Source organism: Lolium perenne, chromosome 1 (genome assembly GCF_019359855.2).
Source record: "Lolium perenne isolate Kyuss_39 chromosome 1, Kyuss_2.0, whole genome shotgun sequence".
Taxonomy (NCBI): Eukaryota; Viridiplantae; Streptophyta; class Magnoliopsida; order Poales; family Poaceae; genus Lolium; species Lolium perenne.
The window spans coordinates 248,495,412-248,566,440 of NC_067244.2; the positions used below are offsets into that span (position 1 = coordinate 248,495,412).

The window sequence follows — 71,029 nt, forward strand, 5'->3', positions numbered from 1 at the left end:
TTGGGGAAGAAGTAGGGGAAGAGGCGCGAGAACGCGGCCCGCGCATTGGCAATAATGTTGCGCGCTAGATCCCCATGAAGCTCGAGGATGGAGAGGGTGTCGAGAAGACGATCCTCCTCAGCTTCGTGAAGGGTAAAATCTTCACCCATTTTTCCTGCTGGAACAAGATTCGGGTTCGTCAAAATATGCAGAAGAGACTTTTAGAAGAAGCTTAGAAAATAACATCAAGGAACTCACTAACAAAACACCATTTTTGAGACTCTAGGCGACCTATGATGGTCTCTTCACGCGCAATCTGTTGAGTCATCTTCTCACTTAAAGCATTTTCGGCATGATGGATCCTTTTGCGAAGATCTCCAACAGAAGCAGCGTCTTGCTCAGCTTTCTTGCTGATACGTCTCCGACGTATCGATAATTTCTTATGTTCCATGCCACATTATTGATGTTATCTACATGTTTTATGCACACTTTATGTCATATTCGTGCATTTTCTGGAACTAACCTATTAACAAGATGCCGAAGTGCCAGTTCCTGTTTTCTGCTATTTTTGGTTTCAGAAATCCTAGTAACGAAATATTCTCGGAATCGGACGAAACCCACAGAAACCTTCCAGAGCCGCCGCCATCGCGACGCCAAGATCTGGGGGACAGGAGTCTCTGTTCCGGCACGCCGCCGGAACGGGGAAGTGCCCCCGGAAGGCTTCTCCATCGACACCGCTGCCATCTCCACCGCCATCTTCATCACCGCTGCTGCTCCCATGAGGAGGGAGTAGTTCTCCATCGAGGCTCGGGGCTGTACCGGTAGCTATGTGGTTCATCTCTCTCCTATGTGCTTCAATACAATAATCTCATGAGCTGCTTTACATGATTGAGATTCATATGATGATGCTTGTAATCTAGATGTCATTATGCTAGTCAAGTGAGTTTTACTTATGTGATCTCCGGAGACTCCTTGTCCCACGTGTGTAAAGGTGACAGTGTGTGCACCGTGTGGGTCTCTTAGGCTATATTTCACAGAATACTTATTCACTGATGAATGGCATAGTGAGGTGCTTATTTATATCTCTTTATGATTGCAATGTATTTGTATCACAATTTATCTATGTGCTACTCTAGCAATGTTATTAAAATAGTTTTATTCCTCCTGCACGATGTAATGGTGACAGTGTGTGCATCCGTGTTAGTACTTGGTTTATGCTATGATCATGATCTCTTGTAGATTGCGAAGTTAATTATTGCTGTGATAGTATTGATGTGATCTATTCCTCCTACATATGCATGAAGGTGACAGTGTGCATGCTATGTTAGTACTTGGTTTAGTCTTTTGATCTATCTTACACTATAAGGTTACTAAAATATGAACATTAATTGTGGAGCTTGTTAACTCCGGCATTGAGGGTTCGTGTAATCCTACGCAATGTGTTCGTCATCCAACAAGAGTGTAGAGTATGCATTTATCTATTCTGTTATGTGATCAATGTTGAGAGTGTCCACTAGTGAAAGTCTAATCCCTAGGCCTTGTTCCTAAATACTGCTATCGCTGCTTGTTTATCGTTTTTCTTGCGTTACTACTGCTGCAATACTACCACCATCAACTACACGCCAGCAAGCTATTTTCTGGCACCGTTGCTACTGCTCCTATATATTCATACCACCTGTATTTCACTATCTCTTCGCCGAACTAGTGCACCTATTAGGTGTGTTGGGGACACAAGAGACTTCTTGCTTTGTGGTTGCAGGGTTGCATGAGAGGGATATCTTTGACCTCTTCCTCCCTGAGTTCGATAAACCTTGGGTGATCCACTTAAGGGAAAACTTGCTGCTGTTCTACAAACCTCTGCTCTTGGAGGCCCAACACTGTCTACAGGAAAAGGAGGGGGAAGTAGACATCACTTGCGAGCCTTTTCTCTTTGCTCAAGCTTAAAAGCAAGATCATCAGCGTGTTTGTTGGCTTTGTCGAGAGCCTCTGGCGGAAAGAAATGATGCAGGAATTTGAAGTCAAAATACAACACAGTCTAGCCGAGGAAAAGTAAAAATATCTCATCCGCAGAAAGCAAGGTTTACCTTTCAAATCTTCGACAGTATCACGATACCCAATAAATTGTGTACCGAGATTGATGAAATGTTTCATCAGGGGCTACAAAAAGAAAGTCGAGAGATAGGTTCAGAAGGGAAAAACTCGACAAATGATAAAAAATGAAACTGACATCCTTAAAGATAGTCGCAAGCATACTTACATCATCCAAGGGAGGAGTCGTTGAACTCCCGGTCAAAAAGTCGTGGCTCTCGCCAAGCCCAATCCTTGGTCTTTTCGGTGAAGGGGCCCGGGGGCTGGCGAGAGGAGTCGACATTTCCAAATCTTGATGACGAGGAGGCGAGGTTTCCTCAGCAGCACGGCATGCTTCAGAAAGAACTAAGGTATTCGACGTGCTCGTTGGAGCCGTCACATTAGCAACGGGTTCTTCTTTCTCTTCTTCGCCACTGTCAACAAAGAAACATGAGAATATTCGCAAGAAATGTGCAAAATAAGAAGCAGCGTAACTTACGAGCTAATGATATCGTCGTGATAAGGGTGGAAGCCACCCTCTTCTTCAGGAGAAGTTTCCTTGGCAGGTGACCCACTGGGTTTGGAGGTGCCGAAATATTTGACTTCATCCCGTTTCCTCTTGTTACTTGGAGAAACAGCGGAGGGAGGAGAGCGCACTGATTTAGAAGCTTCTGAGTCAGTTTCTTTTCCGGAGGAAGTCGCGGATTTGTGAGATCCCGCGACTTCACTCTCAGGAGAGAGGGTTCCTGCGAATCGTCGGTAACGACGGTTCGCTCATCTACCTCGCCACCTTCAGGTAGGGGAGGAAGAGAAGTGAAAGTTTGGTGGTTCTGTCGAACAAAACACAAATAAATACCAAGGTGTAAGGTAATAAGATAGCAAGTTGAAAAATAGTAGTACAACTCGAGAGAGAAACTACTTACTTCGGGAAGCGCATGGTTGCTGTTGTATGGCACCACGCGGCAGGAGGATGGAACACTATGTTTTTTGCTCAACGAGGTAAAGCGTCGGACTAGCTTTTCCAGATCTTTCACAGAGAGATCCTTGGACACGCGATCAACATCTTCATCGCCAGCATACATCCATAGGGGGTTTTTGCGAGCCTGCGGAGGCTACACCCTGATCCTAAGGAAGTGAGCAGTAATTTGAACACCCGACAGTTCCTTACTGCGGGTGTTCTGAAGCTCATGGATGCGCTTCATCAGAGCATCGGTAGCCGATCTTTCTTCGGCAGTGACTTCAGCGTCCCAAGAACGGCGCCTGAGGATTTTTGCGGTACCATCAAAGGGAGAAATGTTGTATTCTTGAGAGTTGTTCTGCTCCTCTCGGATGTACAGCCATCTCCTGCGCATCCTTGGACGGATTCAGGGAATTTGACGTCGAAGTAGTCGACGTCGGGACGGATGCAGATAACAACACCGCCCACATTGTAGGCGATGTTGCGGGAGCTGTTGCGGCGAAGATAGATGATGCGTTTCCACAGGCCCCAATGAGGATGGGTCACGAGAAAGCATTCACACAAGGTGATAAAGATGGAGATGTGGAGGATGGAGTTGGGAGTCAGCTGATGTAGCTGAATCCCATAGATGAGTAGCAATCCACGATGGGGGTGGAAAGGCCGCGGATGAGGTGGTCGATGAATGTTACCCGGTATCCAATGCGAGGCATAGGGAAGCTTTCGTCCCCAGGAAAGATCAGCGCCTCTTCTTTCTTCATCAGCCCAAGCTTCTTGAGGGCGCTCATGTCTTGGCTTGAGATCTTGGACCTCTCCCATCCAGAGATCTCAGCCTCCTCTGTCGACATGGTGGTTCCTGGAGCGGTGTGCCTGAGGAGCTTGGTGCGCGGTGGCATTCAAACAGGTGTTGGAGGAGAATGGAGAGATGAGAGGAAGCGCAATGAGCTTGGGGGGACAGCAACGGAGATTTTGCAGAGAGAGCGAAGGTAAGGTTTGAGGAAGGAGGAGATTATTTATACCAAGAAATTGATCTGTTGCGCCCTACACGTGTTATCGAGGGTATACTCGTATTTTACTATGAAGTTACTGGACAGGTGCTACATCGCGCGTGCCAGGGGTTGCGGAGGACATGTGTCCCCCACTTGCGAAAACGTGTCAACGACGCAGAGTTTTGGACCCACATGTCAGTGAAGTGACAGGACTCGCGCCTTTCCAATGTGAAGGTTGTGGCCATCGTCAGCATTGACATCGCCACAAGGAAATGGCGACTGGTTTTTGTCAAGATATCGACAGGAAAGATGTCGACAATAAAAGATATCGGTGAGCTTTTGATCAAATACACGTATTTGTTCAAATGCTCGGGGGCTACTTTTTATAGGAAGTTTGATATGGAGTTGATTCAAAAAAGACAAAAATATGAGCCTACAACCAAGTATAAATACTTGACTGTAGCCTCGGGGGCTACTCCCATCGGGAGGGCTGGTCACGCACCCGATAAAAGTGGAAAAATGGAAAGTTGACAATATAGTGACAAGATGGTGACAAGGTGAGCCTACAGCCAAGTACAAGCACTTGGATGTAGCCTCGGGGGCTACTCCCATCGGGAACGCTGGTCGCGTACCCGATGAAACTTAAGGAGTTAAGCTGAGTATATTTTGAGTTACGATATAACTCTTCATATACTCCCATCGGGAGGTCAAGATAATAAGTCATCATATGAATCGAATAAATATGTCATTCCAACAGCCGAAAAAGGCACTCGACAATATATTCTCAGAGCGCGTCCATCGTGAATAAATCTCTGAATGCCGTAATACTTTACGAAGGTAAGACCCCGGGATCCGTTCTGCGTGGCGTGGTATCACACATGAATGCGCTCTGCTACTTTTTCCGTATCAACAAATGCGAAGAAACATCCTAACGGACGCGTTAGGTACCCGATAAAATATGACTGGAGTTCGACATATGGTAAGACCTTAAGCGGCACATGTCGGATTACGCCAGTATACCGGGGTCGAGTCGAGGGACTTGACCTTGAAGTAGGTTTTTGCGGGATTGCCACGAGAGCAGTTAACTGGTACCTGATCCGTCAGATGAACCAGTCCCATTTACCATTATCCCTTTGCAATATATGATTATAAGAATTATTTAGTGACTCAAAGAAATCATGTGTTAATTGTAATGATGGAGATTTTACTTGATTCTCCGATTCAAGCAAAAATCTCGGGGGCTACTAACATAGGCATCCCCAATAGGCCTGCCGAAGTAGGCACCCGGGGTTTACTGAAGGCCCATGACCCAAAGAAAATGAAGCTCGGAAGCCCAAACAGGATGTCAATATGGAAAATAGAGTTGTATTAGGAATAAAGACTTGTAACTATACGGGACAAACTCAAAGAGTCTCCCGTTATTTGTAACTTGTGTATCACGAAACCTTCGGCTCCACCTCCTATATAAGGGGGAGTCGAGGGAGAAGGAAAGGATCGATCCATTGTCAACACAATCCTAGCTTTTAGCAGTCGAGTACTTTTCCGGCTGAAACCTTCGAGATCTACTTGCCCTCTACTTTCCACGAAACCCTAGTCTACAACTCGTAGGCATTGACAAGCGATACCTTATCACCGATTCCGATGCAACGGTAGAAGCAGGAAGGGCTAAGGCATCTCTAGCCATACTTTGCAAGTATCAGATACTCAACTAAATTTACTTTCCACCAATCTAGGATATCGAAGCTATCTTTTTGAGCTATTGGAGGCTTTAACCAGCAAGCATCAAAGTTCAGAGAACCTCACACTTGTTGAGTTGATCCTTAGGCTAAGATGGCGGTCCCAGTCTCACAATGAGTCATTACTCTCCATGTCCATATCATCACCTCATTGTTGTGTTTGCGTAGTTTCTGAGTTATTCAACTTAGCATACCTACTGCTAGAAAAAACAACTATACACAGATGTCTTACCCATGTTGCATCAACAGATTGGTGCACCATGGCTACTTAGCGGTGGCGCACGTGCGGACTATGCGCTACGCTTATCTACAATACATGTCGCACACGTGCAAAAACGGTGCGCCACACCTATTCTCTCGCCTGACTGGCACGTCCACGCATTATGATGCACCACGGGTATCATTGGTACATGTGGCGCACCGAATAAAAGTACGCCACGACTATATGAAAACTGAAAAAATTGCGAATTGGATGGTGCAAAATAGTGGTTTGCTATAGTAGTTGTGAACTTTCATCGACCCCAAGTCCAAGGTTGGTATAGTATTTTGTGAGTGGAAGTGTTGAAATGTATTGCCCGGCTTCTTCATTAGTTTGGAGTTTGGGCTGAGCTAGCATGTGCAAAAATACAATATGATGACCGTTGACACTATTTTTAGACAAAAATAGGGGATTCCTATTAATAAACCACACTAATCATATCGATATATTAGTGGGTTGATGTTTGTGGGATGGGAAACTTCAAAAGGGGATAATCTAGCTAAGCATCATATCCGTGAAATAAACTTACTTGTTTTTTTTAAGATGGAACAATCAAACACCTCTTGTTTTAATATCATTTTTCTCATATTTGTATTGTAAGTCAAACCTTATGTGGTGTCAAACACTTTCGATGTCACACAAAAATTCGTCTTACGAACATGTAAGTTTCAAGGAAAAAAGTCTATTTTAAACCCTAAACTCATAGAGGTTCAGCGAAATCAAACCTAGACTTTAACTCCATTTTGTTTGTATGATCAACTATTGAATCCCGATCAAAATTAAACCCTAGAGCTCGGCGCTCAGCAGCTTTCGTCCGAGACGGGACCCTCCACGAGACCTCCATGTATTTAGCATCACAAGAGAGTGGGAGTAGGTAGGAGCGTGGACACGAAACGGAAGGAAGAGATGCGGTGAGGTCGTAGAAACATCGTAGTCCATGTCTTCTTCCGACATCACCGGGACCAGAACAACCGGAGCTCCTCCTTGTCGAGGTGGTTGTTAAGCGGCGGCTCCTTCCAGTGACTCAACACCTAGGTCACCCCATTCATGTGCATTGAGAATCCAATTAATATCATTTTTTTGCTATGTCTTCGAATTGGAGGAAAAGATGAAGGTTGACAAATTCTACAATAGGAGAGCAGGTGAAGCTGATCTTCAAACAGAAATTGGAGTATATTCAGTCATTCAGTGTGCCAATAGGTGACAAAAAATTTGTGCTCTTTCGCACTTCCATTTGGAAGATCTGTTCACAGTTCATATCTTTAAAAAAAACGCGAATAGATGCAGAGATAGGCTTCACAAGTGCTTATCTACGCGCATGACCGACCGGGCCCAACTCCAATGGTCACTAGCCGGGCCCAGCAGGTAGCAGGTCATGCACGGAGACGAACTTCGAAACACGCGGACCTCCTATACACCGACTGGGTCGGTGCGGATGAAGTGCCGCACATCCCCCGACTAGGTGGATGTATAGTGGGGTGCGGCCCATCAGGTAAGCTCGTTTTTTCTCTTATTTTTTCTTATTTTCTATGTATATATATTTTTTTAAAGCTGAAATATTTTAAAATCCCTTTTTTCAACCCAGAATTTTAACTTTCTGTTTATTAAAAAATCTGAATTTTCAAAAAAATCAAAATATGAATACTTTTTAGATTGAATATTTTTCAAAATTTGACCATTTTTCTAAATTAACATAATTTAAATTTGAACATTTTCTGAATCTGAACATTTTTCAAATTTGAACAGTTTTTAACCTTGAACTTTTTTGAAATTTGTACACTTCTCAAATTTGAATGTTCTCTGAATTTGAAATCTTTTCAAATTTGAACTTCTTCGATTTTTAACAAAAAAATAAAAATAAACAGAAAAGGAAAGAAAACAAAACAAAACAGAAAATAAACAAAACAAACAAAACATAAAACATAAAACAGAAATAGAAAACAAAGCAAAAAAAACAAAACGAAAATGGGCCAGGCCCTATACCCGACCTGGCTGTGCGGTGCCCGGTAGTCATTGACGTGGTCGGTGTATAGGATTGGCCCGAAACACGCACCTGAGTAACTACACTGTTGCAAAACACATCGCAAATGGCCATGCGCTTGCGCCCGGCGCCGGCCCCATTCTAGTTTGTTGTTCCGCGCAGATAGATCGTCATCTGCCAGTGTATAGATCAGTGAATGACTCGACGTTCTGCGTGGAAAACATTATCACTAGGTAGCTGCCGGGAAATATCGATATGACCGTGGTTCTGTTCTGGATGATTGTTAGAGCCAGTGAGGTTGTTTTGAGATGTACGGTGTCTTGATGCCAAGCAGCAGGATGCAAGAGCTCAGGAGACTTTTCACATGCCAAAAAACAACAGAGAAAAATTTCATATTTTTGACAGTGGAACCTTTTATTCATCTTGTCGGCCCATCAAGCTGATACAACCTGGCTACGAGAGGTTAAACCGCAGGTTTCTGCATACAAAGACACACACGAGACATCTCATACATGCACAGTTTCACGGATGCAGCAGAAAGGCTCCTGATTTACACACTCGGATAGCATCTTTCAGTCTTCAGGATTCCGTAGCTCTGGATCACCGGATAACTACATACCGCAACCAAAGGTTTCTCGACGTTTTCTAATATTTGCACACTACTGAATGTTCCTGGCTCGCATCAATGCTTCTATTTTCTCGACATCTTCAGGTGCATCCACACCATGGGCATCATGATCCACTTTGATAACCTGCATGCCAACAAGGACAAAGCAGATTGTAACAGTGAATATATATATATATATATATATATATATATATATATATATATATATATATATATATATATATATATATATATATATATATGTATATATATATATATATATATATATATATATATTACACCATACAAAGTATCATTAGACAACTACTTACTAAATATCAATTAAAAATACAGTTTTACACATGCCATTGTACTGACAACCGGCAGTCACGACATTCTTTATAAGTGGTATAGAGAGTATTTTAAAGCAGGACTTGCAACAGTATAAGATTCAGTAACCTAAAGTTTTCCTGCAGCTATAAATGTGCAGAGGAGCATCAATGGATAGGATCTTATTTTTCTGTATAAAACCTATAACCTATAAGCAAAAACTACCTTCATCCTGTAGCCATTTTCAAGAACTTTAAGTTGCTCCAGGTCCTCTTCTAGTTGCAATGGAGTTGGTGCAAGCTCTGGATATATCTTCAGAAACTTCGAATCAAAGCACTACATATGAAAGGCCAAAGCATTAATTCTGAGAAAGCTTCACAACAAATGTACAATCTACAACAGCAATTGTCCGAAGGAAGGGTTGATAACTTACCGAAATCCCAAGATGAAGAAGATATGGAAACTTAGGATTGACTTTCCCTGATCTGAAATATTCAAAATTTAAGAATATGTCAGAACCAGGTAACCTAAAGAGTTCAGATAAATGTTAGTATCTCACTTGTTAAATGGCATCAGCCCTCTTGAGAAGTATATTGCATAACCCTGGTTATCTACAACACACTTCACTCGATTTGTGTCAAATGCATCTTCTGGTTTTAGTGCCGTGGCAGCTGTGCTGAAGACTGCATCAGGAGCTCGCTGAAAATAAAATTGAAGCACATGATAAATACAAAGAAAAGAGATCGATTAAGAAGAGATGCCAAGTGAAAGGAATAAATAGAAATGCAAGGCCAAAGGCAACGCGGAAACTCCAATACAATCAACACGACAAAGGTACAAAATTCAGATCATCACAATCCACTCACAAGATTTTATGGCAACCACTTCAGATAAACTATTTGAAATAGCAAAATTAGAGTTTCATAACCACCTGCAGTGCCATAACCACACCATCTATTATCTCTGGTTCAATAAGTGGTTCGTCTCCTTGAATGTTGACAACAATGTCATAATGTTTACCAAGCTTTTGAAGTGCCTCACAGCAGCGTTCAGATCCTACATTTTATAGCACATCCAACATGTAAATAAGGAGGTCACCAAACAATCATGAAAAGATACGTCAATACAAAATTCTGAAGCCTTACCATTTTGGCATGATACTGATGTCATTATAACATCAGCTCCAAATCCTCTACAGCACTCAGCAATTTTTTCGTCATCCGTTGCCACAACTATACATTAAACAGAAAGAAATGCCGACAAAGTTAAACTTACAAGCAAGTATCTGCAGATTGAGATGAGAAGCATCTCTAGGAGTAGCACATAAAACAGAGAAACAACACGAGTGTTCAAGACAATAAGGGAAATAAATTGACTTGAAGCTAAGAATGCATACAACAGGAACGATTTACCTAAAATATATTACAAATAAAATAGATAACTAGAATGCTGCTTACCAACATGGTCCAAAGAAGTTGCTAGCATTACTCTTTCCCAGGTTCTCTGTAAAGAGCCAAGATGGTAATGGTGAGTTTGAGGATGATTTAGTGTAGAGTACCAGTGTAAACTAATGTATGGACTACCCTGATTTCTTAGTTGACGAAGTTTCAAAAATTACCACACTATCCACCATTTCGTTATGAATATAAAAAAGCTAACTTGGAGTCCCTTTCTCCCCATTCACTCATGTTGATCTGCCAGAAACATAGCTCATGTTTGAGCATAGTCTAAGAGTAATAGGTGCCATGTCATCCTGAAAACTACTACCTTGACACAATATTTGCCAAGTTAAGAAATTATCTGAAGGTTTGAACAACCATTCAAGAATGTTCAGTAGAATGGGCAACCATCAGCTAATTCTTGTGATTGTAAATTTTCTTAGTCATTCAGACAATTTCTTATCATATGACGGCCCAACATGAGTAAACAAGATTTGCAGTAGAATTCCCGAAACACCCATTAAAATCTCAGTAACAACTTGAACCTACTTTACTCTACCAATTTTCTGAACAGGAAGATGCGCCGACAAGATGTCAGAACCAAAACCACACGCGAAGCAACAGCAATAGATACGCACGCACGGAGGATAATGCGGCGGTGTGTAGGCACGACGGACCTGTATCATGGGCTTGCCGAGGATGAGGGCGAGCGGCTTGCCCTCGAAGCGGGAGGAGGCGTACCGCGCGGGAATGACGCCCACCGCCAGGGTGCGGAACCCGCGCGGCCGGCGGTGCAGGTACGCGGCAGCGGCGGCGGCCGCCGCCGCGCCGATGGCCAGACTGTGGAAGATCCACGCGCGGCTCCCCGAGTCCGAGGACTCCGACGGCGGCGGGCAGATCGGCATCGCGAATTCTTACGGCGGTGGCGTGGGTGCCGCTCGCTGAAATATTCCAGACTCCCGATTTGTACTGTTCGAGTGGGAATGATTGATCTGACGAACCCACGTGAGCTAGTTGGCCCATTTACCTGGCCTGATTTGCTCGCTTGCAGAGAAACAATGATTTCGTTGGCCCATAGCGCGGTCCTTCTCTGGAAGACCTTTTTTTTCACTCTGCAGAAGTGGAAGAAAAAGGGGTTAATTAAATATATGCCACTGTAATTATTGCGTATTTGAGAAATGCCACTACAATTTTCATCTTTTAAAATATGCCACTACAGGGGCGTTTTTGGAAGGCTGAGAGTGGCATTTTTCGAATAATCTTGAGAATTAAGGTGACATATTTTGAAAGATGAAAATTGTAGTGACATTTCTCAAATAAGCATTAATTGTACTGGCATATATCTAATGAACCCAAGAAAAAATGGTCACGCTAATTTGGGGAAGGGGAAGAAAACCAAATCGCAAGCATATAAAAAGCATGTCAGAATTTGATAGTAAGGTTTGTACTAAAACACACACGGTAATCAAGTACTCTCAAAACCAAAAGGCGTGTCTAGCAAGGACTGAGATCCAGTGCCCTGTCCATTACAAGTCACAGCGTGCCCCGAGCCCTCTAATCCACTGTTCAAATCAATCCAATGGACAGCAGCAGCAAGGCACGGGTTAAAGCAGTCAATCCCCACGCAGCAGCCAGAAACGAGCGCAGAAAAAATCGAGGGACACGCGGGAAAAGAAGGAGATTGCGCGGGCGTTCCCGGGCAGAGCTGTGCCGCCGCTGTGCGACGCCGCCGGCGCAAGAGGAGGGGAGCACGCTCCTGCCGCCGGCTCCCTCCGCCCGTCCCGGCGGGATCCTCCTCCCCGCCCGCTTCGACGGGATCTTCCTCCGCGGCGGCCTCCTCCGCTCTGGGCCGGCGACTCCCTCCGCCCTGCGACGTCCGCCCGGCGCCGACGACTCCCCTCTGCGACAAATCTTGCAGGTAATCATGGGTAATCATGGTTGGTCAATTCATAATGTTTGTGTCCAGCATATGGACTGTTTTCAGTAGGTTTTTTTTGTCCTGCATATAGACTGTTTCAGGTTCATCAATGATATGCCTAAATAGTTTATGCCAGATCTTGTGTTGTAATACTGCAGGTAGCCTGCGTGAGGATTTGTATGATATTTGTATTGTTGTATTTGACAGGTTATTTTGCTGATTGGGGTGATGTGCGATGCAATTTGAGAAAAAATTGTTATTTTGTGCATTTGCAAGTCTTCTGTAATGGGAGAAATTGAGAAGTGGATACCTCGGGTTGGTATGAGGTTCAGAAATCCAGATGAAGCTTGGATGTTTTGGCTTGCATATGGAGGTCGTGCAGGCTTTGATGTGAGGAAGAGAAACAAGCATGTAAGCAAGTTAGATGGTCGAATATCATCATGCAGATTCGTTTGTTCGAATGAAGGTATTCGAAAAAAAGGCTTAACATTGGATCATGTGCCAAAGCGTAGTAGAGCTGAAACAAGAACAAATTGCAAAGTTCTGATGATTATAACATTGGATCGAGTGGGAAATAATTATGAAGTCACGGATCTTCAATTGGAACATAATCATTACCTACAACTGCCACAAACCTGCCACTTGATGGCATCGCAAAGGAAGATTTCCGAAGTACAAGCTTTTGAAATAGAAGCCGCTGAGGATTCTGGGATCATGCCCAAAGCTGCACATGAGTTAGCTTGTCGTCGAGTTGGTGGACCATTTAACCTTGGCTACACTTGTCGTGACCAAAAGAATCTTTTGCGAAGCAAACGACAGAGAGAGTTGGCTTTTGGACAGGCAGGTAGTATGCTAAAGTATTTCCATGACAAGATCGTCGACAACCCCTCTTTCCAATATGAATTGCAGCATGATTGTGAGGATCATATAGCCAACATATTCTGGGCTGATGCTAAAATGGTTCTTGACTATGCACACTTTGGTGATGTTGTCACATTTGATACCACTTTTGGCACGAACAAAGAATATCGGCCCTTTGGTGTTTTTCTTGGGCTCAACCAGTTTAGAGAAACCACCATTTTTGGTGCTGCGCTCCTATTTGATGAAACATGTGACTCGTTTGTATGGCTTTTTGAGACTTTTCTAGCTACACATAATGGGGGAAACCTAGAACTATTTATACGGATCAAGATGCCGCAATGGGGAAAGCTATAGGGAAAGTCTTCACGGAATCATATCATGGATTGTGCACCTTCCATATAATGCAAAATGCCGTCAAACATTTATCTCCATTGAGGGGTGAAGAGAAAGATGAAGGGGAAGATGAAGATGAAGAGGAAGAGTCACATATTCTCACAGATTTTGGTGAATGCATGTATGGCTATGAGGACAAAGCAGAATTTCAAGAAGCATTTGACAATATGAGACATAAAGTGCATAAACAAACTTGGTTAGATAGTATCTACAAGTTGAAAGAAAAGTGGGCTGAGTGTTATATGAGAGATGTGTTCAGTTTGGGAGTAAGAAGTACACAACTTAGTGAGAGCTTCAACAATTCATTGAAAAACCATTTGAAATCAGATTTTCATATTCTTCGGTTCTTGATGCATTTTGAGAGGACAGTGGAAGTAAAAAGAACACAAGAATTGCAATCTGAATTTGAAGCAAGGAAGAACATACCAAGAATCAAGATGCACACACCTATGTTGGTGCAAGCAAGCAAAGAGTACACCCCAATTATTTTTGAAGCTTTCCAAGGTGAATATGAAAGATCTATGGCTGCGTGCACTAGAGTTTTGGATGAGGATAACAAATATGCGGTTTCCATTGCGAATTTGCATGGTGATTTAAAGTTTGAGGATGAGCGCATAGTGATTGGTGATCCTTTGACAAAAACAGCTTCATGTAATTGTGGGATGTTCAATAGGACAGGAATACTATGTGGACATGGTCTCAAAGTTCTTGATTTGATGAATATAAAGACATTGCCCACACATTATATATTAAAGAGATGGACAAGAGAAGCGCGCAATGGAAGCATACAAGATAGGCATGGAAGGAATGTAGTAGAAAATCCAAAGTTGGAAGCTCAACTTCGGTACAAGGATTTGTCTCACAAATTTCATAGTTTGGCACATAAAGTAGCCAACTCTCAAGAGTGTTGTATGATGCTAGAAAATGCACTTGATTGTGTTCGTCCACAAATAGAAGATAAACTCAATGCAACTACCAATGCTACGAATAAGCCATGCAATGATCAAGAAAATATTGACCCAAATGTGCAACAAACAAATGAGATTCTTTGTGCAGCAAAGCTCAAGAAAAGAGAGGTCCAATCAAAGAATTTAAGGAGAAAGAAAACTTGGCTTGATAAGTTACTAAAGGGGAAGCGTAAGCCAACGAAAATTGCTGCACCCAAAAACAAAGGAGCAACGGTATGTAGCAATGTTTACATGATATGTTGTTACCCTTCATCCCTAATCTACTTATTATAACTTTTATTGCAGCAACAAAAGAAACATGAAGGTGCTGAGCCCAAAGTTGGAGAGGAGAAGAAGGATGGCAGTGATAAAAGAGCAAATGTGGAGCTTCAAAATTGTAGCATGATTATGAGTTACACAGAACTCTTGACAGCTCCTCCTTATGGTGTTTATGGTGAACATGGTGAAGATATATTCTAGCATGTACAAGTTTGTTAGATAGTATTAGTAACATGGTTGAGTAGTATTTTGGACAGGGTTGACTATAGTATTTTGGATTATGGGGCTAACTATAGTCTTTTTGTGGCCTAAGTGTACAAGTAGATTGGCCTAGTTTATGTTCTTGAATGATTATGTAAGAACAGATTATTCTGGCAGAATTTGAGTGTTACATGCTACCAAATTCACTGCCGATTCCTAAATTTCAATTGTTCATCTTTTACTTTTGTAATGTATTGCCCAGGTTCTATCTTGCTCAATACGTATATTGCTCCAATCTGTATGTATGTTGCTCCAATCTGTATGTTGCTCATTTATTGCCCAGATTTTCCCAGATTTCTGTTAACACGCTGAGGTATATTGTCACAGTGCTCAATTTTTTTTTGCCAAATTGATGTTGTTTTGGTAAACTGAAACTGCAAACATGTTCTGCTGTGAGTGTTAACTGAACTGCTGTTTTTCCAGTTATGCTGCTCTTGCTTCGTTCATGTGAGGTTGCAAGGCGCTGGATCCCCATCCACCAGCGGAAAGGAAGGGCAGACGGGGCGTTAGCATGCAGTCCAAGTGCTCCGTCGGAGTTGGAAGGAGCGAGCATGTGGAGCTCTGGGCGGAGGCCGCCGTCGCGGCCGTCTTCTCCGGCGCTTCGTCGCGGCCGTTTTCTCCGGTGCTTCATCGCAGCTAGAGGTAGGCGGAGGGAGATTGCGTGTGCCGCCCCGAGAGCTCCTTCGTCGCCGGAGGTGGGCGCAGCGGCGGCGGCCGGACCAGCAAGCTCTGCCGGTCTGCCCCAAGAGCTGTGCGTAAGAACGAGGACGAAGGGCTGCGCTCGTTTCTGGCTGCTGCGTGGGGATTGACTGCTTTGACCTGTGCCTTGCTGCTGCTGTCCATTGGATTGATTTGAACGGTGGATTAGAGGGCTCGGGGCACGCTGTGACTTGTAATGGACAGGGCACTGGATCTCAGTCCGTCTAGCAACAACAACAAAAAATACACTCTAAAAATATCGCATATTTATGTTTAAAAAATATCGCATATACTCCTCATGAAGACACTCCTAGGCTGTTGTCGATGGTGATTGCTCATCTCGGCAAAATCCCTTCTCCACGAGGTTCACTTGTGCCTTTCCATCCATGCATGCCAAAGTTTGACTCGCCTCGGTCGTCTAAGATGAAAGCAGGTTTTTTCTTTTACATTTCCATGTAGGGTTTCATCACATCCTATGGTCTGTGTCACCTCCGGCAATGCTCTAAATACATCAGGAAACAAGTTTCGGTAGAACATCCGGGTCAAACTATAGGGCACATGCCCGCACGCACATGTCATCTCATCGCGCTCGTGGATGTCAAGATTGGTGAGAAAATCACTTGTTGGGTCATTCTTCATGCAATGGCCTTTTTCTTTTGATGAGTGACTATTTTTAAGTTGATCGTAGTGATAGTTATTGAACATCCTTTCATCTGTTCATACTTCTATAAATCCCAATATTTATTTGAGATTTCACTATCGCTCAAAACGTAGATATACTCCGTCGTTCAAAAGAGCCGAATAATCGTCCAGCTTCCAAAATTTTAAATCGGATAGGCACATCGATATCATGACAAGGCCAAATAAACTTCTCCGAGTGTAAATGCTACATACTACATCGACAACTTAACATGCCTAAAACAATTGGAGGAATATGAGATCACAACATGTGTTTAGGTGTGCATATCGAAAATTGTGCTCCTTTCCCCCTTCCTCTCTCTCGGAAAACCTCCTTGAGAGTCACCTCCAACTCGCCGGATCCCCTCTCCCTCTCCTCTAGCAGCCTCGCCGGCCAGAGTGATTAGGAGAGGAGAGGCCGAATCCTCCATGTACATACTAGATGTATATCTAGGGTATGCCTTCGTGCTAATATGGCATTGTATCATCGAGGTTGCCGCACTTAAAGCTCGTGAGCTCCTTCAAACGTGCGCTGGAGATGAGGTGGTGGCTTGCGAAGCTCCGATGGACGAAGATGGCGAGTTGCGACAACTACTCTTCTACAACAAGGCTCTCGCGTCATGCTCGGATATGCTAGATCTGGGGGGGGGGGGATCTTCTTTCTCCTTGTGGTCGTGATGATAGACGAGAGGAAGTGATGGTAGGGTTCCTGAGGCCGGAGCACGGTAGGGTGGTCGAGTGCAAGATTCGACGTGCACTCTAGAAGCAACAGAGTTAATCGGAGTTCATCACATCAACACATACACATGTAGCTTTGCGCCGGAGTTATCCATGGTGACTGGAACCATTCCTAACCAAGGAGCTTCAATCTTTCCTCATCGTTTCTTCCACCTTCAGAGGATCTTCCACAACTTCAACATGGGATCCATGACCAATGTCGCTCCAATTGGTTTGTTTCCCGGCGACGGCGCGGGTACCCAGGCCTTGATGTCACCCAGATGTGGTGTAGAAGACCAGCTGATCACAATTTTCTGCATTTTTGGTCCGTACAATTTCCGTAAAATTTGTAGCATTATCTGCTTTTGCCCTATATCTTAGCGGCCTTGTTGTAACTTTGTACCAGTCCGTGGTTAATGGAGCTTCCAGGCCTTTGAGTTTTTTTGCGAGAAATCCACCGATCTATTAATAATCATCAACAGTAGTTCAAATAATCCAAAAAGTAAAGAAAATTACAAATTGGCAGTCTGACCCCCTAGCGACGACTACAAACACTAGCACGAGCCGAAGGCGCACCGTTATCCTCGGCCCTCCATCGCTGGAGTCAGGCAAAGCTTGTCGTAGTAGAGCTTGTTGTATTAGACAGACGGGAAGTCGTCGTGCTAAGGTCCAAAGAACCAGAGCAGTAACCATCGCCAATGATAACAACCGTAGATCGGAAGAGACTGACATGAAACTACACCAACAAACACGAAAATCGACCTCAGGAGATCCGACGGGCAAACAACTCCAGGCCTTTGACCTTACCCGTTCGAAAACTAGAAACACGTGTTTAGGCGAGCACGCGTATGATACATTGGTACTCGCTACTCGGCCTCAGCTAGTCTTCACGCGTTGGTAAAGTAGCATCATAAGAGATGGACGAAGCAAAATCCCTGATTGATTAATTAGCATATGGTCATATGCAGCTATGCTGACCCTTGTATCTGCATTAACGTGTTGCGGTTGCAGTTTACACGTCCGAGTCTTACAATCAGACACTGTCAACAATCTTGTCAATCAAGGCACGCCTAATTCCGCATGGAAATTGCGGGGTTAACGCTAAACACACGGAGTTGACCACACGCACGGGCACGCGTCCTAGGACGTCAAACGTACTCGATGTCCGTAAGACCCGTACAGCATCAGCATGACCGATTGACCGTTTGGTCGACCGGAACCGAACATCTGTTGGTTGGATAGCCAACTGCCAACTGAACAACGTGATTCACGTGTAGGTTTTGAGACCGGCCCATTTCTAGTTTCGCTCTGAATTTTGCATCCAGGGAGATTTCGGGCAGGAAATAGTGCACATCTCGTACGCATGTACACCAGTAGATGATATTGCACCATTCTAGCAGACAACACCGCATCACTCACTGATCACCAGTCAGTCATTAGGGAGCAAAGCAGGCGTCGCCAGCAGTATCGTACTCATCTAAACAGGCAACATATCCACAAACCTGCCAAGCCAACATTCACAAGACACGCGGCTCGACTCTTATCCAGTTCGTTGGGCAACATTTTCGACGATCCGCTCCCACTTGATCGAACGCGGTCGCTCGGAAGTTTTCACTTTTCAATTTTTTTAAAAAAATCTCGAATTTCAATAGAATCTTGGCAAAGGGTTTTCAAATAGAACAACCACATTATTTGGGTACTCCAAAATTCGTGATCTTGTTGAAAATTTTACGTACCTCAGCTGTACTTTTCTGAAACCCTGGCCGTGAAATCATGGATTACACCATCTCCACATTAGTACGCCTACCCATACCACATTTAAAGCAGCAGGAACGGATGTGGTCAGAGCATCTCCAGTCGCGTCCCCCAAAGCGTCCCCCAAAGGGATTTGGGACGCGCCGGACAAAAAAAGCGTTCCAGCCGCGTCCCCCAAAGCCCATTTTTGTCCGGCGCGGCCCGATACGGTGTCCGGCGCCCCGAGCCCGTCCCCGTCCCATTGTGGACGCTCCGGGACGCCGGACACAACGAAAGCGAGGCGTGGAGTGGCGGGGCCGACCCGTCCCCCCCACACGAACGCTACAACCCCGTCGCCTACCTTTGGTCAAGCGACGTTAATGGCGTCCCTGTTTTCCCAGGCGACGCAGGGACGCGTCTCGTCGTGCATGGCCGCGTGGCCGTCCGCGCCGGAGTTATTGTGTGCAACCACCCGCTGCCGCCGCTGTTTTAAGACGCCCTGCAGTTCTCGCCGCACATAATCCTTATCGTCGCCGCCGCCTCCCCCCTCCCAGATCTTCTCCTCGCCGCTCAAAAAATGTCGACCTCGTCCTCCCGCAAGATCGCCGCGGCGAACGGCTTTGGCCGCGGCAGCCTCACCGTGGCGGAGGCGTGGGCGCTGTACCACGCCCGGTATCCAGTCCCGCCGGACATGCGGTCGCTAAGCGGCGGCTGGAAGATGGCCGTGAACGGCATTGGCGTTCCGCCGCCGCCGAAGCCGCGCACGGACCAATGGAGGGACGCTATCAAGGCCCGTCGGGCTCAACTCACCGCCGAGGAGCGGAGGGATCCGACATGGGCGGTCAACGACAACGACGCCTGGTGGACGTCGTACTTCCAGGCGAAGTACGACGTCGAGATGCACAGCACCGACAACCTCGTCGGCGGCCCCAACAGCTGGAACAGTGGAAGGCCGCGCTCGTTCGGGGGCGTTCCGGGGCGCACCCTCGAGAACGTCATCCGCGGCCTCCGCAACGGCGCTCCAAGGCTGGAGATGCCATCGTCGCCGCCGCCGTCTCCTCAATGGCAGCCGAGGAGGACGACGTACTCGTCCTCCTCGCACTCTTCTTCCTCGGGACCGGCGCGATCGACGCCGTCCTCGTCGTACCGGTCGGCGCCCTACACCGTCCCCAAACGGGAGGTCAAGGAGGAGCCGGCGACGCCCGTCAACACGAGGCGTGGCGGCAGCGGCAGCGGGCGGCAGCAAGGGAGGCGCGGCGGCGCCCTCCTCATCCCGAAGCCGGAGGTGAAGGAGGAGCCGGAGGAAGCGTCGCAGGCGGCGCCGCCGGCGGAGTACGAGCGGCGGCGGCAGCGCTCATCGCCAGCGGCGACCCCGAGGATCGCCTGTGGCTGCGGGCGGCGTTCTTGGCGTCCATGGACGACAAGGATGCCTGGAGGGGCGACCTGGACGCGGCGATCGCCATGTCCATCCGCGACTCCGGCAAGCCGCTGGTGGACCTCACCGACGACGGCGAGGCAGGACCAAGCGGCTTGGTGAAGGACGAGCCCGTGGACGAGCCCGTCGACGAGCGCGTCAAGCAGGAGGTCGTCACCGACGAGATGTACAACTTCCAGTAGTACTACGACGCCTCCGGCCGCCGCAAGCGGTTCTAGATTAGGTTTAGTTTTAAAGTTAGTCAAATTCCGTTCGAATCTATGTAAGTTTGGACGAATCTAATCGAATCTAGTTAAGTTTAAAATTTGCGAAATTTTGTTTGGGGGACGCGACTGGGGAGCGACGTCCCCCAAACGCGGCACGAACGAAACACGTCCCCCAAACGCTCAATCCGGCGCGGTTTGGGGGACGGTTTGGGGGACGCGACTGGAGATGCTCTCACGCTATCTTGACATTTGTTGGACAACCAACAAAACAAACATGATTCACGTGTAAATTGGAGACCCCTTTTTTTTGCTCGGAATATTGTATCGAATAAATCATTTCGTCAACAAATAGGAAACGCAACACACACAGACGCCTTAAGGATCTGACCAAATAATTTGAGGATGAAGTAAGTGCACCCCTAGTAGATGTCGTATTTCACAACCTGTAAAACACAAGAGTTCATGACGCGGTGAACTTTATTTAAAGGCTAAAGACGTATCGCGTAGAGCAAATCTTGTTACATAAAAGAAAACTATAAAACAACATATTCGAAAATATGCCACCATCAACTTTTTTTTTGTCTTCTCCCTCAAGCAACCACCTGAGCTCGCCCTACCCTGCCACCTTGCCGGCCGCCTGGCCCGCCCACCACCGCTCCCCGCTGGCTCACGCGCCCACCCCCCGCCAGTCACACCGTGCTACCCCGCCCTTCTTCGCCACCACCTCGCTAGTTGCCGGCCTCGCCTCGGCAGTGGCGGTCAATTTCGGTGTGCAGCGGGGGGGTGGGGGGGGGGGGGGTGGGGGAAGGGGAGGCGAGTTCTGGGCAAATTTCTTGCGAGTTTCAGGGTGAAAGTGCAGCAACGAGATTTGAGTGGTTTACGAAGACCTGTTAATTACACTCGGTTTTGCCTTCGAAACTGCACATGCAAGGATCGCGAGTCTGTGTTCCGAGTGCCCGTAAAAGAATTTACGAGCTTCTGGACACATTTTTGTTTTGACCAAAACTGATGGAACACGGATACGATTTTGAGAGAATATTTGGTTAGGCAATGCCCCCTATGTGAACAATATCATGCTTGTATAGTATTGTTCGTCGCAAAAGTGATACCATTGCTACTCTAATGACTACCTCACCTCCAGATGTGACGTTCAGACGGGATTTGATGAGTCCAAGGCTAGTTGCATGGAACTCGTTACTAGTTCGTTTGGAGGATATCCAACTATCGAATGCACCTCATGAGTTTCGGGGGAATCTACATGCCAATGGCGCTTTCTCGGTAGATTTTCTTTACAAAGCAATCCTTCAATCAGATATACCAGTTGATAATAACAGAAAAATTGGAAAGATGAAAATACCGTTAAAAAACAAAAAAAGATTGGATGGTATCTTCGTCATGGGGTTATACTCACCAAAGCGAACCTTGTTAAGCGGACCTGGCATGGAAGTACTCGGTGTGTTTTCTGTCATCAAGATGTGACTATTAAACACTTGTTCTTCCGATGTTGGTTTGCTAGATCTATATGGTCGATCATCTAAGTAGCTTCCAGCCTTTATGCTCCGACTAGTGTTGCCTATGTTTTTGTCAATTGGCTTCATGGTATTGATTTAAGGTTTCAAAGACTTATTAGGATGGGTGCGCTTGCAGTTATCTAGACGCTATGGCTATGTAGAAATGATAAAATCTTTGACGACAAAAAATGTTCTATCTTGCAGGTTATCTAGAGATGTACCGGTATTTTCCGTTTGTGGCGCCTCTTCAGCGGTTGGAGAATCGCAATCTCTTTACCGAGGTTTTTTACACGATTGGAGACTACGTCAAGGGATTCGATATGTATTCCGCATTTTTCCCTTTTTTGGATACATAGAAAACTTTTAACGGTTGTGTGCATGCAGATGTCGGGTGTAATTGCTTATTCAAGTAATAAAAGCTCCCATTATCAAAAAATTTGCCAAACTATAACCGTTAATAATTTTACGGATTTAACCAATTTTTGTTGTATGTGGTAGAGATGCTCTAACTCGCTAGCACACCAGCATGGAAAATTCTTCCTCGGTGCCGTATCAGTCACCCGACTCACCCAGAGGATCGCCATCGCCATCGCCATCATACATCCTAGAAGTATCACCAGCCACAAAGCCGCGAACCGAAGCCAAGAATACAGAAGACACGCGAAGAAGCACAGATGCACGGCCGTGCGCAGCTCCGTTCCCGGACACGATTCGGATTCCAAATAATTGGCCTGTCCGATTCCTGCCCTCGACGGCGACCGATCGAGCTGAGAGCGATGGACGGGGCTTGGCCAGCCACTTGGACCTGCCCAGTGGCCACCGTGTCCCCCTAAACAACGGCCGCCACAAGAGAATTCGTGTGGCAGAGGCGACGGCTGCCCCGTCAGCGCTCCACCAACCCCGTTTTCCTGGGTGGCATCTGCTTCCTGGACGGGTTCCTTTCCGCCGTGGCGTGCCTATCCGCAGCCACCGTGGCGTCCCATTCGAATCGCTCACGCGTCACGAAATCGCAGGGAAGTTAAAGTAGTACATCCACGAGAAATGAACCTCAGCAATTCTGTGGTGGCGCGCGCGCGCGAGGCCGACCGGCTCCCGGCCAGGAATCGGCGCCTGGTGGTTTTGGGGATTAGATTAGGAGACAAGTGGAAAAGATCTGATGAGATAGTAGTGCTAAAGTAATTTAATCTGTCGCTGGACGCACGCAAGTGGAAAAGATCTGAGTTAGGGCTAGAGTATTTTAAGCACGCAAGTGGGTGATGGGATAAGCAACGGCGGTGGCTTTGACTTGTCAACTCGGATTACTCTACGCAAATGCAAATCTGGTCGGCCGGATGCCGTCCGTTATGAATTGGCACTGCTGCTGATATATCTTTACGATTACTTTTTCTTTGGGTGGTGGTAGTGGTGCTGTGTATCTTTTCGTTTACTTGGGCAAATTGGTCTCCGCTTGAAAGAAAAACATGTGCTGGATCCAGTCAGTACATACAGATATCTGGATGGATGAAACGGCAAAACTGCTGGCACCTTTAAAAAAGGCCAAACATGAACCCAACAACAACTCTTGCAGATCTGAAAACAAACATATGGTTAGATAGTTTTTTTTGTACATAATATGGTTAGATAGTTAGAAGGGCATTGGTACCTCAAATCCACAAGAATTTAAATTCCAGATTTAACACTTTAGTGTCTCATTGTAAGATAAAATATTCTTTAGTGGGAGGCGACGTTTCCGTCGACAACAAGACGCTCGTAGTAATTTTGTCAATCTCAAGACCTACCAGATCAGTTTTTTAAACTTAATCTCTTAGAGATGCTAATAAGGGTAGCGTGATTCATTTCTTGGACCTAGTCTCTCAGAGGTGCACATAGAGTAGGTGTGCGTGCGTTCATGGTGGTGAGTGTATGTACATATGTGTGAGCGTCAACATCTGTACCGTGTTTAGCAAAAAAAAAAAAACGCTTGCAGATCATCCGTAATCTAAATCCGGATATTTGGAATTTGGGTAACCGCATAACAGTGCCGCGCGAGCTATGATAGAGTAAATCCCCAAATCCGTAATGGATAACTTAAGTGATACGGATTTAAGGGTTTGTTTTGCAGCTTGCTCTACAGTATGCAGATGAACTACACTACCCGTTTTCATCTTACATATGTTAGTTGCTTCTTAATGAAAATAATTTACATCTGTATTTTATTAGGTGGTGCCTACTATCCATTCATAGGGTTACTAAATTCGGTCACATTGCATTATTCTTCCTGCAGTTTTTGAAATAAGGTCTTAACTATGTGCATGTACCTTCAGTAGAAATTTTTAGCAGAGTTATTTCTCACTATCTATATGCGTTGACGGGCAGTGGTGGAGCTTGGCAGAAAATCAGGGTGGTTAAATGGAAAAATATGAGCATTTTGCCATTAGTTGGAGCACTATCACGAGCCAATGTGCCGCCTCTATTACCGGTCATGGGGTGATCACCAACATCAACAACATCACCACCAAGACCACCGGAATGATATCATCCAAATCCGTGTAATTGCTAGTTCTAATGCATTTCCTTCTGGCACCGTCACTTTTAACGCCTCCTCTCCCCCCCTCCCCCTTGATCTCATTCTCTTCAACATCAATACTGTTCTCGAAAGCGTCGAGTGGTTCAGTACCAATGTTCACATCGGTTTTCTCCAACACGTTAACATACAAGGCAGGAACCATACACAAGTCGTCGCCACACAACTAAATTGCCGAACAAATAAGTGATTCAACCAATGTGCCACAATATTATATAGATAAAATGGAAGTTTTTTTTTCACCAAACCGATGTTTTGACGAACGTGTTAGAGGCGTCCATACGTCGTGATGAGTGATGAGCACCCAAAAGATTTGGTTGCGCACAAAAAGGCACAAAACCCATCTAGGGTTCCGTCCTCCTCACCGGCAATACCGCTGATCCGTTCTGCATCCGGTGGCCTTGGGGCCTTGGAGGTGTGGCGGACCACGGTCCCTCGCCGGCGGTGATGATTGCTGCTCTGGTGCGCTGGTCCTTTGAAACCTTAGCACGACGACTTTTCGTTTGTCTACTACAACAAGCTCTACTATGATAAGCTTTGACTGACTCTAGCGATGGAGTGCGAGGACAGCAGCGCGCCTTCGGCTCGTGCTAGTGTTTGTAGTCGTCGCTAGGTGGTCCGAGTACCAATTTATACTTTTCTTTTTTTTTAGGTTATTTGTACTAATGTTGATGATTATTAATACATTGGTGGATTTCTTCCAAAAAAAAAAAGATTTGGTTGCGCAAGTACACACGCTAGGTCCCATCTTTGGCGTCAACTCTTCACAACAGCCGCAGCACGCAGTCTCGGAATCCTGTTATATCACTATGCCGCCAGTGTCCCGTGCTCCGTCGGTGCGGCCGGGCCGTGTCGTCCACCCACCACCACGGGAAAAACGCCCGCGGACTCGTGGTCTACCATCCGCCCACACGCACACGCCTGCCTTGCGCTGTGCCACAGAAACGGCGGTGGCGCCATTTGACCCGCGCGGATGACGACCGGACCATACACACAGCCCATCACGCACGCACGCACGCACGCACGCGGCCGCCCGCGCCGAACCCGACCAAAACCCGACCGCGACCGCGCCGGAGTTTCTATCTTTTCTCCCTTTCCTCTTCCCCCCGCCCGTCCGCTCTCCGTCTATATTTACTCCGGGGGCACCGTCCACCAGCGAACTCGCCTCCCATTCCATCCTCGCTTTACTCCTCCGCTCCGCTCTTTTTCTTTAGCTTTTACTTCTCCTCTCATCTTCGCCTCCCCGCCCACGCTTCCTCGCATCGCATCGCATCGCATCTCCGCGCGCCGCTTTCCCCGTCGCTTCCCAAGCTCCGTTCACCACCACCACAGCCGATTCCATCGCATGGCGTCCCCGGCGCGCCCGGCCTCCATCTCCGGCCCCTTCGGCCTCTCCGCCGACCTCGCCCGCTGCTCCTTCGACCAGACGCTCCGACGAGAGGTCAGTTCCCTCTTCAATCTCAATCCATCCGCCCCGCGCGCCAGATCCCTCTCTCGTATCTACTTGCTTTCTTAGGAGTAGGCGCCGAGCCTTGGCTCAGCGTGCGCCGTGGGCGGTGGTCGACGCTCGCTCGGCCTGGTGACTGCTGCCCGCCTGTCCGTCTGCGGTGCAGTTTTGCGGCCTACATCCTTCGGATTTGCTCTACATATGCAGCTGTGCCCCCTGCGTAGATTTCAAACTTCCTTTACCGTTTCTAGTTTGCGTACGACTTCGGGCACGCTCGATTTCAGTTTCCGTACCTGTTCTGACCCATCTGCATGAATGAATGAAACAGTTCCGGTTCTGACATTTCTGGTTCAGTTTCCGGCTGGCTAGTACGATTTGCGGCTACTTCTTCTGTATAATCAGGGCGCCATGGTTCGTGCCTAGTGTGTGCATAACTTGAAGCAAAATCTGGGGGAGACTTTATTCATGGTATGAACTGCCCTGCAGCAAAATTTGGCAGGCTTGTTCTACGTGCCTGCTTGCATCCACGTCTATAGTCAAACTCAATAAAAATTATTATTGTACTCATTACTGTTACGATAATATTTCGTACTATAGCTAACTTGTTAACTACGCGTCAACGAGATAAGCTAGGTGCCATGTACCGCCTCATATCCACAGGAAATTTCTTGCACGCATACTTACTCTATGCTGTCGCCAGCTGCCAGTCCTCACCTTATCAGGAGGAATAGTACCTCAAAATGCAGAGCTGCGTTACTTCTCTCTGGCGCAACCACGAGAGTAGCTTCAAACGATGTTTACACTACCTGCAGATCCGTCGATTTCCATCTCCACCTTCCCTGCGCCGTTATGCTCTATCCTTACTGGGTTTTCCCCTCCATTATTCAACCAAGCAGGATTACCAGGACAACAGACTACTGCGATCACTTGTGAGCATGCGGGAGCAAGAAAGTTTTTCCAAGGAAATCGTGACGGAAGCCATAGAGAACTGCATGAAGAAGCAAGCGGAGAATCTGGTGAATTCGCTGGATGTCATCAGCGGAAGGCTGTCGCAGCTGGAGCTGTACTGCTATAAGCTTGAAAGGTCCATTGGGGAGCTACGGAGTGACGTGATGGATTACCACGGCGAAGCAAACGCCAACTTCAGTGGCCTTGAAAAGCACATCAAAGAGGTATATGCCTTGTTTTTCACATCCACACAGGGACACGCAATTATTGATGAGCATTTAGTGCCAAATCGTTTTATGTTGCTTTCGTATTTAAGTTTCTGGTTTCTTCTTGTAAGCACATTAAGCACTGAATTATTTTTGCCTTGAGCTGTGAAAGTTTCATACTTGGTTTTGAGTATCTACTACAAACATTTTGTCTCCTGCTAATGCTAGTAAAACATTTTTTGCACCTTAGGGAATTTTAACCAAAGCTATCTAGATATCTTGTAGTGCCAGTCAACCGGGCTAAATAGCTTAGCCTACATTTGGTTTGTGTTTATACTTTATCACTTCCTTTTTACTGGCCCATTAGCTCTTGTGATTTCTTTAGAGCTGTAACTCATAACATAATCTACTTTCTTGGCCAGGTTCAAAAATCTGTACAAGTTCTGCAGGATAAGCAAGAGCTTGCTGAAACTCAAAACGAGTTAGCTAAACTTCAATTGGTATATGATGACACTGCACAAAAGAGTGAAGGTACTGCCCCATCAGTTTATATGGCCAAGGAAAATGATGGCAGTTACCCAGGTGCAAAACACGAGCTTGCCCTTGTACCGCTGCACCAAGTAAATGCTATGCAGTCTCCTGCTATGCAATTCCAAAGTTGCAATGGACTTATTCTACAGCAACTTGTGCCTGTCTCTTTGAGCACCCAACAGAACCAGCAACACTTGGACCAATCTACTGTTTACTGTACACAACATCCAAGCCATCCTGAGCACAGGCAGGCCCAAACATTTCAACCTACACAAACACAACAGTCTGTGCAGGCACAGACCCAAAACCTTCAGCCACAGAATGTAGTTGAGGCACCTCCCATGTCTAGCCAGGCACCAGGGTTCTATCTCCAAGCTCAGCACCAATGGCCACATCAAACTGTCCAGGATGTTCACTTACAGGCAAGGCAACCAGAACTACAGGTGGCACAACAACAGCAGTACCACAACATACAGCAAGTTCCAGCTCAGAGAGTTCAAGTGCAAACATCTTCTCCACAGGCCCCAAGTGCACCTCAGGTCACTCTATTCTATCCTCCATACGGATCTCAACAACCTGCATGTGGTAACACTGAGACGCTTTCCAGAGGCATGGTTGTGCAGCCTTCCTACTCTACGATTTCTTCGTCCCAGCGAAAGCACCATGAAGTTGCTCCTATTTATGTTCAAAGCAACGCCATTTCAGTTCCAATGGCAGAACATAACCTCCAACACCAGCTGTCACAGCAATTTCATTCGCCTGCCAACGGTTCATTTGCACCTCAGCCAAGCAAGGTTGATCTACGTGGTGTTGCACCATACTCAGTACAGGGTAGTGCACAGGCCTACAACACTGTTTATGGAAGCCCTCCCAACAACGCTGCTACTTTTGTTGCTGTCCTTCCTCAACAAGCACAGGTCAGTGCTCCGATGATGCTTCATCATTTAGGACCCCAGGGTGTGCAGAATCATCCGGTAGACATGGCTGATAAGGCTGCTCGGATGGGTTACCTGAATGATCAGGTCCGGATGGTGACTGCTGGCCAGCCCGTAGAGTTCAACCCCTTCCATGATGGGCTGAGCTCTGTTGGCAATGGAGCCTGGTCTGGGTAGTTGACAATGGAGAAGTCGGGATGGAATCACTTCATCCGCTCTTGTGACTTGTCCGTGGTGGCGATCTTATTATCATGGAAAGCTATTCAGCGTTCCTACGGTATTGGCTCTGGCATCTTTTATCAGCCAGCAGATTGGTACGTATCGTCCTCCAGCCTACTTTTTTCAGCTGGATGAGCGTGATGAAATAAGCCTGCTAGGTTAGTCGAGTGATGATTGTTGGCATTTGTCCTACATTTTATTGGACACTTATGCTTGTAACCTGTTGTGGACCTGCATTTGCATGTTTGCGACGTGAAAATATGAGAAATTTGTTGGTTTTGACGTTCTTGTTTAGTGTGAACTCATTTGTTTGGCTGCTCCTACCAATTGTCGTATTGCTAGATTATCAAACAGTGCACTTTGTGTTCATCATCTGCTGCCAGATTATCTAGTGTCCTGCTTTATCAAGATCTGCTGCCAGATTATCAACAATATACTGCTTTGTACTCGCCATATGTTGCTGGTTAATTCGTACCCCATGTGAGAAATTATTCCCGCATTGGCCAGACAGCGATCAAACAGACTGAGTGTAAGCCGGACCAGAGAGAACCCAAGTAAAAAACACCACAAATCTTAACATGGTACATAAGGAACACATAGGATTATAATTTACATCAGCAGTACTTCTATCACAAGGGATCATGATGTTGTTAAGATCCCCCAGATACAAAGACTGATTTGATCTCCTGGGTTTGGCGATCACCATACAACAAACGCTAAGGCAGAAGCTTACCTAGAACTTCATCGACTACAGAAGCTAAGATAACTTACGGGATACAAACTGCATTGAGACTTGCACTTCATGGCATTCTTATCTTACAATTTCGAAACAGGTTCCAGGGACGCTGTCATTTTCTCACCTTTCAAAGAGGTCTTGTCATCGATCATTACCACCAGCCATCAGCTCCATCTCCACCATCCTCGTAGTAGCCATCAAAACCCGTCGCAGCAACATCATAGTAGTAGTTATCACCGTTCAGGAAGTCATCTACGTCCCCGGCTCCGGCATCGTCATCGCCAATCCTGGTATACGCGTTGTAGCCGCCTTCACCACTGCCACCATGGCCCATCTCAGCACCATCGTTGTCTTCATAAGCTAGAAGTTCATCATCGTACTGTATGTCCTTGCCCTGATCTTCCTTGCCTCCGTCTTCGGACAAACAACGGTTCTCCTCCTCATGGTCATGGTAGTACTCATTCACGACCTTCACGGCCTAGACGGATGCATATACCGAGCATATCGGAATAAACCGTGACATGATGCAGAGAACGCATATAACTGTGGCCGGTGAGTTTGCAGCCTTACCGTCTTAATGGTGCTGCGTTGGGTGTAGGACAATGTCGTGCCATCGTCCTCGAGCGCACCGCAATTCTCCTCCTCATAGTGGTACTCATTGATGATCTTCAGGGGCCTCAGGGCCTAGATCGATCACTGTTAAGCCGTGACGTTACTTGGAGAATGCATAATACTGGTCGGGGAGTTGGCGGCCTTACCGTCTTGCAGGTGCTGTGATCAGTGGAGGAGAACGCCGACGCGCCTCCCAAGCGCCGACCAGCTGTTCCCTTCGCACCTCCTGGGACGACGGCAACGGCCCTGGCCGCGCCCTTTGCGCCGCCCACGACTCCACCGCTCCCGTCGGCGAAGGCGAGGCGCTTACCGTCTCCGCCGGCGGCGGTGGCCACCTTGTTCACGCCCACGATCTCGTAGTGGTCCATCCCCGTGAGCGGAATGCCGCCCGTGCCCTTACCGTTCCCGCCGGCCGTGGCCGCCTTGTTCACACCAAGGGACTTGTAGTGGTCCTTCCGCATGATCGGAATACCGCCGGCGGCGGTGGAGTCCTTCCCCATGAGTGATGAGTGGAACTTCGATCGATCGCTTGGTTCACTATGGTGCGAGATTCACGGCGGGTGTGGGGAAAGTGGAGATATAGGCGTACTGGAGAGTGGACGAGACTGTAGTCTTGGACTTATCTCCTAGCTCTTTTTTTTTGTTGACACTTATCTGCTACCTGTATGCGGGCCCCTGTTCCATGCATGGCATCCAGACGTGGTGCACGTTCAGATCGAGGGGACACGTACGTGTTACCGGGAATCCAATAATGCAACATATAGAGCGGTTCCTTCAGGGAAACAGAACCGCTCCAGCGAAAAGCGTCTGGGCGGCGCTCCCGACCGGCCAAGTCGCCGGTCCCTGCCTCCTCCGTCGGCCGCTCCGGCGACGGGAGGGGGTGGGACCCCGAAGTGACTGCTCTAGCCTCTAGCCCGGGTTGTTTAGTGTTTTCTTGAGGCGCTGCTTATATGAAGAAGACTGCGTCGCGTTGAAATAATTTGCCTCTGCTTTTCCTCCATCTCGACGTTGATCCAATCGGTGGCGTCAGGGGACAGATGGCCTGGTCGTCTCCCTGGTCTCTGGATCCGGTGAGATTTGTTGTCGGTGGTCGGTGTTTGATACTTTCGCGGGTGGCAGTCGCGTCGACTACTGCAATTGTGTGTGGTGTCTTGCACTTGTGCACGTGGATGACGGCATGCGGCGGCGTTTCTCTTCTTCGACTATGTCAAGTGAAGATGACGTCGTTGGGATTTGGTGACCACGGGGAAGATCCCCGGCCGACGTGCCACAAAGTCTCGGGTTCATCGCTTGCGATAGCCCGGTTCATCGGCTCAAAAAGCATTTGTGAATGCGATGGTGCTCTCCCAGATCTAGGTGTGGCGGTTATTCGCCTCTTTTTCCGGCGCTACCATAGTGGCAGTGGAGGAAGATGGACGATGTTTCGGCGAGGCACAGGTTTCTCCAAGGGTGAACTTGTAGTTTTACTTCTTGTGGGTTTTGTGCAAAGTTGCTTGACACAAATGTTTGTCTTGTGTGGTGATCATATGTGTAATCTCTGTAAACAGATTGTCTAATGAAATATATGGTTACATAAAAAAAATGCAACATATGATTTATAGAAAAAATGTCGTGGAACATCAAATTGTCTTATAAATAGTTGAGGCGTATTTCAAGACCCTGAAAGATAATCTCTCACCAAAATTTAGGAAACATAAAACATTGCCTCAAAATTACAAATAGATTGACAATTCGTGGTTATTAGCTTACACTACACCACAGCACAGGATTCTCAACAGACAAGTTGGTCGGGAAAGCCGCTTTCACCAACAGAAAGTCAGTCATGGATCAGTATTGCCGACCAACTATGTCGGTCACTGTAAGTCCGGTCGGCAAAGGTCTTTCCCAACCAACATATATTTGCCGACCAACTGTCTGACAGTACTGGAAAATCTTTCCCGGCCAACATTTGCTTTCCCGACCATCATTACATTCCCAACCAACATGTTTTCCCGACCGACTATCCGACAATATACACTTTTGCCGACCAACTGTTTGTTGGCCCTACCGTGAACTATGTTTTGCCCACCCATGTATGTACATATTTAAAATAATTAAAATCCAACCAGTCAAAGACACATATTCCATAGTCAATTTATCACCGAGAAAATAAACCACAGCCACCAATACTGATATGCATTAATTCATACAATACTAGTTGTCAAGTTCTCAATTCATACAACACATACAACACGTTCATATGTTCTCAACTCACATATCAGGTTTACAAAATGATAGCTAACTAGTTACCATAATCAGGTTTACAGATGGTTTCCAAATGATTACCACATAGCCAAGCTTACAAAATGGTAGCAAATAAGCATTCAACTAGATAGAAATCACTCCATTATACAAGACATCCTGTTGATGTGAAGCTAGAATCTACTTGGTGGATTGTGACACAAGTGATGCATGATGATTCATATTTGAGGTGCACCTACAGAAACACATAAAACTTGATGATTGACAATTTTTCACTTCGAAAGAAATACATGTAGTAAAACTTTGAACCTATGTGCGAGTAAGTGATAAATTGGCCATACAAGCACCACAAATGGTAGGCCAAATTGTAACACTACCAAACCATACAAAGCGTCAAATTTCAGAATATGTGAACGTACAAGCGCTAAATTGGGCACAATCTGAAATATCGTGTGTTACACATACTGGTCATACAAAAGATATCCAAAGACAACCTACAAGACCAACTAGAAAAGAAATCACCAGATTAGACACACGTTATCCACAGACACAGTAAACAATCCAACAATACAGTAATTACAAACCGAAGTACAGAACTGAAGAAGTTCAGTTAATAGTTCACAAAAGATGGAGCCTAAAGAGTGTTAGCACTTAGCAGAATCAACATAGTATTGCACTATTATTTCTCTACAAGTAAGTTGCCATTTTGATATTAGCGGTTCAACCATTATTTGTTATTTGATCAGTACTCAATGGGGGGAAATTAGTGCCCCGCCATGGCAGATTAGGGGCAGAAGACATTTAATATCCATCTGGACAGATTGTCCAGATTGATTTTATAGCATGTTGTATAAACAGTACGACCAATTTACAAGAATCGAAAGCATCACCAATGTATCGTATATCAGCATACTGATATGGCAGCATGGCATCCCTTTTAATCGCAACATTCACAACAGCCTCATAAGTCGCATGAAAAAGAATGATGCTTACGATGGAGAATATATGAATCAGGTTGCATTCTTGAGCTGAACTATTATGTATGCAAGAGGGCAGGCATAAGCTACGGTACCCTACTGCTTTAGGCTCAAGCATCAGCCTCATAAGCTACGGTACCCTACTGCTTTAGGCTCAAGCATCAGAAGGGCAAGCATGCAGTAGTTTAGTTAGCTGTACTGATTATTATGTATTTATTTACGTAACCATACAAAAGCTCACTTTGAATGCAAGACTGTGAGCTGAACTACACACTATCAGTATTCTAATTCAGTTCAAGGATATCAGAGATTTGTCTAAATACGAATGTATGTACACACTAAAGAATGTCAGATACATCTAAATTTACACAAACTTGCGACATCCTTTTATGGACAGAGGTAGTAATATAAATGGGTCTTACCACGGTTCGAAAAATTGCACTAATTTTAACACATAATAAAGATTGATACAACCATAAACAAAACAGATCAAAGGGAAAGGACAGGAACAACTATATTTACGACCAGAAGTAGAAAGTCAAATCACCACCTGGTGGGGAGGCAAGGAGGGATGACGATTTTTGCACCGCAACAAGGAATTCTTGAGCCTCCTGGAGTAAGAATCCTAATAACCAAACAATTAGATAATGTAAATTTGGCTCTACTGAATGAAATTAGGCGAAACAGCAATATCTAGTAAGCAACGACCAGCAATATACTAGTGGATGCTAATATATTAGAAAGACAAGAAATTACCTAACCATGCAAATATAGCAGTTTATAAATTAGTACCAATCTTTGGCGAACATGGTGCCTACTTCTGATTACACAAGTTCTCTCCTAAAATGAAATGCAAACATGTTTGTGCTGGATCTAGTACATTTGATTTGCCGTTTCCTATCTAATCATTTGAACTTGGAAATTGCATCAAATCTGCAAAAGAACAATCATTACTTTTCATCTTTAAGCCTTTTATGACAATAAATTAGGTTGATGCATTGCAGTGCAGAACATTGTGAAGCAAAATATGCAGAAACCGTTAATGGGCAGTCAATTGAGTGTAAGAAAGTACTATAAACAGAAGATTGTGTTAGCCTCCAGATGCACTATACTCACGAATCAGAAGTTCAGAACCAAAGTAAGACACCTGAAAATAATGACAAGAAGGGGGGCGTGGTTGTCTCGTCCCTGGGAGGTCTTAAGTCGCTGGGAGCAATAAACCTGATTCCAAACAAATTGGAGATTATAAATCTAGTCTCCACATATTGAATAAATCAGTGCCCTCCACATTGCAACACACAGAGAGCAGCAGCTATTGTACCGCACGCACTGAGAGCGAGGGAAAGGGGAGAGCAAGAAAACTGACCTCACTGGGTTGGGCGTAGATGAAAATCACCACGATCTACAGATGGGTGTGAGCTGCGCCAGCGGCAGCTTCGGAAAGGTAGGGCTCTCGGTTGGCCACCGGATGCGAGAGCCGCTGCCGGCCGGAGAGAGCTCGGGCGCATGGTGGCGGCAGGAAGGTGCGACAGCGTGTGCGAGCCGAATGAGTGGTGGCAGGTCGTGCTCGCTGGACCGGTAGTGCCGCCGCCGGCCGGAAAGAGCACGTCAGGCGGTGGAGAGAGCTCGACCGCTTAGGGGGCGACTGACGGTGTTGCTGCGGAGCCCGATTCAAACGAGTTGGAGCAGTTGAGTGGTGCACGCGTGGTGGAGGGGCGGCCGGGAGAGCTCGGAGCGGTATTTCCCGACCAAATGTTGGCGCAAATATTTTCGTTCGGCGCCTATCAGCCCACTTAACGACCAAATGTTGGACGGGGTTATTTCCCGACCGGTCATATGTTGCCTATTACACCAAATACCGCCGAAGTTACGACGCTGATAGAAAATTATTCCCGACCAACAGCTAGTCGTTATGTACAGGTTCTTCCGACCAACTGTTTGACAAAAACTCTGCCGACCAGCATTCTGTGGGCAACGCTGAATTTTGCCGACCAACGTCTGTTGGGAATCTAGTGCTGTGGTGTAGTGTTACACGCTACAAATGAGAAATTTTCAAAAGTAAAGCCACATAATGTTTTCAATATAGTTAAGATATATCCAAATACATTGCATTTTATAGCATAAGAGTCAGTCGAATCAACTAATCAAAAGTGCCATGTCGTCGTTTTTCACCATACTATTCTTTGTCATCTTTTCAAAATCGGAAATTCAATTTAGCTCCCAGGTGCATATGCTCTCCCTTCAGTCGATGGACATTCATTTGTTCTTTCTATGTTCAAGATCCTCTTGTACATTGCTTCACACATCCGTTAATCCTCTGAACCTGTAGGAGTTGGTACCTTTAAGCAAAAAAACACTGTCTGATACCTCTTGCACATCAAGAGAAGCTATCCTTTAACCTTTCTCTAGATCAATAAGTTCATCAGACCAGAGGACATTTCTTTTTGAGATTCCAAAGGACGAATTTTTGGCTGCCACAATTCTCACATTGACGCATTGGCATATGGGGCCAGATATGGTATCCTTCACCGAACTTTGCGTGAAATTTGGCTTGTTGTTTGTCTAATATGTCTTCTTTTATTAATGAATGGACTTCTGACTTCTAGCATGGGAACATATTGTCCTTGAAAAGAGCCAACCAGAAGAGAGTGATAGATATGCCCACATTCATTCTCTATTTCTATGTTTGCTACAATTGTAACACACGTGATACACTATGCACATGCACTTTTTTTCTGGATTGAAAGATCATTGCTATTTAGAAGGGTCTTTAGACCAGTTAGCCATTAATTCAGTCTTAGTACAATAGACTAATGAAGTATTATCTATGCAGATCGATTAGATGCAGAGAGGAACTCTAAACGGTACATGTGACCAGGTGGAGCAAGCGAATTGTTCAGATAAAGAAGAATATCGGGAAATTAAAAATGACAAGAGAAATGGACATGACATATCTATACGGTTTATCAGTCTGAATGTATGGATTATGTATGTAAGTATATCAATGATTTGGTATTGCGGTGCGTCCAGCCTTGCTGCACCGAATCGGTTAACTGAATGATCAGGTCATTATGGTGACTGCTGGCCGGCATATAGAGTTCAACGCCATCCATGACGGGCTGAGCTCTGTTGGCAATGCAGCCTGGTCTGAGTAGTTAGCAATGGAGAAACCGGGAAGGAATCACTTCATCCGTTCTTGTGACTCGTCCGTGGTGGCGATTATATTATAATGGAAAGCTATTCAGCTTTCCTAGGGTATTGGCTCTAGCATTTTTTATCAGCCAACAGATTGGTACGTATCCTCCAGCTTACTTTTTCAGTTGGATGAACGTGATGAAATAAGACTTCTAGGTTAGTTGAGGGATTAATTGTTGGCATTTGTCCTACTCCTTCTGATCAATAATAAGTGTCAAGAACATAGTACAAATGTTGTATTAACTTAGTGCTAAATCTTCGACACTTATTATGGATCGGAGGGAGTACATTTTACTGGACACTTATGCTTGTAACCTGTTGTGGACCTGCATTTTCATGTTTGTGATATGAACATATGAAAAATTTGTTGGTTTTTCAAGTTCTTGTTTAGTCTGGACTCATTTGTTTATATGATGATATCACTCGTCTTATTACCAGCTTATCAACATTGTACTGCTTTGTGCTCACCATTGGTTGCCAATTACTGCTCGTGTACTTCTGTGAGAATTTTTTTCTGCATTGACCAGATCAGACAAACTTGAACATATCACAAATCTGAACATGGCATTGAACTAACACATTAGCAGTTCTTCTATCACAAAGGTTTCATGATGTTATCACCATACACAGTAACACACATCAAGGCAGAAGCCTATCTAGAACTTCACTGACAACCAAAGCTAGGATAACCTAAGTTGTATTATCTTTTTCTTACTGCTTTGGCATCACCATCTCTTCTTTTGCAAGACTTGCTCACCATCTGTTGACAGTTACTGCTCGTACATAATGTGCGACCAAGTGTAAGCATGATCAGAGAAAACTCAAATGAAAAAGACCACCGATCTTAACATGGCACAGAAGGAACACATATATAGGATTATAATTTACATTAGGATCGGAGTACTTTTATCACAAGGGTTCATGACGTTGTTAAGATCCGCCACATACAGAGGACTGATTTGACTGCCAATCTCCTGGGTTGGCGATCACCATACACACACCAAAGCTACACACACCAAGGCAGAAGCCTACCTAGAAGAGCAAACTGCATGGAGACTTGCACTTCATGGCATTCTTATCTCACAATGTTAAACCAAGTTCCTTGGACGCCCCCATTCTCTCACATTTCAAAGAGTCCTTGTCCTCGATCACTACCACCAGCCATCACCACCATCCCCACCATCGCCTTCATAGCCATCGTCAAAACCTGCCGCAGCAACATCATAGTAGTAGGCATCACCGTTCAAGTAGTCATCAAGATCCCCGGTCCCAGCATCATCATCACCAAACCCAGCATCCTCGTCGCAGCCTCCATCACAGTCTCCACGGCCATTGCCATCATCGCCAATCTGAGCACCATAGTTGCCTTCTTCAGCTAGAAGTTCAGCATCATGCTGCATATCCTTCTCATCCTCGGACAATGTGCGCCTCTCCTCCTCATCATAGTATTCGTTCTCGGACTTCATGGCCTAGAAGAAAGCACACTGGTGTTAAGCCTACTGTGACGCTACTTAGCGAATGCATAACTGTACGTGGCCGAGGGAGTTTGCAGCCTTACCGTCTTAAATGTGCTATGATCCGTGGGACAGAATGTCGAGCGTTCGTCCTCGGACGCACCACGGTTCTCCTCATCATCATAGTGCTCATTCATGAGCTTCACCGCCTAGACAAATTCACATCGATTGGTGTTAAGCCGTGACATTGAGAGTTAGAGAATGCATAACAGGTGGTCGGGTAGTTTGCGGCTTACCGTCTTAAACGTGCTACTCTCCTCCACATGGTAGTACTCATTCGTGACCTTCACGGCCTGGATCGATCACTGTTAATCCGTGGGGTTAGTTGCATAAAAGTGGTCTGGGAGTTTGCGGCCTTACCGTCTTGAAGGTGGTAGTATGAGATAACGTCGACGCGCCTCCCGAACCCCGGCCGCCGGCCCGCTTCGCACCTCTTGGGCTTGGGCCGGCCACAGCCACGCCCGTCGCGCTGCACGCGCCTCCTCCCGAGCGCTTGCCGCTCCCACCGGCGGCGGCGACGCGCTTACCTTTCCCGGTACCGGCAGTGGCCGCCTTGTTCCCGCCGCCGGTGTCCTTAGCCTTCCCACCGGCACCGGAGACGCGCTTACCGACCCCGCCGCCGGCAGCGGCCGCCTTGTTAACTCCCAGGAACTTGCGGTAGTTCTTCCCCATGACTGGAATACCACGCGACGCACTCTGCTTCGATCGCCTGGTTAACTATGGTGCGAGATTCGCGGTGGTGTGCGGTTACCAGTGGTGGCGGCGGTGGGGGAGAGACGAGTAGTGGAGCTGTGGAGGGGCGAAATTTCTGCTACTCTGCTGAGGCTTACCGGGGAAGGAATAGACTTGGACTTATCTCATAGCTCTATGTGGGCCCACTTCCATGCATGGCGTCCAGGCGTCAGACCGCTTTCTGACTGAGGGACACGTACGGGTACCTGAGTTACGATTGCTACCTTGATCTTTTCTTTTTCTGATTTGATGAATCTTGAGATTAACAAAGTTATCACAGACATTTTACTATAGACAGAAACATCATCTTTCACTAAAAATATTTCATCTTTATGTGATACTAAAATGTAAAATCAAAAGTTTGATTTTTCATGGGCTACACGTGCTTCTTATTTACCGGGGCACGAGATGACTCTTAACGCGTTCTATTCCAGTCATTTGAGTTAATTTGAGTGGATGGTACTACCATGAGGAGGAGGGCATGTTTTATTTCACGATCTACAATAGTAAATGCACGCATATTAAAGTACATTTCCTAAAAATATCGTCCTGCTTTAAACCACATAGTAGAAAAGTTCTAACAAAGAAAAGTGCCGAAGCAATAGCAGAATCACGCCCAATCGAAAAGAAAAAATACAAAGGAACAAAACAATGGCACCCCTCAACTCCTAGCGCCTTTCGAAGTTGTGCCACTACGCTACAGGCACCCCGGATCACCAAGTACCAATGCAACACCTTCAAGAAAGGATGCAAAGTCAACACGACGCTGCTGCCCAGACCAACAAAAATTAGACCTGGGGTTTTCCCTGGTACTCAGGTGAAGTGGAGCAGGGTACCCTCGACGCCCTTTAAGAAGGAATGCCGACATCCGCAGGAGCCATCGTATTGGTGTCGGACGAGCCGGCGAGTATGTCCTACCGAACCCCACTACCACGACCCCCGTCAATGGAAGTACATTTCACAACTGTTCTAGCAATATTGATTTTAAACTATAATTGTTGACATCTTTTTCTATATAGTTGATCAAATTTTAATAAGTTTAACTTTAGCCGAAGATTATATGTGTCCTATTTAAAAAAAAAGATTATTATGAGTCTATCAGACTATTAGTAGACTGAACAATAACCAGAACATGTCCCATCTCCATCGAGGTTCGCGCGTGAGGGGATGTTGCCTTTTTTGCGAATCAAGGAGCTTTCATTAAATCAGGCCATATCATTACAATCTTTGGCTAACATCTCAGCAAGGAAGGGTGGATGATTATTCATCCATAAGCACCTCCTTCTGGTACTATTAGCTGTGCTAGAACAAAGATGGGCAGCCTCATTAGCTCCCAACAAATAAAAGTTTAAAGTTATGAAACATCCTAGTAAGCTCCCCTATCTCCTAACAGATGTTGGCGATACTCGATCGACCACAACCTGGGTCGTTAATAAGCTTGATGACCTCTTGTACGCCAGACTCTACTCCCTCATTCAGAAACACACGATCAATGATCAATGGTCAAACGAACTCCATCTAGGTTTAAGATGTTTAGTTTACTACTTCCACTAGTTGTTAAGTTGTGTAGAGTCGAGTTAGAGTCTGAATGGTATTCTCACTGGACTGATGAGGATGTTGAAGAGTTTTTACACATTTGGCTTGTAATGATAAATGTTTGATATTCAGACCCGCTATGTTTCTGTTGTACCACTCTGAGAGATGTAATATTTGTGGATGAGTACTTTCACAAGTGTTATGTCTGCTGGCTCACCACATGGTGGCATGGAACGTTGGTGAGGGGCGCTAATTTAGGCGAGGTGCAGGCGCCGACTTGCGACGACCGTGGCCGATGCAGATGCCGCCATGGTGAGACTTCTTCCAATCCATTCTTCCCCTCTTCTCCTGATCTATCTCCCTCTCATGTGTGCGTTGTGTTGCTCGTCTATTGTGGATATGACCTTGTCCATTCGCCTGTTCCTCACAGTACATGCAAAATCAGGGCAGTTGCTGCAAACCCTGACTCATGGGATTTCACGGTTGTTGATGTCTACTCACGCTTCTATTCATGTAGACAGTGTTGGGCCTCCAAGAGCAGAGGTTTGTAGAACAGCAGCAAGTTTCCCTTAAGTGGATCACCCAAGGTTTATCGAACTCAGGGAGGAAGAGGTCAAAGATATCCCTCTCAAGCAACCCTGCAATCACGATACAAGAAGTCTCTTGTGTCCCCAACACACCTAATACACTTGTCAGATGTATAGTTGCACTAGTTCGGCGAAGAGATAGTGAAATACAGGTGGTATGAATGAATATGAGCAGTAGTAACAGCGCCAGAAAAGTGCTTGCTGGCGTGTAGTAAGTAAAGATGCAGCATAACAGTAAATAAGCGATGATTACAGTATTTGGAAACAAGGCCTAGGGATCGTACTTTCACTAGTGGACACTCTCAACATTTATCACATAATAAAACAACTCTACACTCTCTTGTTGGATGATGAACACCACTAATTGTGTATGGCTACAAGAGCACCTCAATGCCGGAGTTAACAAGCTCCACAACATTCGATATTCATATTTAAATAACCTTAGAGTGCATGATAGATCAACACAATTATACCAAGTACTAACATAGCATGCACACTATCACCTTCATACTATGAAAGGAGGAATAGATCACATCAATACCATCATAGTAATAGTTAACTTCATAATCTACAAGAGATCATAATCATAAACTACGCCAAGTACTACATGATGCACACACTGTCACCATTACATCATGGAGGAGGAATAGAGTACTTTAATAACATCACTAGAGTAGCACATAGATGAATAGTGATACAAAACTCATATGAATCTCAATCATGTAAGGCAGCTCATGAGATCATTGTATTGAAGTACATGGGAGAGAGATTAACCACATAGCTACCGGTACAGCCCTTAGCCTCGATGGAGAACTACTCCCTCCTCATGGGAGATAGCAGCGTTGATGAAGATGGCGGTGGTGTCGATGGAGATGCCTTCCGGGGGCACTTCCCCGTCCCGGCAGCGTGCCGGAACAGAGACTCCTGTCCCCCAGATCTTGGCTTCGCGATGGCGACGGCTCTGGAAGGTTTCTCGTACCATGGCTTATTCGTATCGAAGATTTAGGTCAGGGACCTTTAAATAGGCGAAGAGGCGGAGTCGTAGGTGAAAGTGCATGGAGCCCCCATGTGTGGTTTTGGTAATTAATGACAATCCCTATGGACTAATGTTTGCATTGAGTTATATTTGTAGGAGTTGTCCATAGGCAATTCTTGAACCATATGTTGGCTTCAAGGTTGCAATAAGAAGAAATTGATGAAGGATATCAAGTGTCAAGTATGTCTTGAAGATGAAGATGAAGTGAGCCCTCAAGTTACTTCAAGACATCAACATGATGAAGAATGAAGAAATTAAGTGCAAGTTCAAGATGAGCCAACTCGAAGAGATCATAAGCTTGAAGCTTGCCATGGAGAAATGAAGTGCTAGTTCAAGATGAGCCATCTTGAAGAGATCCTTTGATTGACTCTTGCCATCCATATGGTGATCATGGATATGTGAAGTTGCGCCGAAGAAGAAGCTCTCCCATGGTGGTTTATGGGGGAGCAATCTACAAGACTTCGTCAAGCAAGCACAAGCAAGAAAGGCGTTCCATCTTGTTGCGGTCAAGATCGTCATCATCGAGCTCAAGTGGAATGCGCAAGTATAAGGTTTGCTCTTGATAGGGTTTCTTTCTCACCGGTCTCATAGTGTAGTTGGAGACCGGTTTATAGTTTAGTTGCCGTACTATCAAGAGGGCTCTCGAGTGAGTAACTCGATCGTATCCTTCGGAGAGCTCAAACCTTTGCATCCTTGCATCATCTTTCTTGGTTGTTATTTGTATATTATCCATATGGTGTTTTAGAGCTTGTGCTTATTCTCATGACAAGCTCTAGTTCATCGAAAACGGATTCCGCATGAATCACTTGTTGCGTTTTCGATATTGGAGTTTTTCTCGGTTTCTCGTATTGAGAGGTTTCACTCTAAAAAACATAGAAAAACATACCCCACTTGTTATTAAGATTTTCACTCTTTGTGGGGTAGCTCTTGTCATCTTCTTTACAACAAAATTGGTTTCACCTAAATCCGAGTTTCCTAACTCAAGTTGTTGCATTTTCGAGGTTGGAGGTTTTACCGGCATGTCTTTTTTAGATAGGTCAAACCTTTCATCATTTATTTCTATCCTACCTTGATGGATTGTGATGGTTCCCTGCACGATCTTGTAGAGCTTGTTACTAGCTTCGAAACGAGCCCAAGATCATCAAAATTGGAGTCTGGATGCAAAAGTTCTTGAAGTTTTCGTGAAGCAGTTTTTGGGCCGGAAGTTGGCCGGAAGTTCCGGTGGCCGGAACTTCCGCCCTACTTCCGGTGAACTTCCGGAAATGACGAATCTGCTCGCAGAAAACATACTGTAAGCTTTCCGGGGGCGCCCTACTTCACCCGGAAGTTGGCCGGAACTTCCGGGGGGCGGAAGTTCCGCCCCAAATGGCCGGAACTTCCGGTCTTGACGAGTTTTGTGCATAACGGGCAGATTTCTCTTGCCCTATTTAAGGGGTCTTCTTCCCCAAAGTTCCCCAACCGTTTGAGCTCGTTTTTGCCTCCATTGTTGACCTTCTTTGAGCTTGCTATCTCCCTCTCCCTCCCATGAATCTTGCATCTATTTGAGAGAAAGATAGAGGAGATCTAGATCTACATCTTCACCAATCAAATCCCTCTCTTTGTGAGGGGAATCCACTAGATCTAGATCTTGGAGAAATTTGGTGTTCCTCCTCCTATTTGTCCTTCCTCTCTTATTCCCCCAATAGCTTTTGTAGCTTTGTTGGAATTTGAGAAGAGAAGTACTTGAGCATCTTTGTGGTGTTCTTGCCATTGCATTTGGTGCATCAGTTTGAGTTCTCCACGGTGATTCGTGGAAGTGAAAGCAAGAAAGTTGTTACTCTTGGGTTCTTGGAACCCTAGACGGATTTGAGGCCTTTGTGGCGATTTCTTGGGAGCCTCCAATTAAGTTGTGGATGCGTGCCCCAAGCTTTGTGTAAGGCCCGGTTTCCGCCTCGAAGGAAATCCCTTAGTGGAACCATGACCTAGGCCTTTGTGGCGAGGGTCACTGGAGATTTAGGTGAGGCGCCTTCGTGGCGTTCGGTGTGTGGTGTGAGTACCGCATCTTGGGGTGAGGCCTTTGTGGCGTTGGTGTGCATCGAGCAACCACACCTCAAGGTGAGCCTCTTGTGGCGTTCGGGAGCACTAAGCAACCGCACCTCTCCACCGGAGATTAGCACTCGCAAGAGTGTGAACTCCGGGATAAATCATCGGCTCCCGCGTGCCTCGGTTATCTCTATACCCGAGCTCTTTACTTATGCACTTTACCTTGTGATAGCCATCGTGCTTGAAGTTATATATATCTTGCTATCACATACTTGCTTGTATTGCTTAGCATAAGTTGTTGGTGCACATAGGTGAACTCTTGCTTAGATTAGGTTGTTGGTGCACATAGGTGAACCATAGTATATAGGCTTTGGGCTTGTCAAAGTAAACGCTAGTTTTATTCCGCATTTGTTAAGCCCATCTCGTAAAAGTTTAAATCGCCTATTCACCCCCCCTCTAGGCGACATCCGTGTCCTTTCAATTGGTATCAGAGCAAGGTCTCTCATTCTTAGGCTTCACCGCCTTGAGAGTAAAGATGTCGGCTAGAGGATTAGTGCACGATAACACTCTTATATTAGATGGCACAAATTATGATGTTTGGAAAATTTGCATGCTTAGTCATTTTCGGGACATTGACCCTCATATGGAGAAAATTGTAGATATAGGTTTTTCTCCTCCTATGGATTCACAAAATCTATCTTTAGAGGATGAGAAAAATTTATATCTCAATTCTCAAGCTTCTTATGTTCTTATGAATGCTTTGCGAGATGTAGGTCTTTTTCCATACTTGCCTTTTTGGAGCGCTCATGAGTTATGGACAAAAATTCAAGATAAATATGATGTGTCCAATATTATGAAGGATGATTGCATTGCTTCCACTTCCGGCCGTGATGAGTTCTCATCTTCATCCACTTCACCAAAGTGTGTCAAGACACAAGGTAATGATATGGTGAGTGGTGATGAAAATTGCAATGTTGATATTGAGCTTTCTATTGATGATTCTTCATCTCTATCTCATTGCAATGCTTCATCTACGGACTCAAACACATCTAGCACTAGAAATGATTTACATGCTTGTGTTGATAGTCCTTGCATATCATGTGTAAGTTGCTTGAAAAAATCTAATGATGATATGCTTGCTTTGTCTTGTGGCCATGATAAAAATGCTTCTATTTCCTCTAGTTGTTGTGTGTCTAACAATGTAGAGGAAACCAAAGATTCTATTGGTCAAGACAAGATCTTGAAAGGAGCCTCAAGTAACTCCTCATCTTTATCTCACGGTCCTCATATATGCCTTATGGCCAAGGGTTCCACGGTACCTCCTACCATGGAACCTCATACTTCTCGTGGTGATAAGGATGAGGATGAATATGAAGAAGAGGATTGGGTTGTCTCTCTACGCGATAAGGGTAAGAGTGTATTCAAGGTTCTTTGCAAAGATAAAATTGCTAGCTCTCACTTCTTTGAAATCTTGACTACCGCTATTGAGAGCCAAAAACTTATTTGGATGCATGAGAACACCATTGATAAAAAGGGTGCTCTTGAACGTGAGTACGCCAATGATGTGGCATCCCTAAAAGATGATCTTGAAGAAGAACAAGAGACCATAGCCTCTCTTGAAGAGCAACTTGAAACCCTTGAAGTGTCTCAAAATGAAATAGTTTCTAAACTCACTAAGGAAAGAGACCATGCTAAAGCTCAAGTAAAAATGCTTAAAAAGGAAAATTCCAAAGTTGGTGTTGGTCATGATAAACTTGTTAAGGATCTAGATGATCTAGACAAGACCCACAAGGTCTTGGAGAGCGAACACTCTATCCTCACCAAGTCCCATGAGCAACTTCAAGCTTCCTATTTAAAAGAGCATGCTATGTTACCATCTCTTCTTAATATGTCTTGTGATGATGCTTGTGCTACTAACTCTACTTCTTGTGAAGCATCTATCTTGAAGGAGAATGTTGAGCTAAGGGCTCAACTTGAATTGCTAACTAGCAATTATGGGAAGTTGGAAGAAAATCATGGAAAGCTTTCTAGCTCCCATGAGGATCTTCTAGCCTCCCATGGTAGGCTAAAGTTAGCTCATGAGGCTATCATATCAAAGGCAACACCTTGTGAGCCTCATGTGGATACTAGCACTACTACTCAAAATTCTATATTGCCATGTGCTAGTCCTAGTAATTCATCCACTCATAGTATTGCTAAATCTTGTGATGAATTATCTTCCTTGCCTTGTTGCTCTAACAATGAAGGTTCTACTTCCTCTAGTACTTGTGTTGTTACTAACCATGTAGAGGAAATCAAAGAGCTCAAGGCCCAAGTCACTTCCTTGAAGAACGACTTGGTAAAGAGTCATGATGGGAAATGCAAACTTGACAAGATGTTGAGTGTGCAACAATCCCCCAATGACAAGAGTGGACTTGGATTCAAATACAACAACAAGAAGAAGGGCCAAGTACAAGTCAAAGACCCGGCCAAGATTGTTTGCTTCAAGTGCAAAATTGAAGGGCATCATGTTAGATCTTGCCCTTTGAAGAAGAAGCAAAAAGGGAAGCGGCCTCAAGCTCAAACTCATATTCAACCTCAAGTTGAAGAAATGCCACTTCCCAAGAAGAATCAAGCCAATGCTCCCATTGTGGAGAAATCTAGTGAGAAGAAGGAGAAGAAAAGAACTTGCTACATATGCCGTGAGAAGGGTCACATCTCCTCCTTTTGCACTATTGGTACCTCATCCAACTCTATCACCATTGATGATGTTTATTCTCTTCGTAAGGATGAGGGTGGCAATGTGTTTGCCAAATTTGTTGGTGCTCAAAGTGGTGTCAAGAAAAGAACCATTTGGGTTGCCAAGCCTATTGTGACTAACCTCTTAGGACCCAACTTAGTTGGGGACCAACAATCCAAAACTTGATTAATAGGTGCTTGTTGGAGGACATTGGAGACTTGGCTACATCATGAAGAATTAAGGCATCTTCATCATTTATATTATCTCAAGCCAAGTCTTTTAGTTATCTTGCTTCTATCATATATTCAATGTTCCTCCTTGCGGTAACATGTGCTCAACTCATTTATATTGAAAGTTACTCGCCCCTTTGCATGTGTTAGTTTTGTTCCTAACATGTGTTTGTATATGTTGTGCTCCCTACTTGCTTTTCTTGAGAAATCAAGTCTATGTATGTTAGGTTGCACACCATGCATTTGTGTTTGTGTTGGAGCCTCTTTGCATCTTGTTGTATCTTATATGGCTCTTATGAGCGATTAATGGACTATCCCATTTTGGGGGAGTGATATTCCTTTGGGAATTTCATGACCCTAACAATGTGTGTACATGAGTAATATCACGTAGAATTGATATTGCAAGATTATCTAGTCTCTATGTGGTATGTCATCTTCATGAGAATTCAAATTCTAATGTCCATTAATATCTCTAGTTGGATCTTATTTGCCTCTTGTGAAAATAAATTCCTTATCACATTATGGGGGAGTAATAAGCTTTGTGCATATTACAAGCCTAGAAAATGTGAACATTTGAGGTTGTGTCACATAGAATTGATACCGTAAATTATCTCTCTCCTATGTGGCATGTTTGTTCAAACAAGCTCCAATTTGCTTAAATGGATTCATTGCTAATATCTTTGTGGATCTTATTTGTGAAAGTTTTTCTTGGCATGGTTTTTTTCACAACTTGTCCCTCAATACATTTTTGAAAAACCATGTGCTTCAAGTCATACTATTAATTGCTTTCCATGTTGGTATGAATACTATTAATTGCTTTGCATGTTGGTATGACTAAATGAAGCAATCAAGAAACTATCTTTGCATGATGGTTAACTCTTATCTTTTACCATATGCTTTATTTGTTGTAAATATGATCTTTCGTATACCTACAAACTACCACCGGGAAATATTTCCTAATACCTCTTGTCCAAGGACAATTGGTAATCTATTATGAGGTAGATTTTTATTGATCATATTTACATTGGCTCTTGTGTTCAAATTGCCTTATTTATTGCCATGAATTTATTGTGCTTTGACTCCCATGTGTCTTCCTTGCATCTTATGGATCTAATTTGTCTATTCAAACCTTCTTAGCATTTTTTAGTAGATGTAGGTAGTGTGATGATCCTAGTTTTGTGCATTTTGTATCCATATTCTAAATCCTAGATAATGCACTAATCTTGGTGGAGCTCTCCTATATTTGTTATAATGCTTAAACTTCTCTTGATCATTATCAAAAAATTGGTTTTGGGAGACATAAATTTTCTTTTTGGTACTTTGTGCCATCATAAAAAGTGTTGAGGGTTTGGTTTATTTGTTGAAACCTTGCTCTCTTGGGAGTTGGTTATCTCATTCCTTTGTGTTTAGTCTTAATTAGCTTCTTATAATGAGATAAGTCTTTGGAGTCAATCTTGTGTTGATTTGATTCTTTGATATAATTTGGGCAACCATTGTCTCTTGATTTATTTGGTGTTTTGTCCAAATTGTATCTCCATTTGGTTCTTGAAAGTATTGTGCATGCATATTTAATATATGTATATCTTATGACATGTGTCACTTTCTTTGATCCAATATATAGGGTAAACTCCATCAAATCCTAATTTGGTTAAGATGTGTGATACGTCTCCAACGTATCCATAATTTCTGTCGTTCCATGCTTGTTTTATGACAATACTTACATGTTTTGCTTGCACTTTATGATGATTTCATGCATTTTCCGGAACTAACCTATTAACAAGATGCCACAGTGCCAGTTCCTGTTTTCTGCTGTTTTTGGTTCCAGAAAGGCTGTTCGGGCAATATTCTCGGAATTGGACGAAATCAACGCCAAACCTCCTATTTTTCCCGGAAGCATCCAGAACACCGAAGGAGAGTCGGAGAGGGGCCAGAGGGCCACCACACCATAAGGCGGCGCGGCCTAGCCTGGGCCCGCGCCAGCCTATGGTGAGGCGCCCTCAGGTGCCCCCTTGCGCCGCCTCTTCGCCTATAAAACCCCTTTCGACCTAAAAACGCAGTACCAATTGACGAAACTCCAGAAAGACTCCAGGGGCGCCGCCGCCATCGCGAAACTCCAATTCGGGGGACAGAAGTCTCTGTCCCGGCACCCTGCCGGGACAGGGAAGTGCCCCCGGAAGCCATCTCCATCAACACCATCGCCTCCATCATGCTCCGTGAGTAGTTCCCCCATGGACTACGGGTTCTAGCTGTAGCTAGTTGGTATTCTCTCCTCCATGTACTTCAATACAATGGTCTCATGAGCTGCCTTACATGATTGAGATTCATCTGATGTAATCGGTGTTGTGTTTGTTGGGATCCGGTGGATGATACATTATGATTAGTCTATCTATAAAGTTTGTGAAGTTATTGTTGCTGCAATCTTGTTATGTTTAATGCTTGTCACTAGGGCCCGAGTGGCATGATCTTAGATTTAAGCTCTATACTTATTGCTTAGATTGTATCTACAAGTTGTATGCACATGTCGCTGTCCGGAACCAATGGCCCCGAAGTGACAGAAATCGGGACAACCGGAGGGGATGGCGGTGATGTGAGGGACACATGTTTTCACGGAGTGTTAATGCTTTGCTCCGGTGCTCTATTAAAAGGAGTACCTTAATATCCAGTAGTTTCCCTTGAGGCCCGGCTGCCACCGGCTGGTAGGACAATAGATGTTGTGCAAGTTTCTCATTGCGAGCACGTACGACTATATATGGAAAACATGCCTACATGATTAATGAATTGATGTTCTTTCTTAATGCTTTATCAATCCTATCAATTTCCCAACTGTAATTTGTTCACCCAACACTTGTTATTGGAGAGTTGCCACTAGTGTAGATAGCTGGGAACCCCGGTCCATCTTTCATCATCATATACTCGTTCTACATGTCACTGGAAGTAGTATCAACTATCTTCTGGTGCCATTGCTCTCATATTATGCTACGCTGTCGTGTTATCGTTACTATTGCTCTCATATCACTGCTACTTTCACATCACCCCTGTTACTAGTGCTTTTCCAGGTGCAGCTGAATTGACAACTCAGTTGTTAAGGCTTATAAGTATTCTTTACCTCCCCTTGTCCCCGGCAACGGCGCCATTAGAAAACAGTCTTGATAACCCACAAGTATAGGGGATCGCGGCAGAAAAAGAGCTGCTTGCGCACAGTTGACGTGGGCGTAGTAGCTTCCTTGTGACGGTAAAGCACTCGTCCGTTGGGAACCCCAAGAGGAAGGTATGATGTCGTACAGCAGCAAGTTTTCCCTCAGTAAGAAACCAAGGTTTATCGAACCAGTAGGAGCCAAGAAGCACGTTGAAGGTTGATGGCGGCGAGATATAGTGCGGCGCAACACCAGAGATTCCGGCGCCAACGTGGAACCTGCACAACACAACCAAAGTACTTTGTCCCAACGAAACAGTGAGGTTGTCAATCTCACCGGCTTGCTGTAACAAAGGATTAGATGTATAGTGTGGATGATGATTGTTTGCAGAGAACAGTAAAACAAGTATTGCAGTAGATTGTATTCGATGTAAAAGAATGGACCGGGGTCCATGATACGTCCGAAACGTATCTACTTTCCCGAACACTTTTGCTATTGTTTTGCCTCTAATTTGTGTATTTTGGATGCAACTAACACGGACTAACGCTGTTTTCAGCAGAACTGCTCTGGTGTCTCGTTTTTGTGCAGAAATCCAACTTTCAGGAAAAACCTCGGAATTTATACAGAAGGCCCTATTTTCCCAGAAGACTCACGGAGCCAGAAGGACAAGTCAGGTGGAGGCCCGAGGGCCCCACACCATAGGGCGGCGCGGCCCAGGGGGCCCGCGCGGCCATGTGGTGTGGCCCCCTCGGCTGGCCTCCGACGCCCTCCTTCGGACTATTTATCACCCTCGACCTAAAAACGCACGGGGAGAAGTCGAAGTCGCCAGAAACCCTCCAGAACGCCGCCACATCGCGAAACTCCGTCGCAGGAGCCAGAAGTCTCCGTTCTGGCACTCCGCCGGGACGGGGAATTGGAGGAGATCATCACCGCCATCACCACCGACACCTCTCCATCAACCAGCAATGTTTCCCCCATCCATGTGTGAGTAATTCCCCCGCTGTAGGCTGAAGGGGATGGTAGGGATTGGATGAGATTGGTCATGTAATAGCATTAGATTGTTAGGGCATAGTGCCTAGTGTCCGTAATTGGTACTTTGATGATATTGTTGCAACTTGTTATGCTTAATGCTTGTCACTAGGGCCCGAGTGCCATGATCTCAGATCTGAACATGTTATTATTTCATCTTGATATTCATTGTTTATGGTCTTACCTGCAAGTTGTATACACATGTCGCTGTCCGGAACCAATGGCCCCGAAGTGACAGAAATCGGGACAACCGGAGGGGATGGTAGTGATGTGAGGATCACATGTGTTCACGGAGTGTTAATGCTTTGCTCCGGTACTCTATTAAAAGGAGTACCTTAATATCCAGTAGATTCCCTTGAGGCCCGGCTGCCACCGGCTGGTAGGACAAAAGATGTTGTGCAAGTTTCTCATTGCGAGCACGTACGACTATAATTGGAACACATGCCTATTGATTGCTTTGTACTTCGACACCGTTTTATTATTATCTGCAAATGCTCTGCTATGATTGTTACATGAGTTTCTCTCATCCATGCAACGCCCGTTATCCATCCCTGTGCCTACAGTATTTTAATCCTGCTGTTTACTATAATTACTACTGCTGTTTCTGCTACTCTCGTCGTTATTCTACTACTGCTACTGCTATAAAACTGTTACCTCGATAAACTCTTGCGAGCAAGTCTCTGTTTCTGTGTGCAGCTGAATTGACAACTCCGCTGTTAAGGCTTCCAAGTATTCTTTTTCTCCCCTTGTGTCGAATCAATAAATTGGGTAATACTACCCGCGAAGACTGTTGCGATCCCCTATACTTGTGGGTCATCAAGACAGTTTTTAAAGGCGCCGTTGCCGGGGAGCATAGCTTTATTTGGAAGTTCACTTGGATTGATATTGTTAGCTGCAAATTCTCCATCATGGGTAAAACTCGCGATCCTAAAGTCGCCATATTACCATCCACTACAAGAAAAGGTACAACTCTGAGTACCTCTGCTGCTCTTGATTCACCATCTGTGATAAGTCAACTTGTTTCACCGCCGCAAGCTTCACTTGCTGGTACTTCTGCTGAATCTGAAAACTCTCATAATATTGATAATATTTCTGCTGTGCTTGATGATAGTGGTTCATTGGGATCCTTTCTAGATGCTACAATTGCTAGGTCTAGACAAATTGAAAATGCTGAAACTCCTAATGCTGCTACACCTGTTAATTCACCTGAACTTGATTATTCTAGTGATGATCCTGATGAGGATTATGTGGAGCTTAATGATGATTTTATTAATAGGTGCAATGCTACTACTGATGCAAGAAAAATTAAAAAGTTTCTCGCACAATATACTGTTAGACATAAGTTATCTCCTGATCCTGAATTTGCCACATCTGCTATATGCATTAAGGATAAAGATTATGATTTTTCTCTTGATCTATCTCATATAGCTATTGTAGAGAAAACACCCTTTTGTGGTACTGAAAAAGAAAGTGCTGTAGAACACATGATTGAGCTTTCTTCTATGAGTAGCTTGTTTTCTGATGATGTCAAGATGCGTACTTACTTTGTCGCTAAAATTTTTCCTTTCTCATTAAAGGATGATGCTAAAACTTGGTATAATAATTTGCCTCCTGGTTCTATTAAAAGTCCAACTGATTTGCGTGATGTTTTCTTTCGAAAATACTTTCCTGCTAGTGCTCAACATATTGCTTTACAGAAAATTTATAGGTTTGACCAGGGAGATGAAGAGAAATTGCCTGAGGCTTGGACAAGATTTTGTTCTCTTATCAGAGCTCGACCTGGACATGATTTAGAAAAGAATGATCTACTTGATATATTTTATAGTGGACTAACCATTGAATCTAGAGCATATTTGGATAGTTGTGCTGATTGTTTTTTCAGGAAAAGAACTCCTGTTGTCGTCAGAAACCCACCGGCGGGCAGCGACGAGCAACACCGTAGAGCCGGGAACAACCTAGAGCTGCGGCTGGCTGAGGTCCCTCCGAGCGACGGCCCGCAAAGCGTTCTGGTCACACGTCCGATGCTGATTGCAAGGGCGTGCCACCTGACCTATACCTGGTCAGGAAGGTGATGGAGATGCCTCGCTTAGTTTCCTGCATGGCATACACGTAAACATTAAATACGAGCCTCGATCGGCTCTCAGGTTATCCTGTGAATCGGCTCATGGAGCCGATCCACCCATGATTCGTACGAGGTGCACGAATATATGGTGGTCCTGCTTGATCAAGATAAAGCTAATGAGATCTACGACGATTTAGGGTTTTCACCGCATAATCGGATCATCCTACTCACGGTTGGGCCTCGCGGCCACGCACGGTGATCGTAAGCCGATCCTAAACAAGGCCTAAAAACCAACACAAGGTTGATCCCCGGAACATCCTGTTTAGGGCCAACGAACGACACCCTACGTGCCGCTGGATCCTCCACCCCTTTGTAAGGCCTAACTATTGCAGATATTAAACTAATCCTTGATGAACAAGGAGCAATCGTAACGGATCAGATCTACTAAATAACGATCAAGCGGGGTGCCGCCCCCACACCTGAGATAGGTGTGAGGGCGGCTAGATGCGCAAGGGTTGCACTACGATAGCATGTCTACGCGAAGAACTATGCTAACCCTAACACATCTATGATAACTACGTTGCTCGCCATCAACAAGGCTTCAGTACGAGCAACGCATGAACAACGTGGAGCTTGTGCTGCCTAGACCGCGAGATGCGATCTAGGCAGCATGTTGCTTACCGATAGAAACCCTCGAGATGAAGGAGTTGGCGATGCGCCGAGATTGATTTGGTTGGTTGAACGTTGGTTGTTGTTTATTCCATAAACCCTAGATACATATTTATAGTCCAGGGGACTTTCTAATTCAGGCGTGCACCTAACCGTGCACGGGTAAAACTCTATCTTCTAATTTAAGATGTAATCTACTATAATTAAAGATACACGGGCAATCTAGCCCAAACTCTTCGTACAAGGCCGCTTCAGAGATCTTCCACGTGTAATCTTCCAAGCCCATCTCCCTTACGGCCCACCTCCTGATTTGGCCAAAATCCGGTGATAACACATGCCCCCCTGGTTTTGGCAATGATAATTTCAAAACCACTCTGTTTTTCTTTCGAAGGGTCACGTCGTGGCAGAGCAGAACCGTCGCAGCATCCTTCATCATGATGCCCTGTCTTCTCAACTTGTCCGCGTGCTTTGACCGTTGTCTTTGGGCACCACCTCCTCGGAAACTGCCGTGGCATTGAATTTTTACCATAGCCCCTTTATTTAACCGCTCTGAGCAGTTTGCCACTTCATCACCTTACTCTGTTCTGGCCATCGGCTCCCAAAAAGCCCCCAATCTCCCATAGCCATGTCTTCCTCTTCTTCCTCATCGGTCTTCTCTGACTCCTCCTCATCCCGCGAGCCTACACCGGAGTGGGGCTCTTTGGCGGCGCACGATATTCTCGCCCCCACGACGTGGGACAAGGAAGAACACGATTCCTCCATCTGGTCTGAGGATGACAAATCCCTGACCGACGAAGAGGGCGACCTCCAATTCCTCGTCGAGGGGGAAGAGGAGGCGGAGAGCAAGGACGACCGCTTCTCCTGGGATGACTTCACTTCCTCCGAGGAGGAGGCGGAGGAGGAGGACGACGACGTCGATTCCCTCGAAGGTTACCCACCAGCGAAGCGCCTCCGCACCTGGTGGGACGACGACATCGATGACGACGATGAGGAAGATGAGGCTCCCGTAGAAGGCTACGGAAACTCTGAGGAGGAGCCTTTCAGCAGCTGCGCCGGAGGCAGCGACGACGAGGGCAGCAATGGCCCCTAGATTAGGGGCCAGTAGTAGTATTTGGCTTTTGCCCTTTTCTTTCCCTGAGCAATCGGCTCTTTCTTTGTAAGAAATCCCCTTATCAATGAAGAGAATATCCTTTAATTAACTTTGCTTCCTTGTCAACCCTGCCGATTGTTGAATGGAGTTGTCGTACAGAGAGCCGATAGCGAAACATCGGCTCACACGGTGATCTGAGGCCAAACTGTGGTCTAAACGCACAGTCCAACAGGCCTTAGTAGGCCTAAATCTCGTCCAAACCATCAAATTGAACTCTTCAGCAACCATTAGGAGATTCGTCTCACATATCATGACTTCTGGTATGAACCGATTTCGTTAACTTGCTAATCTGAACTTATTCTGAAGTCGATGCCCGTGCATCGGCTGTACTTGCATACTGTTGTCTCCATACGTTTTCTCAAGTCGATGTCTACGCATCGGCTGTGATTTTTTCTTTTTTACTGGTCGATTTTAAATCGGCCCCCACATCTTACTGCCCATCATCCCACATGCTTGGGAAGTATTTCTTGAGGTGTTGACCATTGACAGCTACTGGGAACTTCTCGCCGCTCAACTCCTCCAGCATGTATGCATTACCCTTCAAGGCCTGAACAACTTTGTACGGACCGTGCCAATTAGGAGACCATTTGCCATATGCCTTGTCCCTGGTTCCCAACGGTAACACAGCTTCCCATACTAGATCACCAACTTGGAACTCCTTTGGTCTAACCTTTTTATTGTAGGCACGAGCCACCCTGGCTTTGTTCTCCTTAATCTTCTCCAACGACCAAAGCCTAAGTTCTGTTGCGTCCTCAATAGTGTCACTCATCAAAGCTGCATATTCTTCAGCTGTCAGATCATGCTGAAACGTGACACGTCTTGATCCAGCCGTAATTTCCCAAGGCAATACGGCTTCTTGTCCATAGACGAGCTGGTACGGCGAAGTCTTTATAGCTCCATGGCACGACATGCGGTAGGCCCATAATGCTTCTGACAACTTCTCATGCCAGTCCCTAGGGTTCTCGTCAATTTTCCTCTTGATCAGCTTGATTAGACTCTGGTTGGACGCTTCAGCTTGCCCATTAGCTTGAGCATAGTACGGAGATGATCGGATCAGTTTAATCCCCATGTCATCGCAGAACTTCCTGAATTCTTTAGACACAAAAACCGAACCTCCATCGGTCGTGATAGTTTGAGGAATCCCGAACCTATGAATGACGTGTTCTTTCACAAATTTGATCACATCTTCAGATTTCACCTTCTTCATAGGGACGGCTTCCACCCACTTGGTGAAGTAATCTATGATAACCAAAATCCATTCGTGTTTTTTGATCGACGCCGGATGGATTTTGCCGATCATATCCATGCCCCACCCCCGAAACGGCCAAGGCTTGATGATGGGGTTCATTGCTGATGCTGGTACCATCTGAATTTTCCCGAACATCTGACACGCTTGGCACCCCTTGTAATAATTGAAGCAATCTTCAAGCATGGTGGGCCAATAAAACCCTGATCGTCTGATTAGCCACTTCATCTTATGAGCCGACTGATGCGTTCCACAGGCGCCTTCATGTACCTCATGTAAGAGCCGATTAGACTCAGTCGGTCCCAGGCACTTGAGTAGCAATCCTTCCAACGTCCTGTAGAACATGTCGTCTCCTATAAGGACATACTTCATGGCTTTGTATCTTACCCGTTTAGGTGCCCCCCGAGCCGAATCTCTCAAATAATTGAAGATTTCGGCTCTCCAATCATCCTGTTCCAGGAATTGTATCTGAACTTCTGATCCGTCAGCTGTATCTATGTAGCCTGACGCCATTTGTGCGAGATTGTTGGCCTCAGCATTTTGGGATCTTGGGACCCAATTAAAGTTGATGTATCGAAACTGTGTCATCAACTCACGGCATTCCACCCAATATGGGAAAAGCGATTCACTTTCGCACTTATATTCATCCGTGAGCTGGTTAATCACCAACTTTGAGTCTCCAAAAAGCTCTACTGCTTCAGCTCCGGCTTCCAATAGCAACTCCATTCCCTTACGTATTGCCTCATATTCTGCTACGTTGTTGGTGCAAGGGGTAGATAATCTGATGGAGAAGGAGTATTCTGCCCCCCGAGGCGACACGAGCAGAATGCCGATGCCACAGCCACCGTCACAAACCGATCCATCGAAGAACATAGCCCATGCACGTATAGATAGTGCTGCTATATTGGTACCGATCCGTTCAGCGATAAGATCGGCCAACGCTTGTCCCTTGACCGCTTTCGCAGGCTGATACCGGAGATCAAATTCTGACAACGCAAACATCCACTTACCAAGTCGGCCTTTCAAAACAGGGGCCGACAACATGTGCTTGACGACATCCAACTTGCATATGACGATGATCTCTGCCGTCAAAAGGATGTGATGAAGCTTGGTGCAGGTAAAGAACAGGCAGAGGCAAAGTTTCTCGACCTCAGGATATCTTGTCTCCGCGTCCAGCATCCTTCTGCTGAGGTAGAAAACGTCCTTCTCAACGCCATCGTAGAGTTGCACCACCACCGAAGCGATGGACGTGTCAGCTACTGACAAGTAGATGTAGAACGGCCTGTCTTGCTGGGGCGGAACTAGCACAGGCGGCGTCGTCAGATACCGCTTAATCTCATCAAACGCCTATTGCTGTTCTGCCCCCCAGCGAAACTCGTCATCAGATTTAGTCTTCACCAGCGCCATGAACGGCTCGATTCGTCCTGACAGGTTAGAGAGAATCGTCGGACAAAATTGATCTTGCCGATGAGGCGTTGGAGCTCCTTTTTCGTGGTTGGCGGCATCATGGTACGCACCGCCTCCTGACTTTTCAGGCCGATCTCAATTCCCCGTTCATGAACCAGAAAACCTAGGAATTGACCAGCCGTCACACCAAAGGCGCACTTCTTCGGATTCATTCTCAGTCCGAATTTCCGAGTTCGGTCTAGTACGCGCCGTAGACCGTCCAAGTGTCCCTCCATGGAGACTGATTTGACTACCACGTCGTCGATATAGATCTCCACCAACTTGCCGATCAGATCATGAAATATATAATTCATGGCTCGTTGGTACGTTGCACCAGCATTCTTCAACCCAAAGGTCATGACCACATACTCAAACAAGCCTACTGCCCCTGGTACTCTGAATGCGGTCTTGTGTATATCTTCCGGAGCCATGAAGATCTGGTTATAACCGGTGTTGCCATCCATGAAGCTCAACACCTTGTGGCCGGCAGCTGCATTTATCAACGTCTCTGCCACAGGCATTGGATATTCGTCCTTTGGAGTGGCTCTGTTAAGATCTCGGAAATCGATGGCCACTCGCCATCGGCCGTCCTTCTTCTCCACAGGAACGATACTAGAGATCCACTCAGCATACCTGCATGGCCTGATGAACCCGGCAGCCAACATTTTCTCGATCTCTTTCTTGACTTCTTCCAGAATTTCGGCCTTCATTTGACGTGCTCGTTGTTGGAATGGCCGAAATCCTTTTTTGAGGGGGAGCCGATGTTCGATGATACTCCTGTCCAACCCAGGCATCTCCGTGTAATCCCATGCGAAGCAATCTGGGTATTCCTTTAACAGAGCTATCATCTGTCTCCTGAGCTGTGGATCCAACTTTTTACTGATAAAAGTCGGTCGCGGCTTATCCCCAGGACCGATGTCGACTTCCTCTAGCTCATCAGCCGATGTAAACCCATACCCTAGCTTTCCGTCCCCTGTGAGGTCGACGCCATATACTGGGAGGGCAGGTGGTACGGATAATCCAGGCCGATCGCTAGAATCGGCTTCCATCTTGATCATCACCAGGATCTTTCGGTAGTGTCGGGGCCGATCGCGTGGAGCGGCTTCTTCCTTATCTTTGCTATGAGAGCAGTTGCCCTCGCCTCTATCCTCATCAGGGGGGTGCCCTAGTTCTATCATGTTGATGTCGAACGAGTATCTTGGTTGGCACCTCCCAGGGTGAGTGCCGTTAACCCTGTCAATGGCGCACGATGGTGAATTAGGCACTTCTGGTGCTGCCAATGTGGATGGCGACGGTGGACGGGACTAAAGTGGCACTTTCCCTTGGTAGGTCCCGAGAGCTGGTTCTGATAGCAAGTGTTGATTCTTCATGACCTCCTTGATCATTCGAACGGCGACATGCTCCAGAGTATTCACCAGACTCTCAGAATGGCGATGCAACGAGTGAGTCACCATGCCACTAATCTCCTGGCGCACGGCCCTGGTACGTTCTTCTGACGGGATAGATAGATCCACCCCATCGAGTGCGCCTTCCGGTGAGAACCCCTTCCACCTGACGCCATGTGAACGGGTTCTGTGGAAAGAGCCGATGAGGTCGGCCTTGAGGATGACCTTAGTCTCGTCATACTTCTTCTTGAGCTCCTCGGTCAGGTCCTCGTACGTGACTGGCGTGCCATCCGCCATCTCAGATGTAGATGGCGATGTGGTCGATGTAGAAGCTTGTCCCACCGGGCGTGCTAGAATGTGTTGTCGTCAGAAACCCACCGGCGGGCAGCGACGGGCAACACCGTAGAGCCGGGAACAACCTAGAGCTGCGGCTGGCTGAGGTCCCTCCGAGCGACGGCCCGCAAAGCGTTCTGGTCACACGTCCGATGCTGATTGCAAGGGCGTGCCACCTGACCTATACCTGGTCAGGAAGGTGATGGAGATGCCTCGCTTAGTTTCCTGCATGGCATACACGTAAACATTAAATACGAGCCTCGATCGGCTCTCAGGTTATCCTGTGAATCGGCTCAAGGAGCCGATCCACCCATGATTCGTACGGGGTGCACGAATATATGGTGGTCCTGCTTGATCAAGATAAAGCTAATTAGATCTACGACGATTTAGGGTTTTCACCGCATAATCGGAACATCCTACTCAGGATTGGGCCTCACGGCCACGCACGGTGATCATAAGTCGATCCTAGACAAGGCCTAAAAACCAACACGAGGTTGATCCCCGGAACATCCTGTCTAGGACTAACGAACGACACCCTACGTGCCGCTGGATCCTCCAGCCCCTTGTAAGGCCTAACTATTGCAGATATTAAACTAATCCTTGATGAACAAGGAGCAATCGTAACGGATCAGATCTACTAAATAACGATCAAGCGGGGTGCCGCCCCCACACCTGAGATAGGTGTGAGGGCGGCTAGATGCGCAAGGGTTGCACTACGATAGCATGTCTACGCGAAGAACTATGCTAACCCTAACACATCTATGATAACTACGCTGCTCGCCATCAACAAGGCTTCAGTATGAGCAACGCATGAACAACGTGGAGCTTGTGCTGCCTAGATCGCGAGATGCGATCTAGGCAGCATGTTGCTTACCGATAGAAACCCTCGAGACGAAGGAGTTGGCGATGCGCCGAGATTGATTTGTTGGTTGAACGTTGGTTGTTGTTTATTCCATAAACCCTAGATACATATTTATAGTCCAGGGGACTTTCTAATTCAGGCGTGCACCTAACCGTGCACGGGTAAAACTCTATCTTCTAATTTAAGATGTAATCTACTATAATTAAAGATACACGGGCAATCTAGCCCAAACTCTTCGTACAAGGCCGCTTCAGAGATCTTCCACGTGTAATCTTCCAAGCCCATCTCCCTTACGGCCCACCTCCTGATTTGGCCAAAATCCGGTGATAACAACTCCAGACGAAGCTGAAGAATTATTGGCTAGAATAAGCCGGAATTATGATGATTGGACTACACTTGAACCAACTCCAACGCCAATATTGAAGAAGAGGGGTTTAATTAAATTGAATGATGAAGATATGAGGGAAGCTAAGAAGTCTCTCAAGGAAAAAGGTATTAAATCCGAAGATGTGAAGAATCTACCTCCCATAGAAGATATATGTGAGATAATTCCCCCTTCATCCATGATCGAGGTAAACTCCCTTCAACGCTTTACTAGGGAAGATATTCCGTATTCAAAACCTCCTGCTCAATGCTTAGATGAGTTTGATAATTATATTGTTAAGCAAGAAAATTTTAATATGAGAGTAGAGAATCATCTAATGGAAAATTCTCAAGCTATTAGCAATTTGCATGATATTGTGGAGAGAACCTCCAATGATGTTAAGATGCTTGTTAAACATTTTCAAATGGTTCAAACTCAAATTGATCAACTCACTAAAGTTCAAAATGACTTGTTAAAAAATAATTCCAAAGAGAAACATGCTTATGAAGTAACAACTAGAGGCGGTGTCTCTACCCAGGATCCTCTATATCCTGAAGGGCATCCCAAAAGAATTGAACAAGATTCTCAACGAATTGAACCTAGTGCTCCTTCTAAGAAAAAGAAGAAGAAACATAAAAATGTTGTAGAATCCTCTGAACCTGTTAATGATCCTAATAGTATTTCTATTTCCGATGCTGAAACTGAAAGTGGTAATGAACATGATAATGGTAATGATAATGATAAGAATGACGCTTCTGATAAAGAAGAAGTTGAAAATGAACCTGAAAAGCATGCTAAAAATAAAAAGTATACTAAAGAAGATTTTATTGCTAAGAAACACGGTAATGAAAGAGAACCTTGGGTGCAAAAGCAAATGCCTTTTCCTGCTAAGAAACTAAAATCAAAGGAAGAAGAACACTATAATAAATTCTGTGATTGGATGAAACCTTTATTCTTGCAAATCCCTTTGACTGATGCTATTAAATTGCCTCCTTATTCAAAGTATATGAAAGATATTGTTACTAACAAAAGGAAAATCCCCAATGAGGAAATTTCCACCATGCTTGCTAATTACTCTTTCAATGGCAAAGTTCCAAAGAAGTTGGGCGACCCAGGTATACCTACTATTCCTTGTTCTATTAAGAATAATTATGTTAAAACTGCTCTATGTGACTTGGGAGCTGGTGTTAGTGTTATGCCTTTTTCTCTTTATAAGACACTTTATTTAGATAAGTTGATACCTACTGATATATCTTTGCAAATGGCTGAAATATCTACTGCTATCCCTGTTGGTATATGTGAGGATGTTCCTGTTCAAGTTACTACTAATTGCTTGATATTAACTGATTTTGTTGTGTTAGAAATGCCTGAAGATGATAATATGTCTATTATTCTTGGGAGACCTTTTCTTAAGACCGCAGGTGTCGGGGGGAAGACCCCGGATAGGGCAATGGACGCGGAGCAGCCGGCTGGCCACTGGCCGGCTCGCGGCAAAGGCCGGCTGAGGAGCAGCCGGCTGGCGCCGTGGCCGGCTGGTCCGGAAGCCGGCTGGCTCTAGGTCCTAGTCGGCCTGGCTACGGCCGCCAATGCTGTGGCTGGGCCGGCTTCTACAAGCCATATCCGACTGGGGTTTGTACCTCAGACCGACTCGAGGCTGGCGAGTCTTGCACTGGAAGGAACCGGGTAGGTGATCCGGGTTCCCAAAGTCCACGCTGACTCCATCTTCCGTAAAGCGCGGGGCACTGTGGAGCAATAGTGCCACGCGCCGGACAGGCCGTCAGGGCTTACGACGATCCGTACTGGCTACAGTGGCTGACGGCGACAGGGACACCTCCTCCATACCGCTGACCGTGGCAGCCGGATGGGACAGGCCACGATGCCTCAACCACTCCTGACGTCACCGCCTCGGGAAGGAGCGGAAGCCGAAGCCGGCCCAGCCGGCCAGTAAACTATAGGGTCTTATATGTAAAGTGCCAGCGCCTATATAAGCCGCACTACCCCCTCTCGTGCAGAGGATCGATCATTTATTGCTTTCACCCACCTACAGAGCTGCCCTGTGAGAGAGACCATCGTCTCCCTTAGCCTCTCAGGAGCAGCCGGACACAGCTCTAGGAGCACCATTGTACTGTGTGATCATCATATACACTCATAGCAGGAGTAGAGGTTTTACCTCCATCGGAGGGCCTCGAACCTGGGTACGTCGCCGTGTCGCTCGTGCCCATACCCGCATCCGGATACCGCCGTGAGATCCCTCAGGAACCACTTCGATTAGCCACCCTATGGCATATGCCGTGACGATACCACGACATTTGGCGCCCACCGTGGGGCCTTCAGCATCCTCGGCCGGTGTCTTCATCCGGACGGGCCTCACCATCACCACCGGCGAGCGAGTCGCTTCAGGCTTGATCTGGAGATTCGGCTCCCTCGACTGCGTCAGCGACAACGCTGGCTGCTTCGCCGACCGGCCCTTCCCGGCCGGCGGCAGCGTCATCTCCTTCGGCGGCTTCGACGTCTACGTCGCCACCGTCGCACCACCGCGCTACCCGCGGCAGGTGCTGCGCTGCGCTAGCCCTCCTCCGCGAGCCGGCAGCAGCGCTCCCGCCAGCCCCGCCGTCGTGCAAGTCATGATGGCTGGCGACGAGCTCCCCACCAAGAACCCGCGCATGCGCGGCCCCAACCTGGAGCGCAACATCGACCCCAACGCCTCCGGCTCGGGCCCGAAAGCGCCACCACCACCGTCCCGGCTGGATGCAGTCCGGGCAGCCGAGCACCCCGCCACGCCGGTGCCGACCCCACCGCCATCGAGGCGGACTTGGAGGCGCACCGCCAGCTCCTCCTCAAGCAAACCGAAGAACTGGCTGCTGCTAAGCGCCAGATGGAGATCACCCAGCGCGAGTACAACCGCGCCCACGGCCTCACTCCAGGCGGCGACGAGCCAAGCCGAGCCGGCCACATCCACCGCAGGGGCCGCGACCTTGGCGCTGAGATCGCCCGCGACGGCGCTCCTTCGCCGGCTCCATCCGCGGAGCTCCCCGTCTACAACACCCCCGACAAGAACGTGCGCGCGGCAGAAGCCGCCGCAGAAGAGCTGAACCGCCTTCAGGGCGAAGAGTTACGCCGCTGCATCAGTGCGGGACTGAGCTGCTCAACGCAGCCCAACAGGCAGATCGCCGACCCTGTGTATGTCAATGCCCCTGCAGCTTCTCACGCTCGTGGAGCTGCAGGCAACGACAGGGAAGGCACCAGGGACACGGCCGAGTCCTCCTCCCCAGCACCAAGCCGGCGCCATGATTCCCGGGCCACGCACAGCTCGGGCCGGCCAAGCCACCAGCCGAGCGGCAGCAGCCGCAGCCGGCCCCCTCCAAGCCGGAACCAGGAGCAAGACTCCGGGCCACGCCGTCATCACCGAGCGGCTCCAGAAGCAAGCGGCGCGCGCCAGCCGGCACACTCCCGGCTGGGCCCGCGCATCGAGCCTGCCGACGCCCGAGATCGCCTCGACCGGCTGGTCGAATCCCGCATTGCGGAAAAAGAAGCTCCAGCCGGCCCAAAGTGCTTCGGGCCCCGCATCGCCAACGAGCCCACGCTCGAAGGCTTCACGCTCCCCCGTGACACCCCCAAGTACGACGGCACCGCCAAGCCGGAGGACTGGCTGCAGGACTACTCCACCGCAGTCGGCATCGCCAAAGGCAACAAGCGCTGGGCCGTGCGCTACTCCCCCCTGATGCTGGTCGGCTCCGCCCGCACATGGCTCAACAACCTGCCAGTCGGCAGCATAAACGGCTGGCTCGACTTCGAAGCGGCCTTCATCAGCAACTTCACCGGCACCTATCGCCGGCCGGGTCGCCCCCAGCAGCTCGAGATGTGCAAGCAGGGCCCCGACGAGACGGATCGCGCGTACCTGACGCGTTGGTGCGAGATGCGCAACTCCTGTGAGGGCGTGCACGAGATCCAGGCCATCAGCTTCTTCATGGGAGGTTGTCGGCCCAACACCATGCTGTGGCACAAGTTGCGCCGCAGTGACCCCAAGTCGATGGCCGCCTTGATGGCCATCGCCGACAAGTACGCGCTGGCTGAGGAAGCCGGCAAGGCGCCGGCTGACGTTTCGCCGGCCCCCACCAGAAGGGAGAACAACAAGCCGGCCGAGGGCGCCTCGCACGGCAGCCGGCGGGACAACTACCGCGGCAAGCGTCACAGCGACCAGCCGGACCGCCGGTACGGCTCCGCCCATGTGGCCGCCGTGGCAGACAACGCGGCAGGCGGTAGCCGCCGCCAGAAGCAAGACCGGCAGTGGAAGCCGAAGTACACCTTTGAGCAGATGCTCGACTCGCCGTGCAAGTACCACAGCGGCAAGAACCCCTCCAACCACACCACCCGCGACTGCCACTTCATGAAGCGGCTGACAAGCGGTGAACCCCTCCCGCCTCCCCCCCCGCCTCCACCAGCCGGCGGGCCGGGTGGCCAAGCCGGCGCAGAGAACGCCAACCTCGAGCACCACGAGGCTAACCAAGTGCACCATGGCGGCCGATATTTGGCCGAAGACGCCACCTACATCATCTTCACCTCCGAGCCCGAGGACAGGACGAGCCAAGAGCGCCGTTCCCTCGAGGTCAACGCGGTCATACCGCCGGTCCCCCAAGCACGAACCGGTCGTAGCAGGCCATCACTTTTGATCGCCGCGACATGCCGGCTGTCCTGCCGAAGCCGGGCAGCTACGCCATGGTCCTCGACCCCACCATCGGCACAACCCGGCGCAGCGTGCGTTTCTCGCGCGTCCTCATCGACGGCGGCAGCAGCATCAACATCCTCTACCGCGACACCGCCCGCAAGCTGGGCATCCAGGAGGCCGAGTTGCGCCCCACCCCCACCGTCTTCCATGGCATCGTGCCAGGCCATTGCTGCCAGCCGATCGGCCGGATCACGCTGGAGGTGATGTTCGGGAAGCCGGACCACTTCCGCACCGAGAGAATCGAGTTCGAGGTGGTGGACCTCGTGAGTCCCTACCACGCGCTCCTGGGCAGGCCGGCCCTGACCAAGTTCATGGCGGTGCCCCACTACGGGTACCTGAAGATGAAGCTGCCTGGCCCCAAGGGGGTCATTACCGTAGCCGGCGATTATCGCCGCTCCATGGACTGCGCCACGCAGAGCTCCAAGATGGCCCAGACGCTGGTCATCGCCACCGAGAAGCAGCTCATCCACGACGCCGTCGCCCTCGCCAAAGCTGCGCAGACAGACATGCCGGCTGCAGGCAACCCGGCTGGGACGACTCACTTCCAGCCGGCCGACAATACCAAGAAGATCCTGCTGGACCCGGCGCAGCCGGACAAGTTCGTCACCATCGGTGCCGGCTTGAACAAGAAATAGGAAAGCGAGCTCACCAGCTTCCTCCGTGAGAATCGGGACATCTTCGCATGGACTCCAAGAGACATGCCGGGTGTGCCGAGGGAGTTGGCTGAGCACCACCTCCACGTCCGGCCTGAAGCCAAGCCGGTGAAGCAGCCTCTCAGGCGCTTCGCCGAAGAACGAAGGAAGGCCATCGGTGAAGAAATCGCCCGGCTCCTAGCTGCCGGCTTCATCATGGAAGTGCTGCACCCGGACTGGTTGGCGAACCCGGTCCTGGTTTTGAAGAAGAACGGCTCCTGGCGCATGTGTATCGACTACACCAGCCTGAACAAGGCGTGCCCAAAGGATCCCTTCCCCCTGCCGCGCATAGATCAAGTCATAGACTCGATCGCCGGCCGTGAACCGTTGTCTTTCCTAGATGCCTATTCAGGCTACCACCAGATTCCTTTGAATCCGGCTGATCAAATAAAGACTTCGTTCATTACCCCGTACGGGGCTTATTGCTACACGACTATGCCGTTCGGCTTGAAAAATGCAGGCGCCACCTACCAAAGGTGCATGCAAAAATGCTTGCAGGATCAAATCGGCAGAAACGTTCACGCATATGTGGATGATGTCGTTGTAAAGACCAAGGAGACGACTACCCTCCTTGATGACCTGAGAGAAACCTTCACCAATTTGAGAAGATTCCGGATGAAGCTCAACCCGGCCAAGTGCACATTCGGCGTGCCGTCTGGCCAGCTCCTTGGCTACCTCGTCTCTCAGCGAGGGATCGAAGCCAACCCGGACAAGATCAGTGCCCTGGAGAAGATGGAACCGCCGCAGTTGCCTCAAGGACGTCCAGAAGTTTACATCGCTGCCTGGCCTCCTTGAGCCGCTTCGTCAGCCGGCTGGGGGAGAAGGCACCGCCCCTGTATCAACTAATGAAGAAGGCGGACAAGTTCGCCTGGTCACCGCAGCGGATGAGGCCTTCCGTGGACTTGAAGCGCGTGCTCTCAACCGCGCCAATCCTTGCAACGCCGGGTTCAATGGAGCCGATGTTGTTGTACATCGCAGCCACCAATCGAGTGGTTAGCGTTGTCCTGGTGGTGGAGCGCAGAGAAGCCGGCAACAGGGAGCAGCTGGTTCAGCGCCCAGTCTATTACCTTAGCGAAGTGCTCTACCAGTCGAAGCAAAATTACCCCCACTACCACAAGGTCACCTACGGCGTCTACATGGCGGCCAAGAAGCTCAAGCACTACTTCCAAGAGCACCCCATCAGGGTGGTTGCCACAGCGCCCTTGGCAGAAATCATAGGCAGCAAGGATGCCAACGGCCGGGTTGCCAAGTGGGCCCTGGAGCTAGCCGCCCACACCATCCTCTACGAGCCACGCACAGCCATCAAGTCGCAGATCCTCGCGGACTTCTTCGTCGACTGGGCTGAGATGCAGTACCTGCCGCCTGTGCCGGATTCCACACATTGGAAGATGCACTTCGACGGCTCGAAGATGCGCAACGGTTTGGGAGCCGGCATCGTCATCACTTCTCCCAAGGGGGACCGGCTGGACTACGTCCTGCAGATCCACTTCGCCGCCTCCAACAATGTGGCGGAGTACGAAGCGCTCATTCATGGGCTGAAGCTGGCCAAGGAGATTGGCGTGCGTCGCATACTCTGCTTCGGCGACTCCGACTTGGTTATACAGCAAGCATCGGGCGACTGGGACGCGAAGGACGCCAACATGGCCTCGTACCGCTTCCATGTCCAGCAGTTATCCGGCTTCTTCGACGGCTGCGAATTCCACCATGTGCCACGAGCAAACAACGAAGCGGCTGATGCCTTATCCAAGATTGGCTCAACCCGGCAAGCCATTCCGCCGGGTGTCGCCTTGGCGGTTCTCAAGAAGCCGTCCATCATACCGTCACCGGACTCGGATTCAATATTCGTGCCGGCTGACCCGGGGGCTGCTCAGCCGAACCCGGGGGCTTCATCGCCCAAGTCGGGGGCTAACAAGCCAAACCCGCCGGCTAGCATGCCGAACCCGGGGACTTCTCAGTCCAACCCGGGGGCTTCATCGCCAAACTCGGGGGCTAGCAAGCCGAACCCGCCGGCTAGCAAGCCGAACCCCGCGACCATGCAGTCGAATCCGGAAGCTCCCACGCAGGAGGCCCTGTTGGTCAGCGTATTCGAGATAAGATGCGTACCTTCATGGGCACAAGAATTCCTCTCCTACCTCACCGACGGTGTGCTGCCTGATGATAGAGTCCAGGCCAGGCAGATTGAGAGAAGGGCCAAGGCCTATACCATCATCAACCACCACCTGTACAAACGCAGCATAAGTGGGGTGTTCCAGCGGTGCGTCGAGCCGGCTGAAGGGATTGAACTCCTACGGGAAATCCATCAAGGAGAGTGCGGACATCACGCCTCATCCAGAGCCATAGTGGCCAAAGCCTTCCGGCACGGTTTTTACCGCCGATCGCGCCGTCAGACGCAGAAGATTTGGTGAAGAAGTGCAACGGCTGTCCGCCGCTTCGCAAAGCTAAAGACACCAGCCGCTTCCGCCTTGAAAACCATCCCCATCACATGGCCATTTGCCGTATGGGGCTTGGATATGGTAGGCCCATTCAGAACAGCGCGAGGCGGCATGACACACCTCTTGGTGATGATTGACAAATTCACCAAGTGGATCGAAGCCAAGCCAATCAAGAAACTGGACGGGTCCACAGCCGTCACATTCCTCAAGGAAATCATTGTGAGATTCGGCTACCCCCACACCATCATCACCGACAACGGCACCAACTTCTCCCAAGGCATCTTCTCTCGCTATTGCGGGGAAATGGGGATCCGGATGGCCCTATCTTCTGTGGCACACCCAGAGTCCAACGGACAAGTGGAAAAGGCTAACGGCTTAGTCCTAGCCGGCATCCGGCCCTGCCGGTGGAGCTGCTCGAGCGAGCAGCCGGCTGCTGGATTGAAGAACTGCCCAATGTGCCGTGGAGCCCGCGCACAACGACAAACCGCTTCAGTCGGCTTCACACCATTTTTCCTCGTATACGGGCCGAAGCCGTCTTGCCGACTGATATCGAGCATGACGCGCCAAGGATCAAGCTCTACACAGAAGCCGAAGCCAAAGAAGCTCGCGAAGATGGAGTTGACCTGGTCGAAGAGGCCCGGCTGCTGGCTGAGTCTAGATCTACTATCTACCAGCAAAGCCTCCGACGCTATCACAGCCGGAAGGTCCAGCCCTTAGCATTCCGAGAGGGAGACCTAGTGCTCCGGCTGATCCAGAGGACAGCCGGACAGCATAAACTATCATCCCCATGGGAGGGTCCCTTCATCGTGAGCAAGGCAAGAGGGCAATGATTCCTACTATCTCATAGATGCCCAAGAGGCTAAGAAAAACAAGCCGGACAAGGCTGACGAGGAGACTAAACGTCCCTGGAATGTCAGGTTACTCCGCCCATTTTACACATGAGAGCAGGAATGAAATCTAAGCCGGAGGGGCATCAGCGGAGCCGGTTGCCGGGTCGTCCTCGGGCACGTCCTCCGCCTCCTCATCGTCCATGTATTCTCCATCGGATGGAGGAGGGTTCGGGTCCGCGACGAAGAGGGCCTTGTCGACGAAGTCGGCGATGGTGCTGGCTCGAGCAAGGCGGGCGGCCTTGAGATCGGCTGGGAGCTTGTCCTCCACGCCGGCTCGCCGGAACTCAAGCTGCCCCAGGTCCACCTCGTTGTACCAGGAGAGGACGAAGGACAGCGCCATGTCGGCACCGGCGCGCGTGGCCGACTCCTTCCAGTCGAGGAAGCGGTCCGGCGCCCGCTCCATTGCGGAGATGAGGCCGGAGATATCTTGCGGCGCCGCCTCTTCAGGCCACAGCATGGGCACCAGCTCTTCAGCCGCCTTCCGGAGCTCCCAGCCGAGCTTGGTGACGGGCTCGATGCGGGCAGCCATGGACGCCAGGTGGTCCTCCATGGAGAAGTACTCCGAGCTGCCCTCGCCGGTCTCCCGCCTCCTGGAGTCGCGCGCGACGCCAACGGCTGCCAAAGCTGCCTCCTGCGTCTCCGGGAAGGCCGCTGCAAGAAGAAGAAGCAAGTCAGAAACCATCAAAGCCGAAATAAGCTGAAAAATGCAAATTTTCGAAGTCCTAAGCCACAAGGAAAAGCCTGGCGGCAGCCGGCAAGAACCGACTGTCGCCAGCCCGAAGATGAGGATAACGAAGAAATCAGAAGTTTCTGCTGCCGGCTGCCAACGAAAGCCGGCAGTCGACAGCCGAAAGCCGGCAAAGGGAAAGGAACATAGAGATGTACTAACCCGCCAAGCCGCGATCAAGCGCGCTAAAATCGTCGGTCCAGCGTTTGGCGGTAGCCGTCAGCTCTGTGGACTTGGCGGTAACCTCCTCCTGCAGCGCAAGCCGCTGCTTCTCCACCTCCGTCAGCCGCCGGCTCAGATCATCCACCTTCGCCTTCTCCGCCGTCCTGAGGGAGTTGAGCTCGGTGAGATGGTTCTGCTCCAGCAGGCACAGCCGCGTCAGCTCCTGCTCAGCCAGCTTGAGCTTGCCGGCGGCGGATCGGCCCGCCTCCTCGCTCTCGGCACACTGGGCGCGAGCGGCTCGGAGATCCGACTCCAGCTGCGGGACCTTGGCGGCTTCAACTGCGAGGCGGCCAGAAAGAAATGTCAGCCAACCAAGACTGAAAGAAAACAAGACATTAAGTCGAAAGAAGCATAGAGCTTACCCTTGACGGCTTCCAGCTCGCGGGCCAAGTCGGCCCGGTCCAGCTTGGCCTTGTGGTAATGGGTGACGGCGCGATTGTACAAAGTGGTGCGCCGGTCCATCACAGCCTAAGGAAAAGAAAAAGTTAGTCGATCAGGCGAAACCCGTGCCGGCTCCAAGCAGCCGGCCCATGCCTCGGAGGGCTACCAGGATAATGATCAGATCAAAAACAGACGAAGCTTACCTTGCCGGCTTCCTCCACCTTGGCAACGTTAGCCGCGGCCTCGGCTGCCCTGGCCTTGAGATTGGCCTGCAGGCTGGAGAAGAACATCTCCACCGATGCTTGGCCGGGG

The 71,029-nt window shown here is 47.5% G+C and overlaps 4 protein-coding genes and 1 pseudogene across 4 annotated transcripts; 2 read left to right on the forward strand and 3 right to left on the reverse strand.

The window, feature by feature from the left end:
- Positions 1–8,331: 8,331 nt before the first annotated feature.
- On the reverse strand, positions 8,332–11,319 carry LOC127327549 (3-deoxy-manno-octulosonate cytidylyltransferase). Its single transcript, XM_051354328.2, has 8 exons — positions 11,020–11,319; positions 10,361–10,406; positions 10,049–10,135; positions 9,835–9,959; positions 9,463–9,602; positions 9,337–9,388; positions 9,129–9,239; positions 8,332–8,718 (listed from the first exon to the last, which is right to left on the reverse strand). Exons 1-8 carry the CDS (start codon positions 11,245–11,247, stop codon positions 8,626–8,628), a joined length of 882 nt encoding a protein of 293 aa, XP_051210288.1. The 5' UTR covers positions 11,248–11,319; the 3' UTR covers positions 8,332–8,625.
- Positions 11,320–12,521: 1,202 nt separating this feature from the next.
- LOC139834967 (protein FAR1-RELATED SEQUENCE 5-like) lies at positions 12,522–15,641 on the forward strand (annotated as a pseudogene).
- Positions 15,642–25,712: 10,071 nt separating this feature from the next.
- LOC127327550 (uncharacterized) lies at positions 25,713–29,112 on the forward strand. The gene is made up of 3 exons (XM_051354329.2): positions 25,713–25,985; positions 26,888–27,163; positions 27,568–29,112. The coding sequence occupies exons 1-3, from the start codon at positions 25,890–25,892 to the stop codon at positions 28,786–28,788; spliced, it is 1,593 nt and encodes a 530-aa protein (XP_051210289.1). The 5' UTR covers positions 25,713–25,889; the 3' UTR covers positions 28,789–29,112.
- A 273-nt stretch (positions 29,113–29,385) lies between these two features.
- Positions 29,386–30,778, reverse strand: LOC127327551 (uncharacterized). The gene is made up of 3 exons (XM_051354331.2): positions 30,325–30,778; positions 30,137–30,250; positions 29,386–30,044 (listed from the first exon to the last, which is right to left on the reverse strand). Exons 1-3 carry the CDS (start codon positions 30,676–30,678, stop codon positions 29,718–29,720), a joined length of 795 nt encoding a protein of 264 aa, XP_051210291.1. The 5' UTR covers positions 30,679–30,778; the 3' UTR covers positions 29,386–29,717.
- A 6,657-nt stretch (positions 30,779–37,435) lies between these two features.
- Positions 37,436–38,945, reverse strand: LOC127327552 (uncharacterized). Its single transcript, XM_051354332.1, has 4 exons — positions 38,466–38,945; positions 38,342–38,398; positions 38,150–38,254; positions 37,436–38,060 (listed from the first exon to the last, which is right to left on the reverse strand). The coding sequence occupies exons 1-4, from the start codon at positions 38,775–38,777 to the stop codon at positions 37,743–37,745; spliced, it is 792 nt and encodes a 263-aa protein (XP_051210292.1). The 5' UTR covers positions 38,778–38,945; the 3' UTR covers positions 37,436–37,742.
- Positions 38,946–71,029: the final 32,084 nt, after the last annotated feature.

Bases quoted from the DNA above. Each gene is read 5' to 3' on its own strand.
- LOC127327549 (XM_051354328.2), bottom strand. From the start codon at position 11,247: ATGCCGATCTGCCCGCCGCCGTCGGAGTCCTCGGACTCGGGGAGCCGC. The intron at 9,603-9,834 runs GTGGTTATGAAA...TTTTATTTTCAG, and splicing joins GTGTGGTTATGGCACTGCAG to CGAGCTCCTGATGCAGTCTT. The intron at 8,719-9,128 runs GTAGTTTTTGCT...GTTGGCATGCAG, and splicing joins AAAATGGCTACAGGATGAAG to GTTATCAAAGTGGATCATGA.
- LOC127327550 (XM_051354329.2), top strand. From the start codon at position 25,890: ATGGCGTCCCCGGCGCGCCCGGCCTCCATCTCCGGCCCCTTCGGCCTC. The intron at 25,986-26,887 runs GTCAGTTCCCTC...TCAACCAAGCAG, and splicing joins ACCAGACGCTCCGACGAGAG to GATTACCAGGACAACAGACT. The intron at 27,164-27,567 runs GTATATGCCTTG...TTTCTTGGCCAG, and splicing joins TTGAAAAGCACATCAAAGAG to GTTCAAAAATCTGTACAAGT.
- LOC127327551 (XM_051354331.2), bottom strand. From the start codon at position 30,678: ATGGGGAAGGACTCCACCGCCGCCGGCGGTATTCCGATCATGCGGAAG. The intron at 30,251-30,324 runs GTAAGGCCGCCA...TGATCGATCTAG, and splicing joins ATCACAGCACCTGCAAGACG to GCCCTGAGGCCCCTGAAGAT. The intron at 30,045-30,136 runs GTAAGGCTGCAA...GCATCCGTCTAG, and splicing joins AACGCAGCACCATTAAGACG to GCCGTGAAGGTCGTGAATGA.
- LOC127327552 (XM_051354332.1), bottom strand. From the start codon at position 38,777: ATGGGGAAGAACTACCGCAAGTTCCTGGGAGTTAACAAGGCGGCCGCT. The intron at 38,399-38,465 runs GTAAGGCCGCAA...TGATCGATCCAG, and splicing joins ATACTACCACCTTCAAGACG to GCCGTGAAGGTCACGAATGA. The intron at 38,255-38,341 runs GTAAGCCGCAAA...GAATTTGTCTAG, and splicing joins AGAGTAGCACGTTTAAGACG to GCGGTGAAGCTCATGAATGA.